The 72,089-nt window shown below is 38.4% G+C and overlaps 1 protein-coding gene, 1 long non-coding RNA gene and 1 other non-coding gene across 3 annotated transcripts; 2 read left to right on the top strand and 1 right to left on the bottom strand.

The window, feature by feature from the left end:
* The first annotated feature begins 31,782 nt into the window (after positions 1-31,782).
* On the top strand, positions 31,783-31,889 carry LOC145141676 (small nucleolar RNA R71). The gene has a single exon (XR_013722870.1). It is a non-coding gene; the product is annotated as a small nucleolar RNA R71 (small nucleolar RNA).
* Positions 31,890-57,531: 25,642 nt separating this feature from the next.
* LOC145138527 (uncharacterized) lies at positions 57,532-59,002 on the top strand. Its single transcript, XR_013721574.1, has 3 exons — positions 57,532-57,769; positions 57,914-57,988; positions 58,552-59,002. It is a non-coding gene; the product is annotated as an uncharacterized LOC145138527 (long non-coding RNA).
* A 6,778-nt stretch (positions 59,003-65,780) lies between these two features.
* Positions 65,781-66,671, bottom strand: LOC145135788 (receptor-like protein kinase-related family protein). The gene has a single exon (XM_079070003.1). The coding sequence runs from the start codon at positions 66,630-66,632 to the stop codon at positions 65,847-65,849; it is 786 nt and encodes a 261-aa protein (XP_078926129.1). The 5' UTR covers positions 66,633-66,671; the 3' UTR covers positions 65,781-65,846.
* Positions 66,672-72,089: the final 5,418 nt, after the last annotated feature.

Genomic DNA, 72,089 nt, shown 5'->3' with positions numbered 1-72,089 from the left:
GCCATTTCAACGTTCTTTGGCTCTATTTGAGAGATAAAGCAAGAATATAGACATGTATTGACGTCTCCACTCTGACTTCTTGTTTTAACACCATCACCCAGCTGTCCAATGACATTTTCGATCGGATGATCACGTTGAATGCGTGAAGGTATCTCCTGGCTGATGTCATTAAGTGAAACAGGAAGATTGTGAATGTTTATAACTCCATCATTTGTTGAATGGTCCACTTCAGATGAACCTGTCTCAGTAGAAGGATCTGCCACAAACTCATTATCAATCTGCTCGGGAAAGAGAAGTTCCATAAAAGTTTGAGTAACAGCGGAAGCATCTCATGACATGAACTCTCTTTCATCAGGAGTAAGAGGAGTGGCATCAACATCTGGAGCATGTTGTTGACTTGGAGATTCTGGACTAGTAATTGGAACAAATGACTCCACCGAAGGAATCGCAGTAGAAACTATCGGCGGTCTGTATACAATGTCTTCGTCTTCATCTTCAGGTACAATCTTCGAACCAGAAGTAGAACCAGATAAACTATCGGAACACATATTGAATGATTTGAACAAAGATGTGTAATCAAACAGCCAATCAGGACCCACTCTAGCATCTGTTTCATTCTCCTTCAGCCAGCGCACATCAAAGGATTCTATAATTTGCTTTGTTCTTTTGTTGTAAACCTTGTACGCAGTGCGAGCAGCATACCCCACGAAATAGCAGTCATCAGTTTTGACATTAAACTTCGGGTTGGACTCCAGGTGAAGAAGGGTATAAGGGCAGACAAATACGCGGAAATGGCTGACAGATGGCTTGTGACCGTATAGAATTTCGTATGGAGTCTTCATCTGAGCTTTGTTGATCAAAACACGATTTTGAACATAGCAAGCAGTGTTGATCGCCTCAGCCCAAAAGAAAACTGGTAACTTTGAATCACACAGCATCGTCCTTGCAGCGTCTTGCAGCGTTCGATTTCTCCGTTCAGCAACACCATTTTGCTGAGTCGTGCGAACTGAACTGTATTGACGCACAATTCCCTTTTCTGCGCAAAAGTGATCAAAAACTGCATTCTTGAATTCTGTTCCATTATCAGTTCGAAGCGCCTTCACCCGGTTATTTGTTTGGTTCTCAATTATTACGATGAATTTCTTGATCAGATCAGATACCCCAGCTTTGTTGTTTAAGAAGAAAATCCACGTGAAATGTGAGAAGTCATCAATCACAGCTAGACAGTATGAGTTTCTATTGATGCTTACGACATTGACCGGACCAAATAAATCCATGTGCAACAATTGGAACACCTAGCTGATTGAGTTGATCTGTTTTGGCAGGTGTGGTTTCCTGTGATGCTTTCCTTGGGCACATGACACCCACTTTTCAAATGTTATGAAGTCTCTGATAGGCAGGCCACGCACCATTTCGTTTTTAGCAAGACGATTCAGATTCTTAGCGTTAGCATGACCGAGTCGTCGGTGCCACAACATAGCATTTTGTTCTGAGACTTTTGAAAAGAGGCAGGTGACTTGCTCAGGTATGTTGCTATTCATGTCTATAATGTAAGCATTTCCATCCCGCTTTGATTTAACAAGAATCCACTCATCTGGGATGACAATGCCTGACTTTAGGATTAGACACTCTTTATCAGTAAAATGCGTTGAATAACCCTTGTCGCAAATCTGAGAGACGCTTAACAAGCTATGCTTTAACTCGGGAGCATAGTTGACGTTCTCGAAACTCAGCACTCCGTTTGTTATAGTTCCTCTCTGCGTGATTTTTCCGCCTTCACCACCCGCAAAGGAAACGAATACCCCATTAAAAGTCTGAATGTCGTTCAATTGGGAGATGTCTCCTGTCATATGCCGGGAGCAGCCGCTGTCAACATACCATGGTCTGACGACATTCCTTCGCAACTGTCCTTGCAAAATGAGCGGGATCATTTAGATTTGGGGACCCAAGTCATTCCTTTCCTGGGTGGACCCTTTACGATCACAAATTTATCTTTTAATCCTTTTGATTTTGAATCATCATGTAAAACATTTTCAGAGGATGATGATGATTGGTTGGAAGATAATTTGGGCACCCACTGGCATTTAGGTTTCTTAACACTCACGGGTGATTTTGAAACACTTTTCTTTTCAGTTTGCTTTTAGCATTTGGATTTTCTACCAGAAGTGGTTGAAGATCCAGATTCACTCTTTGACGAAACCGACCTTGGCTTAGCCAAGTTCGATTTTGGCAAACTATTTGTGACTTTGTTATTGAAAACCCGTTTGTTCTTTTGAAAAACTGCCCTTTTCTTGTTTTGATTAGCCCTCCAATCATCATCTCGAGGACGAGATCTCGAAGACTTTCTAGTTAAAGACCTTCCTCGAGACTCGTTCTTTCCTCTTTGTTTTGAAAACCTGTTTACGGCCATGTCTAGTTTACAGTCAGGTCTATTTCCCTATATATATAGGATCTGTCTGTGTCTGTTAGTTGTTGTTGATGATCCATAGAGTTTACGGAGAGTGTCAGAGTTGTACCAGACGTTTTTCTGAATACAAACGTGTGCAAGCTTTGATTCATTCTTCTTCTACTCAATTCTCATCTTATTTGATTGTTAGATTGCTTGATCACCAGTTAAGATCCTGTTTCTAGGACCTTACAACAACCAACAGGCTGGAATACCCAGGTCTATTGGCTTTCGCACAAATCAGATAAGCCTCAACCACCAAACATACATTTGCACATATAACAGATAATCACATAACAGTCCATAGACAAGAAAACCGATCTAACGGCTCATTGCCACATAATACATAATACCATCCTATCTACCAGGATACCGATCTAACATATCATACTAGCATAACATATCCAGATGACAATCCAAAGGGCCGGCCTTGGTGCCTTAGACCCTTTAGTATAGTGAGGATAACTCACCTCGCAAGTCGTGCTGAAGTACTGAAAACCCCTGATTGCTGTCTCACCGGAAATCCCGAACTATCACATAATAAATACCAAGTCAATACACCACATAACAGTCTTGACTAAGGGTCCATACAATCCATCATGTTCATTCTCTTTATTGGGCCAAGGCCCAATGCCAAGTCCATAACCTTGAAAGTCCTTATGCAAAGCCCATTATTGGCCCAACTTACCAAATTGGGCCCAACTCCCCAATTGGGCCTAATTCCAAGATCCATTATCAAAACTTGGCCCAAAACATCATATTCGTAAAGTCCAACAAAGGCCCAACTCCAACTACTCCATAAACAGCCCAAAACCCGAAGCCCAAATGACAAAAGCCCAACAGAGGACGTACGTGGGGCGTACTCCTCCGGTACGCTGGGCGTACTCGTTTTGATGTTGACCACCATCGGGGTGGTTGACCCAGTATGCTCGGTGTACTGGATTTACGTTGGGCGTACGTAGCATTTTTCCAAAATCTCCATAAGTGCTTAATGGCTTAAGCACTTAAGCCCAAACTCCAGATCCAGTGACCAAATGTGCCTAGGTCCCATAAAGTCACGAACTTTATCACTTTGGACGTCCAGAAAGCTCTTAATACTTGGTCTTAATCCATTAAGACCTTCCTACTCCATGCATGGGACATCTTAAGCCATTGGGACCTCATTTTTATCACTCAAAACTCCTTCAAGAGTCTAGAAGGACAGTTCATTTCGTCCAAATCACATCATGCACCATCTTGGGACTTTTTGGGACAAGAAATGGTTCTTTAAAGCAAAATAGCAAGATCTATACATATATGCATAAAGTTTGAAGCTTTTTACCTTTTGGAGCTTCTAGGGCACAAACCAACTTTAGATCTACAAGCTTGATCTTCTTATCCAACTCCTTGATGCAACACCTTCTTCTTAAAACACTCAAGAAACACTCAATAAGCTCACACACTCATGAAAATGGCTAGGGTTTGGGGAAAACGACTCTAAGCAGTGGAGGATGAGGTAAAGGAGGGTTAGGAGCTCATAATGTTGCTTATATAGCCCCCAAACCCTAAATATTAGGGTTTCATCCTGATATAAGTACGCCTAGCGTACACAAGTATACGCCCATCGTACTAAGGCGGACCTTAGTACGCTTAGCGTACTCTTATGTACGCTTAGCGTACTCCTTCTTGACTCAAGGTTGCAACCTTGGACCTTATACTTAGCTTGTCTCTACACTTCCAACCCCAAGGACTACAAATGACAAAGTAATGATAGAAGAGGATATGGAAATACCTGCAAAATCTTGGGATGTTACACCAGTTTGTTAGATAGATATAAAATTAGTCTTCGTTTCCATCATCCCGACTTGAATAATTATATAGCCATAGTTGAAGACATTGATGTTAGAATGTTGATCAACGTAATCAAATCAGTTGGAGGAAGGGCTGTGAAAGTGTTGGTGGTGGCTGATGAAGGTGATGCGGTTAGAGAGGGTGGCGAGAGAGGAAATGAGCCGGTTGCTAACTTATACAACAATAAAGGGAGCAACAACCCAATAGGTATTTTCATGACTCCTAGTGTACCTCAGTTTCATAGTGTTGCTAGAAATGTTATTGTGAGGTATTCACCTATTCACTATATGGATCCTGAAAAATACAAGTATGTTGGTGATGATGATGTTGGTACATATCTTAGTGACGTGGGTGGTTGTTATGTTGACGTTCCCCAACAAGAAGTTAAAGTTATGAATAGGGGTGGAGTAGATAATAGTAAAAAGAAAAAAAGTTATGATTCAGAAAGATAAATTTCTACATGGTTACAAGGATTTTGCTGATGTTGTTGAAGTGGATTTAGATATAACCGATTTAGAAAGCAATTTTGATGGAGATGAGTTGGGTGATGAACGTAAAGCCAAGTTTCCCGATAACCTTTTTTATGGTATACCCACTCTACCAACATGTCCAGTTGATTTTAATGAATATATCCCATCACAGATGGTAGACCTCAATCAAAAGATTGAATGTCTCGGTATATTTAATAACAAAGACCTTCTAAAACGGGCGATTGGGAAAAAATGTCTTCAAGAAGGTTTTCAGACGAAGACAAGTAGATCGACCAAATCAAGGTATGAGGTTGTGTATGTTGGGAAAAATTGTTCTTGGTTACTAAGAGAAAAGGGAATTAAAAATTATTGTGGACTTTTGCAAGTGAATAAATTTGTTGACGTACACACATGTTCTTCAACAATATTGCAACCTAATCATCGACAAGCAAACAAACATGTTTTGGGTGAATATCTTGCTGATGTTTTGGCTGAAGATTATAGTAGAGTATATCGGGGAAAAGATATTATTAATGACATGAATGATCAATTGAAAATCAGTATCTCATACCATCACGCTTGGCGTGCGAAACAATATGCATTGTTGTTGTTAAGGGGTACGAAAGAGGACTCTTTTACCAAACTTCCGACTTATTTCCACTATTTGGTCAAACATAATCCCGACACGGTGACACATCTTCAAACAGATGGTGATGATCGGTTTGAGTTCTTGTATATCGCACTTGGTTGCTCGATTACTATTACAATATTTTATTATTTTTATTTTTATTTTGATGTACTCAACTATAATAGTATATTTAAATAGATATACAATGTATTGTAGGTACGTTCTTTTGTCAATTGTTGTAAGCCGACCCTTGTAGTAGATGGAGCCCACCTAAAGGGAGAGTTCAAAGGTACCATGTTACTTGCAGTTACTAAGGACATACAAAACCAAGTATTACCAGTTGCATATGGTATATGCAAAAATGAGTGTACAGATTCTTGGACATGGTTTTTTCAAAAACTACGTGACTGCATAGGCAATATAGAGGATCTTACAATTATATATGATAGGTCTCAATCTATAGCGACATATGCTGCCAACATTTTTCCTCACGCTCATCACAGACTATGTGGTGTCCATTTGTATTTCAACATAGTAGCTAGATACGGACGGAGTAAGACAGTTAAGGAAATTTTTGGGAGGCTTGTAGAGCCTATACAATTGATGATTTTAATGGTGCCATGGACCTTATGAAAAAAGACAAAAGAACCAGTATGGGAATACTTACAAAGTATAAATCCTGAAACTTAGTCTACGGCACATTTTAGAGGCAACTGATACAATCTTATGTCGTCCAACAGTGCAGAGTCTATATATACATTATCCAGACATGCACATAAGGTGTCGATATTAACGTTGATCGACTTTTTTCGTGCAACAATGCGACAGTGGTGGTTTCAAAGACGCAACTTTGCAGGTAGTAAGTTGTAATATTAATATTTGTGTGAAATGTTATTGATCTTAACTGTGTAATTCTCTCTACTTTTTTAGCGGAAGCAACAACAACACTCACCCCTTGGGTCGATGATATTGTAAAACAAAATAAAAATACTTTTACTAATTGGGATTTTCGCATGATCTCAAGTAAGAAATGCGAGGTCAAAAAGGGGAGACCAAACGTCATTGTTGATTTCCAACAAATGACATGTACATGTAGGCATTGACAACTTGGCGACATACCTTGTGGTCATGTCATAAGAGTGCTAACAGTCAACAAGTACCAAGACTGCTCGATGTATGCATTAAAAGCTTACCATACCGAAACATTGAGGAAAACATATGAGGAATCAGTGAAACCTTTGCCAAATCCATCCGAATGGGAGATTCTCGATGGTTTGATGACTGTTAGACCACCTATAATGGATAAACGTCATCCAGGCAGACCAAGAAACACATAATGCATTCCATCCCAAGGCAAGGGTCCAATAAGAAAAGAGTGTTCTACATGCGGTCAAGCAGGACACACGAGAAACAATTATTATGGAAAGGCGTATGGTAGCGGAGCAAGTCGCACGAGAATTCCTACTAGGGAAACGACAATTAATATTGGGGCTTCTGCGAGTTGTTCATAGAGCTATAACGCCAATTATGATTTTTTACTACCTTAAACTGAAGAGTTGTTAATTTATTTTGTATTGTAATGTTTTTATTAATTTTCTAAGATGTTGTTCTTATGCTTTTATATTGTAATTTAGTTTTAACATCATAAGAGTAAATGAAGTTTTTATACATGATTTTTAAAAATACTTGGAAATTAATGGTAAACAAACATATTAAACTAAAAAAATACAATAGCAAACTCAATACATGATAATCTTACAACAATTTTTTAACTAATAATTAACCTCAGGGAACTGCAATGGGTACTTCTCTTTCTCGATTGTTATATACTCATCCTTGATTCTCATTTTATCTTCGAAACGATCATTTTGCACCCTAAGATGTATCATCTTTGCGTCCCTGTCAGCAAGCCATTTTTCAGTCATTTTGATAGTCTTCTTGGTCTTTTTGATCCATTCTTCATTCTCTTTGATTTTCATTTTATTAATCTCTATCCATTCTTCATCTTGTTTGCATTCTAATGCAATAACTTCACAACGTTCACTGAGAACCCGGGACGACTCTTTATCCTATTTTTGTTGTTCTTCATCCCTTTTCAATTCTAGAAAAGTTTCATCCGACATATATGGGCCTTCCGAAGAGGGTGCAACAAAGGGGTCGACTGGATCACAGTAGTAACAATCCACTTCGGCTTATGAGCAAATTTCGAACTTTGAGGATGAACTCATAATAACGTTGAGAATATATATAATATTTTTAATAAGAAGACGATCGTATATGTCGTATTTATACATCCTAGTAATCTGTAAATCATAGTCCAATGGCAACCATTATGTAGCCACATTTGGAATTCATAGATGACTGTTTTGATGGGTTTTAGGTAAAAAAATAAACTAGAAAACAATTCCTAAGTTCACATGCAACCTACTTTGGATCTATGTTTTAACTATTGAACATATAACTTTGAATTGCAAAACAAGAACCCTAAAGGGAGAGGCTATTTTCGAAAATAACTAATTAGGGTTTTAGAATCACATACATTTCAATTGTTATAGTAAACAATTGGTAATCCTTGATCTTGATCTTTTTGGAAGCCTATCACCTTAATTGTAATGCCTCTAGTGGAGTCACACCCAAGAGCTAGCAAAGAGAGAGAGGAGGAGTATGCAATTTTCGACCTAGGGTTTCTTCACGAGAAGGAGTGTTGATTTTGAGAGCCAGAGGGCTCCTTTTATAGTTGAGGCAGCTAGGGTTTAAGGGAAAACCCTAATGTTCCTTTGCTTAAGACCCAAGCTAATCCATATGCCTTATCTAAAGCCCTTGGACGAAATCATTAGGGTTTCCCCTAAGAATTTCGTCCACCTCCTCCAAGGAGGTTCTGGAACCTTCCATCCAACTATTTAACAATTGCAAACTAGTCCCTATACTTTATAATTAATACAATTAACCCCAAAATCAATTCCAATTAATTTTTTGCTAACTATTAATTAAATATTATGATTTCTAATTAATATATTATTTCCATAACACATTAATAAATCATTTATATTAATTTATTAATCTTATAATAAATTAATCTCTCTCATTTCATAATTTCCTTGTCCAGTTGGTTGGTTTGAGGGCAACCCAAAAGGACTTTGCTACTATCAATTCAAGTACATACCAATTATAGTTATGGGCTTAGACACCTAATCCAACATGTTTGACATGACAAGTCACTGTAGTAACCTGCAAATCATAGTCCAAAAGACAACCATTTCGTAGTCAAAGTTGGAAATGACTACACATAGATGACTGTTTGGCATGATAAGTCACTGTAGTACACAGAGATTCCACTAAACTGGACAAGTCCTTTTTAACTCTTTTTTAATATAAATAGATGTTTAATCTATAGGAAACGAACACCCATATTCATAAATGTCATCCAATGTAGCAACTTATTCGAATGTAGTAGCTGTTTCCAATTCTCCACGACCATGGACGACAAGCGAGGTGTTGGCCGTAACACGATATTGGATTAGCGTTCAGGAGGGTGTAATGCCACTGGCTCCCCCACATTGCCTGGTAGGTGATGAATGGACCCGCATAACAACTTTGTTCAACCATGAGATGGGAGAAGGACAACACTTACTACAATCAGATATTGTCAATAAATGGATGGATGTAAAGGGAGAAGTCATATGGTTCAATCGATGGTATAATTATGTTAAAAATACCAAAACTTATTATGTAGATGCCGAAGAGCTTTTGGATATTGTCTAAGATTTTTACATTTTGGAGCATGAAGGCAGTGACTTTAAGTATGAGGACGTTTCGAATCTCGTTAAAAATAGTCGGTATTTCATGTTGATGGCTCTTTTATTATGAAAATTCCATATTTGTATTGTTTTATGTGTAATGCTTCATGAAATTTTTATTTATAAGGTTTTATGATTAATGTTTCATGAAATAAACTAGAAAATAACCCAAATTTTTTCATAAATAACCTAAAATAGACAAAGTACATATTAAAAACCTAATAAGGATGAAGTACATATAAATAACCTAATACAAACCTAATAGAAAGAAATAGATATCGATAAATGAAACATATTTTAAAATATTCCAAGGGGCTTCATACTGGAATTCCAACCCGTCGCTTATTGATTTGTATTCCTCTTTAGCAGCTTCCAAGATGACCTCCTCAATAGCATTTAAACGGGTGTCGTCAATTTTGGTATAAAGATTGTTGAATAATAGAATTTCTGTTTTCATTTCATACCATTTTGTTGTGATGTCTAGGTTGTCACGATGGTTTTCTGCAGTTGTTTGAGTTTCAGTGTTGAAGATATAGGTTAAACGAGTCCAATACATCGGATCATTCAACTTGCTGGTCTCGTACACATGAATATATGCACGACTTAGATTTACCACGACTTTAACATTAAATTTTTTAGAATCGTGCTGAAATACAACAAGATGTTAGAAGGGTATAAAACATTAAAGGAAAGTAAGTTGCTATTTGTAACTATCCTAATTATTAACAAAACTATAAAAAAAACATATTATTATAACAAAAATGCAACAATCTACGTTAGAAACTATTAGATTTACACAACATCAACAATTACAATTACAAATAAACCAAATGTTTATTTATAACGACATCACAATTGCATCGTATAATATGTTTCTTGAGAAATAAGCCGAATGTATATAAACCATATTTCTATAATACAAATATATGCATATTTGTAACAACATCAAAAAATTGAATATTTATAACATAATAATAGCATCAAAAATGCATTTTTATAACATATAAATGATATTTGTCAAAATTGCATAGTACTTTTTATATAATCTTTGAAAACCAAATGTACAACCTCACAAATGCAAAGGTACAACATCAAGAAACAGCAAAAATCATTTTTATATCAAAAAAATGATATTATTACAACATATTAACACATTTATATAAGATATTAACACATTTTCTCTAATTTAAATGAACTTTATTTCATGAAATGTATCAATTGTTTGAACCAAAAATGGCCTTATTGTTAAAATAGTTCAAGTTATCGTAGTAGCACCAGTTGCTAAAAGGAAGAGCAAAAATTGTAAAAGAAAATGTTACAACTTACAACTATGGTGAAAGGACACATCAATCATCAAGTTATCCATATCAAAATGGATCTAAATGAAAAGATAATGTAAATCTAGCCAATAACAAATTTATTAAAAAGGAACTTTCGCCCAACAATTTACCAGTAAAATGTCATAATGCATTTCCTACTCTTAAACTGCATCAATAGAACCCATTTTAAAATGGGTTCCCAAAGGCAACTAATCATCTTATGTTGTATGACTAACATGGACGACCTAGAAATGCATTTCCCCTTTACATGTTGTAGACACCAATCTGTGTCTTCCCTTTCCTTCTTTTTCCATTGAACTCAAGCTAGAAGAAGAAGAAGAAGAAGAAGAAGAAGAAGATATCAAATTTGATCTGTTGCTAGCAACTAATGTTCTTGATATGTATGGATCATCTATAGAAGTTACATGTTATGTTAACTGTTCTCCAACGTCAAAAGACACCAATAAACAAAGTCATAATTATTGAACACCCTATAGGTTATTATTAGTTGCCTTATGTTGTTCTAACTAGATCCATGGTTCTTGATGATAACTAAATTTTAAGCTATTAATTTGCTTCATGTTGTGCATAATTACATAACTATTTTGCAATCATAAGACCGAGTGGTATGGGGAAACTGGGGCTCGTTATGGTCTATGTGGTTGGCCCTTAATGTCGTTACCACGGGGGAACACGTACTGCACCTTAGCCGCGATCCGTTCCCGTATTGGTCGTGTACGCGGGGCGTACCAGTTGGTATGCAAGGTGTACGAACCAGTCCAACTTTTGGTCATTTTAGGCCTTGAATCGTTGGGCTTGGACCATATACTTTCATGGTATTGGGTCACTTCTAAATTTGGTCCCATGGTGGACTTTGGATGATCTTTGGGGATTGGGCCTAGGATTTTGTTTGGGCTTATATGAAAAGGATAATTTGGCCCTTTTACCTTAGATATTAGACAAATAAAGTAGATTTTCAGCTATGGGTTATGTCCTATTTATTAATCGGGGATTTATTTGTTTAATCAAAATGGGGATTTTTCTGGTCCAACAGCCCGAGCATTTATCTGGTTTTTCAGCAGTTGAAGTGAGTTTCCTCACTAGATCCATGGGTTAAAGACACCAATGTCGGCCCATTGTTTGTTGTGCATAATGTTTGATGACTTGTGATAATTATATGAAAGACCAGGATCTGTCCCCTGACATTTGTATGAAAGACTAGGATCTAGCCCCTGACAGTTATATGAAATACTAGGATCTGGCCCATGACACTTGTATGCAAGACTGGGATTTGGACCTCGACACTGAACGGAAACACCATGGTTTGGCCCATGGCAGGAAATGGTTATATAACTATGATTTGGCCCATAGCTTTTATTTTGTTTTATGTGTGGTATGTGGTACTTTGGGGGAACTCACTAAGCTTTATGCTTACAATTTATGTTTATGGTTTCAGGTACTTCCAGTTCAAAAGGGAAGGGCCCGACGTGATGGCACAACTTCCTCCCCTTATGATTTCCGCACTTGATATATATGTACTATGATGTTTTGAATACTGTAATGATTGATGGTTTTTGGTACAATCAATGAATGAAATTAATAGTTTTTAAATGAAGTACCAGGGGAATTTTTCTATTGCAAGGGCTGGTGATGGTTAGAATTCAGAGATTCTGCGGAGGATGAGGAGTTGGGGTGAAGATTCGCCAGTTCATAGCAAGGGTTATGGTCTTTGTCACCAACATATAGGACTTAAGGATTTGGTGCGGTGTCATAGGAAGTGATTGGGGTTATCGGACTTGCTAAGAGTTCGCGGAGTATTCATCTGGATTTTAAGAGTTGGGCGATCATCGAGATTGGCTAGTATTGGAACGCTAGTATTGGTAAGCGCATGTCATCGTCGGTTCATGTTATAGGAAGGTAATATAGGTTGGGAATCCATCAATTTTTGTGAGATGGGAGAGCTTCGACGAATCCAAGTGGGGGAGAATCGTTCAGAATTCCGAGAGCTGGATCGGGTGTGTGTTGGATAAGGTGTCTAAGTCCATAACTTTATTTGGTATATACTTGACCTGACCCGCCATGGTCCATTTGGGTTACACTTCACCCGAACTATTTGTATGGTTAAACCTTTGAGAATTGTATGTTTATGATTTGTTAATATATTATAAGTTATAATATATTAATATGAAATCATATTATTTAATTAGTATTGATCATAAATTAATTTAGAATTAATTTGGTGATAAAAAATGTGACTAATTAGATATGGGCTCTTGTATTTATATAAGTGTGGGCTAATACTCATTTGGAATAGGCTTGGCATGCATGGGAGTCTATGGATAGTCCATGGAGCTTTTAACCCATGGATCCTTGGAAAGGAAGAGTCATGGGTATTAGGGTTTACATGGATGTAACCCTAATTCCCCACACTATATAAAGGAGCTTATGATGCTTGAAATGGCACTAGTTGTGTGTGTGCAAGAAAGTGGCCGATTTCTAGAAGCAAACATACACTCTCATAGTTTTTCCAAGTTTGTGGTGATTTGTGATTTCCATTTGAGGCATCCACATTCTTGGTGCTTGGCTCTCAAACTCCAAGGAATCAACTCAATATTGAAAAGGTATGTAATTCTTCTAGCTTTTATGTTTAAAGTACCCCATGCCATGCTAGATAGGTTATGAACCTTGGAAAACAAATTTGCATGTATTCATAGTAAAACATAGATCCAAGGTTTCTAGGGTTGCATGTACACCATAGGAGTGTTAGGATGCTCAAAACCTATCAGTGGTACCAGAGCCTAGGATTGTTCTCTTGAATACTTGATGCAAACTGTTGAAAAATAGAAAAATTGAGCTGTCTGGACAGTGGACTCGCCGAGTCCATGGGGGGACTCAACGAGTCCAAGCACAAAGTCATCCTACTCGTCGAGTAGGTTCATGCACTCGACGAGTAGGAGGCTCTGACTGCAGTTTTTTTCGACTTTTGCTGCTGGAAATGGACTAGAAACATTACCCTAAACTGTTTTGATGTTTTAAAACCTGTTTTAGATGGTGTAATGGTTGTGCTAATCCATTTACAATGGCCTATATCAAAATTCCATGTTTTATATGTGTTCATATGATTATTGAAATTTTGATATGATATTCATGTTCTTATGAGTTATTGTTTTGATCATAGGAATTACATGCTAAATTGTTTAATGATTAATTCTTGATCAATTATGTGTTTTAATGGAATCCATAACTTGTCCTCATGTTATGGATTTCCAAAGGTCACTTTCTTTAATGTACATTTAAAACACATAAGTTACATAAAAATGAAGAGTCTTCACTTTTATGAACCATGAACTCATAAGTTATGAAATGAAAAGTTTTGAATAGTTTCAAAACTTGCCCTCAACTTTTGGAATTTGTAAAGTCACACACACTTTAATTCCAACCCTTAGGATTTTAAAAGTTAAAATTCAACCCTTATACTATTATAAGATTAATGGTTAATATATATATATATATATATATATATATATATATATATATATATATATAAGATCAAGTCATTTTACCGTTAGTAGGCCTCATTCACGAAGCCGGTCTATAAGGGGGGTACAAGGTTGTTGCCTATAAAATGACAGCTTAATGGGTGTCCATTCTCAGCCACCGCTTCCTTGATCGGTGGAGGGTCGTTAGCCGAATGGGTACGACAATGACTTTAAATTCTCATTAAAAGTATAAGGATTATTATAAAGTAACTAAATGTTTTTATAAATTCCCAATCTTAGTTACTTTAGGAAAATGTGAAAATGGTGCTAACCCATGAAATTCACACTTTTTACCTTACCAAGTCATTGATGGAGCGTGTGTAGTTAACCGGCACACTAACTTGGACTAGTAAGGATAACAAAGGGTGACTTAATGTTTATCATAGATCGGTGAAGCGCTTGTGGTTAACCAGCACATTGATTAGGTGATAATATTAAGAGTACCAAGTGAATTTGCATGGTTATTCACACCTTGTTTTGTGATCCTCGGCATCCCAGTCACAAAACCTGAAGGGCACAATCGAGATTGAAACATGCCATTGAAAAGTTCAATGAATCTCAAAAGAATCTAGGAATTTCAAAACCAATTAAACATAATAATTCATTTCGTTTTCATGGTAGAAATTGGTCAATCGTCATTCACCTACCTTCAAATATGTTATAGCTTAGATTACGACATCCCTCTTCTAAGTTATAATATATTGTGTTGGATCCTAGCCTTAATATTACATTTGGGTGTCTTATTAAGGACTCTATATATCTAATCTAAACTTGTCTTTATTCTTTTCAGATGTCTTCCAACAATGCTTCGGGTTCTAACCCTACCGGCTCCTTCTCTCTCATGAACCTTTGTGGGAGAGTCATCTTCGATGGTTCCAACTATATGGATTGGATCCGGAACATCAGGATGGTCACTCGTTATGAGGACAAGGAATATGTCCTCGACAAGGAGCTTAAGGAACTCGATGAGACTACTGCTACTTCTGAGGAGATCGCTAAATACAGGACACATGAAAGAGATGCCACCAAAGTGGCATGCATCATGATGGCCACTATGACAGCCGAGCTCCAAAAGTCCTATGAGGACTATTACCCTTTTGAGATGCACCAGGACTTGATGGAAAGGTACCATCAGAGTGCTCTTCAAGAGCGGTATGAAATAATCTCCTCCATGATAACAACCCGGATGAAGGATGGTGAACCCATCACGAGCCACATGCAGAAAATGCAAAGGTATGTGGACCGTTTGCTGAAACTGAATATGAACTTCCCAGAGGAGTTGGGTATTGATATCATTTTTCACTCCCTACCCTTGTGTAATGATCAATTCCGCATGACATACCACATGAACAAGGAGGAAGTTACACTCAGCAAGCTTCAAGGACTTCTGAAGACCGCCGAAAGTAGTCTTAAAGGTAAGTCGGTTGTGTCTCCTACTCCTACAGCAACCCCTGTTTTGGCTATCGGGCAAGGCAAAGGGAAGAAGAGGAAGCACCCTTCGAAGGGTACCAAGGGAAAGTCTCTTGATGGCTCCTCTTCAAGTGGAACCAAAGGTGGTTCTGATACTCCTTCTGTCATCCCTAAGGATGCTGATTGCTTCTACTTCCAGAATAAGGGGCACTGGAAGCAAAACTGCCCAAAGTACTTTCATAATGTCAAGGATGGGAAATTGAAACCATCCCATGCAGGTATTTACACTATATTGTCTAATAACTCACCATATTCTAACTCTTGGGTCCTTGATACAGGTTGTGGTATTCACATATGTTCTGATGTGCAGGGCCTAAGAAGAAGTGAGGATGTGGAGCACGGGAAGATAAACTTAATCATGGGGAATAGGAAGGTTTCACCTGTTACCAAGATTGGAGTTTATACTTTGTTGCTAGGTAGTGGGCTAAAGTTAGATTTAAATAAATGTGTTTACTCGTCTGAAATGGCGAGGAATATTATTTCTTTTCATGGTTTGTACAAACAAGGGTTTACCTTTTCTTTTGATAATGAAGTTGGTGGTATTAATGCTTTCTTTAATAATGTTCTTTATTTTAAAGCATTACCTTGTGATGGTGTGTATGAAACTGTGTCGGTTGTAGATAACCTAGGAAATAATGTGTTGTGTATTGATTCTTCTACTAGCTTGGATAAAGCTTCATTGTGGCATTGTCGTCTTGTACATGTAAGCAAGGAACGCATAGGCCAACTCCAATGTAACACCCATAAAAATTGAGCCAATTTAAAACATTTTAATTCATTCAAAAACCATGAAGTTCATACATCTCGTTTTCAAAATAGTTTAAACACCAGAGTATCCCCCAGAACCATATCACATAAATCATAAAACATGAGGAGCAGTACGATCACGCCTTCGCCTTGGGATGTTACAATTCTCCCCCAGTTAAATTAGGCTTCGTCCTCGAAGCCTACTGCAGTATACGCTTCAGAACAAACCCCTTGTACTACAGACTCCGATTTCTCATTTAACTCAGGTTCTTGCAAACCCTATTACCGCATCTCTCTTCTAACGACTTCTTCTCGCGTGGCATCCTTGCCACTATTCCAAGCCGACCATTGGCCTTTCAACTCAATAGCACCACGTATCACCCACATATCACCCGATGACACTATCCCTTCATATCAGGGACGTACCTTCGCGCCCTGCTAGCACTAGCTACCACAATCACCCACTGAACTCTGTTGAGACACTAATCCATCTTCCTTCGCCCAAAGTTGGCGATAACCCTGACAATTCGCAACCCGGAACAAATCCGGTTCCACCCTCTGGTTCTATCCCTTACGCGCTGACAGGATACTACATCCCTCAGCTCCCGTAACCCATCATATCGCGTAATCACTCGTACCTGGCCTAATCATCCTCGGGCTGGAATACCAACACACCAGGTCCAATCAATCATAGGGTTCGGTCATCCGCCCACACCGAGCCTTCAGTCGGCCTGGTCCACTCTCCGAGCCTCGGCACGTCTGGTCCGCCCTCTTGGGGCCTTCAGCCTATCCGGACCGCTCGCTGGGCCTTCGAAATATCCGGTCCGCCCTGGGTATGTTGGCCTACAGCACAAAGCAGGACCCGCCTCAACCCAACCCCCGTCAAACAACACGGTGCACATAAAACAATTTATCACATAACAATCCTCAACCAGACAAACAGTCTAACAGATCAAATAGCATAACAACATCCTAACCAGGATTCCGACCTAACCGGTCACTAGCATAACATTACCCTATATACCGGGTACCGAACTTAACTAGGTCACTAACATAACACCATCCTAGATACCAGGATGCAGATCTAGCAAAGCAATAACATAACAACAACACCCGGATTTCCATCCGATAAAGGGCCGACCTTGGTGCCGTAGACCCTGTCGATATAGTGAGGATAACTCACCTGAAATTGCTGACTGAAAGGATAAGATCAGCTGCTCCGACCACCGACACGAACTCCACCACCGAACACTACCAAAGAACCAATTCCATAAATACCAAAATCACCAAAATACCCTTGGTAGACAAACTGGTCAACTCTTGGTCAAAGTCAAAGTACTCAGTCAAAGTCAACCTCTCTGAATGACTCTACTCGCCGAGTCGACCCGTCGACTCGTCGAGTCCCTATACTCAGAAACTCCCATAACACGACTCTACTCGCCGAGTCACCCCAAGACTCGTCGAGTCCAACGATCTCCGAGTCCCACCCTGCTCAACTCACCGAGTCACCTCCCGACTCACTGCTTCAAGGTTTAACCAGAAAAGATTGGGGTTCTGCGACCAGACTCGTCGAGTCCAAGAACAGACTCGCCGAGTTCAAGACAATCTTCAACGGACTCGCCGAGTTGTTCTTCCACTCGCCGAGTCCATGCACATGTTCATACGACTCGTCGAGTACACCCATGTGACTCGCCGAGTCCCTTCAGTTCTCAATCCATACAGAGGCTTTTCGAGCCATGCAGAGGCTCAAATCCATAGATCCACTCTTCTACAGCCTAACCCTCACATAAAGTTGCAAACTTTACGTGAAACCAAGGAGATATAAGTCCAAAACACTCTAGGGCTAGGGTTTATGACAAAGGGGCATCACCAACAACTCAAAGACTGATGCTTTATGACTTTCTGGACCAACACAAGTCTAGATCTGAAGTAGTAACCTCAGATCTAAGCTTCTAACACGAAATAGCTCACAAACAAGCTATGGAACTTCACATCAACCACCAAGGATGAATCAAAAAGGAAATCAACATAAGATTATGGCTTTTTACCTCTGAAATGTGCCCAAACAGATGTAGATCCCAGATCCACACAAGCCCCTTGATGTTAGCCTTTAATTCCTCAAGCTCTTTTCACTAATTTCCTCTTCCAAGCTCCAATCTCCTCAATAATGAAGCCTCACACGAAAATTAGGGTTTCTGGAACTCTCAGGGGGATTAGGAGGCTGGGAGAAGGACATAAGGTCCTTTAAATAGGGTGCAACCCTCGGGATTAGGGTTTTCTTCCTACAGCACCAACTCGTCGAGTCCAAGTCTCCGACTCGGCGAGTTGGCCACTTAAACCCTGATAAAATCCCGCTCTGGCTCGGCGAGTAGACAGACCTACTCGTCGAGTCCCTTTCCTAAATTTACACTTTGCACCCTCCAACTTATTGCTTCCGAACTTGGGATGTTACAATTCTCCCCCAGTTAAATTAGGCTTCGTCCTCGAAGCCTACTGCAGTATACGCTTTAGAACAAACCCCTTGTACTGCAGACTCCGATTTCTCATTTAACTCAGGTTCTTGCAAACCCTATTACCGCATCTCTCTTCTAACGACTTCTTCTCGCGTGGCATCCTTGCCACTATTCCAAGCCGACCATTGGCCTTTCAACTCAATAGCACCACGTATCACCCACATATCACCCGATGACACTATCCCTTCATATCAGGGACGTACCTTCGCGCCCTGCTAGCACTAGCTACCACAATCACCCACTGAACTTTGTTGAGACACTAATCCATCTTCCTTCGCCCAAAGTTGGCGATAACCCTGACAATTCGCAACCCGGAACAAATCCGGTTCCAACCTCTGGTTCTATCCCTTACGCGCTGACAGGATACTACATCCCTCAGCTCCCGTAACCCATCATATCGCGTAATCACTCGTACCTGGCCTAATCATCCTCCGGCTGGAATACCAACACACCAGGTCCAATCAATCATAGGGTCCGGTCATCCGCCCATACCGAGCCTTCAGTCGGCCTGGTCCACTCTCCGAGCCTCGGCACGTCTGGTCCGCCCTCTTGGGGCCTTCAGCCTATCCGGACCGCTCGCTGGGCCTTCGAAATATCCGGTCCGCCCTGGGTATGTTGGCCTACAGCACAAAGCAGGACCCGCCTCAACCCAACCCCCGTCAAACAACACGGTGCACATAAAACAATTTATCACATAACAATCCTCAACCAGACAAACAGTCTAACAGATCAAATAGCATAACAACATCCTAATCAGGATTCCGACCTAACCGGTCACTAGCATAACATTACCCTATATACCGGGTACCGAACTTAACTAGGTCACTAACATAACACCATCCTAGATACCAGGATGCAGATCTAGCAAAGCAATAACATAACAACAACACCCGGATTTCCATCCGATAAAGGGCCGACCTTGGTGCCGTAGACCCTGTCGATATAGTGAGGATAACTCACCTGAAATTGCTGACTGAAAGGATAAGATCAGCTGCTCCGACCACCGACACGAACTCCACCACCGAACACTACCAAAGAACCAATTCCATAAATACCAAAATCACCAAAATACCCTTGGTAGACAAACTGGTCAACTCTTGGTCAAAGTCAAAGTACTCAGTCAAAGTCAACCTCTCTGACTGACTCTACTCGCCGAGTCGACCCGTCGACTCGTCGAGTCCCTATACTCAGAAACTCCCATAACACGACTCTACTCGCCGAATCACCCCAAGACTCGTCGAGTCCAACGATCTCCGAGTCCCACCCTGCTCAACTCACCGAGTCACCTCCCGACTCACTGCTTCAAGGTTTAACCAGAAAAGATTGGGGTTCTGCGACCAGACTCGTCGAGTCCAAGAACAGACTCGCCGAGTTCAAGACAATCTTCAACGGACTCGCCGAGTTGTTCTTCCACTCGCCGAGTCCATGCACATGTTCATACGACTCGTCGAGTACACCCATGTGACTCGCCGAGTCCCTTCAGTTCTCAATCCATACAGAGGCTTTTCGAGCCATGCAGAGGCTCAAATCCATAGATCCACTCTTCTACAGCCTAACCCTCACATAAAGTTGCAAACTTTACGTGAAACCAAGGAGATATAAGTCCAAAACACTCTAGGGCTAGGGTTTATGACAAAGGGGCATCACCAACAACTCAAAGACTGATGCTTTATGACTTTCTGGACCAACACAAGTCTAGATCTGAAGTAGTAACCTCAGATCTAAGCTTCTAACACGAAATAGCTCACAAACAAGCTATGGAACTTCACATCAACCACCAAGGATAAATCAAAAAGGAAATCAGCATAAGATTATGGCTTTTTACCTCTGAAATGTGCCCAAACAGATGTAGATCCCAGATCCACACAAGCCCCTTGATGTAAGCCTTTAATTCCTCAAGCTCTTTTCACTAATTTCCTCTTCCAAACTCCAATCTCCTCAATAATGAAGCCTCACACGAAAATTAGGGTTTCTGGAACTCTCAGGGGGATTAGGAGGCTGGGAGAAGGACATAAGGTCCTTTAAATAGGGTGCAACCCTCGGGATTAGGGTTTTCTTCCTACAGCACCAACTCGTCGAGTCCAAGTCTCCGACTCGGCGAGTTGGCCACTTAAACCCTGATAAAATCCCGCTCCGGCTCGGCGAGTAAACAGACCTACTCGTCGAGTCCCTTTCCTAAATTTACACTTTGCACCCTCCAACTTATTGCTTCCGAACTTGGGATGTTACAATTCTCCCCCAGTTAAATTAGGCTTCGTCCTCGAAGCCTACTGTAGTATACGCTTCAGAACAAACCCCTTGTACTGCAGACTCCGATTTCTCATTTAACTCAGGTTCTTGCAAACCCTATTACTGCATCTCTCTTCTAACGACTTCTTCTCGTGTGGCATCCTTGCCACTATTCCAAGCCGACCATTGGCCTTTCAACTCAATAGCACCACGTATCACCCACATATCACCCGATGACACTATCCCTTCATATCAGGGACGTACCTTCGCGCCCTGCTAGCACTAGCTACCACAATCACCCACTGAACTTTGTTGAGACACTAATCCATCTTCCTTCGCCCAAAGTTGGCGATAACCCTGACAATTCGCAACCCGGAACAAATCCGGTTCCACCTTCTGGTTCTATCCCTTACGCGCTGACAGGATACTACATCCCTCAGCTCCCGTAACCCATCATATCGCGTAACCACTCGTACCTGGCCTAATCATCCTCGGGCTGGAATACCAACACACCAGGTCCAATCAATCATAGGGTCCGGTCATCCGCCCACACCAAGCCTTCAGTCGGCCTGGTCCACTCTCCGAGCCTCGGCACGTCTGGTCCGCCCTCTTGGGGCCTTCAGCCTATCCGGACCGCTCGCTGGGCCTTCGGAATATCCGGTCTGCCCTAGGTATGTTGGCCTACAGCACAAAGCAGGACCCGCCTCAACCCAACCCCCGTCAAACAACACGGTGCACATAAAACAATTTATCACATAACAATCCTCAACCAGACAAACAGTCTAACAGATCAAATAGCATAACAACATCCTAACCAGGATTCCGACCTAACCTGTCACTAGCATAACATTACCCTATATACCGGGTACCGAACTTAACTAGGTCACTAACATAACACCATCCTAGATACCAGGATGCAGATCTAGCAAAGCAATAACATAACAACAACACCCGGATTTCCATCCGATAAAGAGCCGACCTTGGTGCCGTAGACCCTGTCGATATAGTGAGGATAACTCACCTGAAATTGCTGACTGAAAGGATAAGATCAGCTGCTCCGACCACCGACACGAACTCCACCACCGAACACTACCAAAGAACCAATTCCATAAATACCAAAATCACCAAAATACCCTTGGTAGACAAACTGGTCAACTCTTGGTCAAAGTCAAAGTACTCAGTCAAAGTCAACCTCTCTGACTGACTCTACTCGCCGAGTCGACCCGTCGACTCGTCGAGTCCCTATACTCAGAAACTCCCATAACACGACTCTACTCGCCGAGTCACCCCAAGACTCGTCGAGTCCAACGATCTCCGAGTCCCACCCTGCTCAACTCACCGAGTCACCTCCCGACTCACTGCTTCAAGGTTTAACCAGAAAAGATTGGGGTTCTGCGACCAGACTCGTCGAGTCCAAGAACAGACTCGCCGAGTTCAAGACAATCTTCAACGGACTCGCCGAGTTGTTCTTCCACTCGCCGAGTCCATGCACATGTTCATACGACTCGTCGAGTACACCCATGTGACTCGCCGAGTCCCTTCAGTTCTCAATCCATACAGAGGCTTTTCGAGCCATGCAGAGGCTCAAATCCATAGATCCACTCTTCTACAGCCTAACCCTCACATAAAGTTGCAAACTTTACGTGAAACCAAGGAGATATAAGTCCAAAACACTCTAGGGCTAGGGTTTATGACAAAGGGGCATCACCAACAACTCAAAGACTGATGCTTTATGACTTTCTGGACCAACACAAGTCTAGATCTGAAGTAGTAACCTCAGATCTAAGCTTCTAACACGAAATAGTTCACAAACAAGCTATGGAACTTCACATTAACCACCAAGGATAAATCAAAAAGGAAATCAGCATAAGATTATGGCTTTTTACCTCTGAAATGTGCCCAAACAGATGTAGATCCCAGATCCACACAAGCCCCTTGATGTAAGCCTTTAATTCCTCAAGCTCTTTTCACTAATTTCCTCTTCCAAACTCCAATCTCCTCAATAATGAAGCCTCACACGAAAATTAGGGTTTCTGGAACTCTCAGGGGGATTAGGAGGCTGGGAGAAGGACATAAGGTCCTTTAAATAGGGTGCAACCCTCGGGATTAGGGTTTTCTTCCTACAGCACCAACTCGTCGAGTCCAAGTCTCCGACTCGGCGAGTTGGCCACTTAAACCCTGATAAAATCCCGCTCCGGCTCGGCGAGTAAACAGACCTACTCGTCGAGTCCCTTTCCTAAATTTACACTTTGCACCCTCCAACTTATTGCTTCCGAACTTGGGATGTTACAATTCTCCCCCAGTTAAATTAGGCTTCGTCCTCGAAGCCTAGTGCAGTATACGCTTCAGAACAAACCCCTTGTACTGCAGACTCCGATTTCTCATTTAACTCAGGTTCTTGCAAACCCTATTACTGCATCTCTCTTCTAACGACTTCTTCTCGTGTGGCATCCTTGCCACTATTCCAAGCCGACCATTGGCCTTTCAACTCAATAGCACCACGTATCACCCACATATCACCCGATGACACTATCCCTTCATATCAGGGACGTACCTTCGCGCCCTGCTAGCACTAGCTACCACAATCACCCACTGAACTTTGTTGAGACACTAATCCATCTTCCTTCGCCCAAAGTTGGCGATAACCCTGACAATTCGCAACCCGGAACAAATCCGGTTCCACCTTCTGGTTCTATCCCTTACGCGCTGACAGGATACTACATCCCTCAGCTCCCGTAACCCATCATATCGCGTAATCACTCGTACCTGGCCTAATCATCCTCGGGCTGGAATACCAACACACCAGGTCCAATCAATCATAGGGTCCGGTCATCCGCCCACACCAAGCCTTCAGTCGGTCTGGTCCACTCTCCGAGCCTCGGCACGTCTGGTCCGCCCTCTTGGGGCCTTCAGCCTATCCGGACCGCTCGCTGGGACTTCGGAATATCCGGTCTGCCCTAGGTATGTTGGCCTACAGCACAAAGCAGGACCCGCCTCAACCCAACCCCCGTCAAACAACACGGTGCACATAAAACAATTTATCACATAACAATCCTCAACCAGACAAACAGTCTAACAGATCAAATAGCATAACAACATCCTAACCAGGATTCCAACCTAACCTGTCACTAGCATAACATTACCCTATATACCGGGTACCGAACTTAACTAGGTCACTAACATAACACCATCCTAGATACCAGGATGCAGATCTAGCAAAGCAATAACATAACAACAATACCCGGATTTCCATCCGATAAAGGGCCGGCCTTGGTGCCGTAGACCCTGTCGATATAGTGAGGATAACTCACCTGAAATTGCTGACTGAAAGGATAAGATCAGCTGCTCCGACCACCGACACGAACTCCACTACCGAACACTACCAAAGAACCAATTCCATAAATACCAAAATCACCAAAATACCCTTGGTAGACAAACTGGTCAACTCTTGGTCAAAGTCAAAGTCCTCAGTCAAAGTCAACCTCTCTGACTGACTCTACTCGCCGAGTCGACCCGTCGACTCGTCGAGTCCTTATACTCAGAAACTCCCATAACACGACTCTACTCGCCGAGTCACCCCAAGACTCGTCGAGTCCAACGATCTCCGAGTCCCATCCTGCTCAACTCACCGAGTCACCTCCCGACTCACTGCTTTCAGGTTTAACCAGAAACGATTGCGGTTCTGCGACCAGACTCGTCGAGTCCAAGAACAGACTCGCCGAGTTCAAGACAATCTTCAAAGGACTCGCCGAGTTGTTCTTCCACTCGCCGAGTCCATGCACATGTTCATACGACTCGTCGAGTACACCCATGTGACTCACCGAGTCCCTTCAGTTCTCAATCCATACAGAGGTTTTTCGAGCCATGCAGAGGCTCAAATCCATAGATCCACTCTTCTACAGCCTAACCCTCACATAAAGTTGCAAACTTTATGTGAAACCAAGGAGATATAAGTCCAAAACACTCTAGGGCTAGGGTTTATGACAAAGGGGCTTCACCAACAACTCAAAGACTGATGCTTTATGACTTTCTGGACCAACACAAGTCTAGATCTGAAGTAGCAACCTCAGATCTAAGCTTCTAACACGAAATAGCTCACAAACAAGCTATGGAACTTCACATCAACCACCAAGGATGAATCAAAAAGGAAATCAGCATAAGATTATGGCTTTTTACCTCTGAAATGTGCCCAAACAGATGTAGATCCCAGATCCACACAAGCCCCTTGATGTTAGCCTTTAATTCCTCAAGCTCTTTTCACTAATTTCCTCTTCCAAGCTCCAATCTCCTCAATAATGAAGCCTCACACGAAAATTAGGGTTTCTGGAACTCTCAGGGGGATTAGGAAGCTGGGAGAAGGACATAAGGTCCTTTAAATAGGGTGCAACCCTCGGGATTAGGGTTTTCTTCCTACAGCACCAACTCGTCGAGTCCAAGTCTCCGACTCGGCGAGTTGGCCACTTAAACCCTGATAAAATCCCGCTCCGGCTCGGCGAGTAGACAGACCTACTCGTCGAGTCCCTTTCCTAAATTTACACTTTGCACCCTCCAACTTATTGCTTCCGAACTTGGGATGTTACAATTCTCCCCCAGTTAAATTAGGCTTCGTCCTCGAAGCCTACTGCAGTATACGCTTCAGAACAAACCCCTTGTACTGCAGACTCTGATTTCTCATTTAACTCAGGTTCTTGCAAACCCTATTACCGCATCTCTCTTCTAACGACTTCTTCTCGCGTGGCATCCTTGCCACTATTCCAAGCTGACCATTGGCCTTTCAACTCAATAGCACCACGTATCACCCACATATCACCCGATGACACTATCCCTTCATATCAGGGACGTACCTTCGCGCCCTGCTAGCACTAGCTACCACAATCACCCACTGAACTCTGTTGAGACACTAATCCATCTTCCTTCGCCCAAAGTTAGCGATAACCCTGACAATTCGCAACCCGGAACAAATCCGGTTCCACCCTCTGGTTCTATCCCTTACGCGCTGACAGGATACTACATCCCTCAGCTCCAGTAACCCATCATATCGCGTAACCACTCGTACCTGGCCTAATCATCCTCGGGCTGGAATACCAACACACCAGGTCCAATCAATCATAGGGTCCGGTCATCCTCATGATGGAATACCCCAGATTGAACTACCTCTACATACATAGCTCAAGCTTACATCCATACTCGAAACTAAGGACCTTGTCCTTGCGTCACCCTCGAACCCTTCGATTTGGCACAACGGAGTGCAACCCACTCACACCTCCCTATCACGATCTCTTGCTCCTTGACTTCCGACTGTAATATCCTTATACAATCCTTAGCACCGGTCCAGACTACTCTCGAGTCTGTTAACCAGCTATCTCACCTTCCCTTGTCCCAATCTCCAATCGGGAATCCCTTTCCTTCTCCTCTTCCAAGGAGACTGAAAACATGCATGCGCATCATCCAACATTGCCACAACCTCAACGGGCATCCAACCCGTATGTGCTTCCATATATCTGGTACAATCCCAGTGCTTGCTACCCAGCACTTTCGATCATCCATTTACTCTGCTGCCTTCCCCTCAGAGGACCCACGCTCCTTCCGGAGCTACATACCTTCCCTTTCCAGGAAGTCTACTCAACAACCCTTATCGCACCTATAAGTGCCACAGAGCTAAACTCCACTCTACACTATCCATGTAGAGCAACCGTTATTCTCTAACTCCCATATACTCTGAATCCGATCACATCACTAACAAGGCCCTGAGGCTGCTAAATGGAAAGAGGCCATTGGCAGTGAGATACAGTCCATGTATGACAATCAAGTTTGGAACTTGGTTGACAATGTACCAGGTCGTAAGACATTCGAGTGCAAATGGATCTTCAAGAAGATGAACAACATGGATGGCAATGTACACACTTATAAGGCGCGACTGGTTGCAAAGGGCTTTTCTCAAACTCCGGGAGTTGATTATGATTAGACCTTTTCACCAGTAGCAAAGATTAAGTCTATTAGGGTTAAGTTAGCCATTGCTGCATTTCATGACTATGAAATTTGGAAAATGGATGTCAAAACCGCTTTCCTTAATGGGAAGTTGGCTGAGGATGTTTACATGAGTCAGCCAGAGGGTTTTGTCAGTACAGAGCACCCGAATAGAGTGTGTAAGCTTAAGAAATCCATTTATGGATTGAAACAAGCTCCTCGCAGATGGAATCTTTGTTTCGATGATAAATTCAAAGAGTTTGGCTTCTCGAGAAGTGAAGATGAATCCTGTGTATATGTCAGAGCTAGTGGGAGTATAGTTAGCTTCTTGGTGTTGTATGTAGATGACATACTGCTCATAGGAAATGACATCCCAACCTTGCAGGAGGTGAAGTCCTGGCTTGGGAAGTGTTTATATATGAAGGACCTTGGAGAGGCTGCCTATATCCTAGGGATAAGGATATTAAGAGACAAGAGTAAAAGACTAATTGGACTTAGTCAGAGTACCTACTTGGATAAGGTGTTGAAAAGGTTCAACATGCAGAATTCTAAGAAAGGAGAATTAGCGATCCAAAGCAATGCCAAACTGAGCAAGGCTCAGATCCCAAGTACAGAGGCTGAGATAGCTGAGATGAGTCGATTACCATATGCTTCCGCTGTTGGCTCGATCATGTATGCTATGACTTGTACACGCCCTGATGTGGCCTTCGCTTTGAGCATTGTCAGCAGATATCAAGGGAACCCTGGCAAGGCTCACTGGACTGCGGTAAAGAATATTCTCAAGTACCTGCGGAGGACTAAGGATTGGATTCTTACCCTTGGTGGAAGTGATGACTTGAGAGTAGTAGGGTATAGTTATGCTAGCTTTAAGACTGATAGGGATAACTTCCGCTCTCAGTCGGTCTGGGTCTTTACTCTAAATGGAGGGGCAATCACTTGGAAGAGTTCCAAGCAGGAGACGGTAGTTGATTCAACTTGTGAATCAGAGTACATATCAGCGAGTGAAGCGGCAAAGGACGCGATGTGGTTGAAGAACTTCATCGGAGACCTTGGAGTTGTACCATCTATTAAGGAGCCTATGGAGATTTTCTGTGACAGCAATAGTACGGTTGCCTTAGCCAAGGAACCGAGAGATCATGGCAGATCCAAACACATTGATAGAAAATATCACTTCATAAGACATAAGATAGAAGAAGGACTCCTCGTGGCAAAGAGGGTATCATCAGAAGAGAATCTTGCAGATCCCCTGGTGTGTGTGAAATGCACTGGTTTTAATCCTACTTTTGAGTTATAAATTAAGCACACAAAGGCAGTGAACCTGTCTTTTAGTGGTATAGTTGGGTAAGTAGAGTGTCGAACTCAGGGAACAGTAAATTAAAACTAAAGACTAATTTTATCTAAATTAAATAGTAAATATGGGTTTTCTCTAGTTTTACAAGACTAGAAACTTACTAATACTACTTAGGCTAAGAACTAGAAAAACAAAGATTTAACTGAATTTAATAATAAAAGGGACTTCTGTTTAGTTCAACTCAATTGATCCTATGGTTGATATTATGGTAATAGTGCAATGGATTAATTCTTCTATTGGCTACCGATTCAAGTGATTAGCCTTGCGTTCGCTACGATAATCCTTAGAAAACAAACTAACTCAAACAGTGATCAGTTGTCTAATTTAATTTAATTCACTAGATTATTTATTCGGGTTAATTTAGACTTGTAATAGCTAACTAAATTGGTCCTTTAGTTAACCTCTTGCTGATGGTCATCAAACAAGCTCACACATGAATTTACCTAATTTTTCTTATTAATTCTAGTTTCACGTTCGTTAGTCCTAGACATATGATAAAGTGGTCACATAAACATATGGGGTTGATAATTAAAAGATGTTCATACTATTTAATTATCTTCCTATTAACAGAAAATTAGTTATCATTCACACACAAGGTTCTTTAACAAGCTAAAATTAACAAGATCACCAATATTTAATTAATCCTACCATTAATCAAACCATAATATCAATTTTGTATCCCCAAACAGAAGTTTAAGAGTTTTAGCTCATGATTGAGGTAATTAACAGCAATAAAACGAATTCTGATTGTCTAACCATAATTGAGAAACAATAGATTAAGTATAATGATGAGAATGTGCCTCAAATCTTCTTCGGAATTGGATTCTAGGTTGTATCTTCGTTCTCTAGGGTTCTTCTGGCTCTTCAATCGCAGCTTGCTTCTCCCCAAAGGTTCCAGAAGTCCCTCAATCGGATTAAGACCCGCTATTTATAATTATCACAAAACAGGGGCTACTCGGCGAGTAGGTCGTGGACTCGCCGAGTACTAGTGTGAAATCCGTGTTCGGTAAGGAATCTTGACTTTTCTTTCGGGAACATTCTAATGAACTCGCCGAGTACATGCGTGGACTCGCCGAGTAGGTGTGTAGTTTTCCCTTTTCTTCATTCTTTGGTCTCTAATTGCTTCTCCTTTTTTCCTTTCTGCTTCCAAGCATGTCTTTTGGACTGAAAACACAATATAAGCATTATTAAGTACCTTTTGTCCATATTATGCATATAATTAGCCAAAAATGAATAGAAATATATGTTAAACATATGATTAATTATGCACATATCAAAATACCCCACACTTGACTTTTGCTTGCCCCAAGCAAAACTGAATTTTAACACATTAGAGTCACATAGGACAACTCCAGTCAAACCCAGCCATTATACCAAGACCGCAACGCGCACATTTATGTCTAAAATTTTCCTAATAACCCCCCATACTCTAAATACTCACAATCCTCATAAACATTCGCCCACTCACCCCGAACTATGCTCATTTTATGCATCCCTCCGAATCCATCCTCAGAAAACCTCTTAACCTCAAGGTGTTTTTGGTTGAGTAACCCAAGCATACATAATCTAGATAATTACAATGTATGATACCACATTGGAGCTCTTTGGAATTCTTCATTTCTTTGGCATTTGATCTTTGATCTCTTTGAATTCACCACTTTGTTGTTTGGTTTTTGGTATCTTCAACTTTTTGAATTTCTTGGAATTTTTGATCTTCTAATTTCATATTTGACTTTGATGCTCCAAGAATTCTTCAAACTTTTCTTTTGTAATTCTCTCTTTTTTTTTCATGTAACTCACTTTTTTTTCACTCGGTACCTACATGCTTAAGCAGGGGCGCTCAACTTCAACCTTTATTGATTAATAATAACAATTTTCCTGGATACATTTCAAGTACACGATGCTAAACATATTGCATCCTTCGGGCTAAGCGAGGCTGTGTTTTTGTCCCATGATTTCACTAGAATAAGGGGGCCACAAATGCACTATAACGTATATAGGCTCAACTAAACATTTGGGTCTTCATACAATCATCCACACAATTCTAACATGGAATCCTAATTACTTTTTACCAAAATTTTCTAAATTAAATCCTAAGTAACATTTTTGGTATGCAATAGTGCAAATTTTTTTTTTTTAAAAATAGACCTAAATTATGATATTAGGATTCTAAATTTGCTAAGGTTCAACCAACCCCCTACCCCACACTTATTTCATGCAATGTCCCCATTGCATGCTATGCATGATAAAGAAAAATACTAAAGTATAGAGGGAATTGGAACAAACACCCTGGGATAGCAGTGGCGAGGCTGATCATCTTCAATTTAGCTCCATCTTTGAATGACTTTAATCATGGGAACAGCTCATCCATGTCTTGGGTGTCATGTCGCGTGTGGTAGACTTGCAAATGACTCAAATATGTAGGATACAGCTCCTAGAAACCTCCAGCAATGATCCTCTATGAAAGAGTTGGATAAAACTGCAATGAACGTGCCCAAAACAACTCTGGAATCCGAAAAATGATGATGGACTCGGCGAGTAAGTCGTGTACTCGGCGAGTATGTTGCTAACTTGCAGAGAAGTCGTGTAATTGTCCATGCACTCGCCGAGTAGGATATGTGCACTCGGCGAGTAGGCGCTGAGTTTTCCTTTCGACGGAAGTGCTGGATTGGGGTAATTCAGTGACTCTTTTTCTAATTACTTCAGTAATAAAGCACTCTACACTCCCAACTCTAACGGACTCGAACTTAATGGAAAAGACTTCGCACTCCCAATTGAACATTCCTTACTTGAACCTTGACCCATAAGACTTCTAAATGCATCCTAACCTTCCAATCCTGAAAAAAAATGCAGACAAAAGTGAAAGCAACCAAAAGTCCTAACAAGAAATAAAATCATCCAAGTTTAACAAGTTGCCCAAATCAAACATCACGAAAATAAATTAAAAACACAAAAGAAACATTCTTCATTCTTCATCATCCATGTCGGCTCCTCCAGCTCCACTTCCTTTTTGCTTGAACTTCTCCTCCTTAGCCTTCTTGTACTCGTCATAAGGGAGCCACTCTTTCTTTGGTCTATGCCAATCTTCATCATATCGGTCCCCACTTGAGTAACAAACTTGCACCTTTTTGTTGCCATTCTCATCCAAGGCGCAGTCTCTAGTAAGGTGAGGCCCATTGTAATTTTCGCAACCCACCCGAATAGCATGTATCGTTTGGTCCATTTTATCCATCCTCCTATCCATGGTTTTTAGCATAGCCATAACTGCTGACAAGTCTTCTGAAGCTGCATAAGCGGCCCCCCTCGTCACATCATTTCTTGGATTGTGGTATTCTCTAGAATGCTTAGAGAATTCTTCAATTAGTTGATTTATCACTGGGGGTGCCTTCTTCGTGAGTGGACCTTGCGAGTCAAGTAATTGCCTAGTGGTAACATTTACTCTATCATAGAAGATGGAGACTTCTTGTTGACTATTAAGGTCATGATGTGGGCAGTTCCTTAGCAGGCTCTTGTACCTCTCCCAAGCTTCATATAGTGATTCTCCAGCTTGTTGTTCAAAGTTAGCTATGGCTTTCTTTAGCTTGGATATCTTGGATGGCGGGCAGAATTGATCAATGAACTCTTCTTTCATTTGGGCCCATGTAGTGATAGATCCTGGGGGCAATGACTTGAGCCAATCCTTGGCAGCACCCTTCAAAGTAATCGGAAGCATGCGAAGTAGCTGAGTTTCCCGAGGCACATTTGGAACATTAAAATAATCAGCTACATCATTGACTTCGTCCAAGTGTTTGTAAGCGTCTTCGTGGTCTTTGCCTGTGAAGGGGATCTCCTTAAGTAGAGCCAGGATGTGACCTTTGAGCTCAAAAGTAGCAGTAACGGGAATTGCGGGTTGCACAAGTCCCGGTCCGGTATCATCGCGTATCCTCTTCTTCCATTCCCCCATGGGGACTTTATCAATGTTAGCCATGAGAATAGCTAATTCGTCGTCGGAATCGGAAACGTGACCGAATGTAGGGTCTTCTTCTTCCTCGGTCTCGTACTCAGCGTCTTCTTTTATTGGGTCTTCGATTGTCAAAGAGGCGTTGGATGCTCCTGATTTGCTGCTCTTCTTCTTGCTGAAAACGGACTTTAGGTTCTTTAATGGCGAATTCCTTGAAGAAGCGGATTCTCCAACGGATTTTCCTTTGTTCTTCCTTAGGGCGGATTCCGAGTCGTCTAGAGGAGGGATCAAAGGTGTATCAGATCCTCGGGTCATGAAACAACTGCAAATAAAACAAGAAAAATGCGTAAAAAGAACAAAAAAATAAAATAAAAGCTAAAACTGTGAACAGTGATGGACTCGCCGAGTTTCGTCGAGTGCACTCGGCGAGTTCAAGGTAAAAACAGAAAAAATTTCTACTTCATTTATTAAAACAGAGATTGATCAAAACCTATACTAACTACTAAATTACCTAAGAATTAACTTTGTGTAAGATAAATCCCACACAAAGGATCGATAAAAATAGAAATTAGTGCAAATGGATCTTCAAGAAGATGAACAACATGGATGGCAATGTACACACTTATAAGGCGCGACTGGTTGCAAAGGGCTTTTCTCAAACTCCGGGAGTTGATTATGATTAGACCTTTTCACCAGTAGCAAAGATTAAGTCTATTAGGGTTAAGTTAGCCATTGCTGCATTTCATGACTATGAAATTTGGAAAATGGATGTCAAAACCGCTTTCCTTAATGGGAAGTTGGCTGAGGATGTTTACATGAGTCAGCCAGAGGGTTTTGTCAGTACAGAGCACCCGAATAGAGTGTGTAAGCTTAAGAAATCCATTTATGGATTGAAACAAGCTCCTCGCAGATGGAATCTTTGTTTCGATGATAAATTCAAAGAGTTTGGCTTCTCGAGAAGTGAAGATGAATCCTGTGTATATGTCAGAGCTAGTGGGAGTATAGTTAGCTTCTTGGTGTTGTATGTAGATGACATACTGCTCATAGGAAATGACATCCCAACCTTGCAGGAGGTGAAGTCCTGGCTTGGGAAGTGTTTATATATGAAGGACCTTGGAGAGGCTGCCTATATCCTAGGGATAAGGATATTAAGAGACAAGAGTAAAAGACTAATTGGACTTAGTCAGAGTACCTACTTGGATAAGGTGTTGAAAAGGTTCAACATGCAGAATTCTAAGAAAGGAGAATTAGCGATCCAAAGCAATGCCAAACTGAGCAAGGCTCAGATCCCGAGTACAGAGGCTGAGATAGCTGAGATGAGTCGATTACCATATGCTTCCGCTGTTGGCTCGATCATGTATGCTATGACTTGTACACGCCCTGATGTGGCCTTCGCTTTGAGCATTGTCAGCAGATATCAAGGGAACCCTGGCAAGGCTCACTGGACTGCGGTAAAGAATATTCTCAAGTACCTGCGGAGGACTAAGGATTGGATTCTTACCCTTGGTGGAAGTGATGACTTGAGAGTAGTAGGGTATAGTTATGCTAGCTTTAAGACTGATAGGGATAACTTCCGCTCTCAGTCGGTCTGGGTCTTTACTCTAAATGGAGGGGCAATCACTTGGAAGAGTTCCAAGCAGGAGACGGTAGTTGATTCAACTTGTGAATCAGAGTACATATCAGCGAGTGAAGCGGCAAAGGACGCGATGTGGTTGAAGAACTTCATCGGAGACCTTGGAGTTGTACCATCTATTAAGGAGCCTATGGAGATTTTCTGTGACAGCAATAGTACGGTTGCCTTAGCCAAGGAACCGAGAGATCATGGCAGATCCAAACACATTGATAGAAAATATCACTTCATAAGACATAAGATAGAAGAAGGACTCCTCGTGGCAAAGAGGGTATCATCAGAAGAGAATCTTGCAGATCCCCTGGTGTGTGTGAAATGCACTGGTTTTAATCCTACTTTTGAGTTATAAATTAAGCACACAAAGGCAGTGAACCTGTCTTTTAGTGGTATAGTTGGGTAAGTAGAGTGTCGAACTCAGGGAACAGTAAATTAAAACTAAAGACTAATTTTATCTAAATTAAATAGTAAATATGGGTTTTCTCTAGTTTTACAAGACTAGAAACTTACTAATACTACTTAGGCTAAGAACTAGAAAAACAAAGATTTAACTGAATTTAATAATAAAAGGGACTTCTGTTTAGTTCAACTCAATTGATCCTATGGTTGATATTATGGTAATAGTGCAATGGATTAATTCTTCTATTGGCTACCGATTCAAGTGATTAGCCTTGCGTTCGCTACGATAATCCTTAGAAAACAAACTAACTCAAACAGTGATCAGTTGTCTAATTTAATTTAATTCACTAGATTATTTATTCGGGTTAATTTAGACTTGTAATAGCTAACTAAATTGGTCCTTTAGTTAACCTCTTGCTGATGGTCATCAAACAAGCTCACACATGAATTTACCTAATTTTTCTTATTAATTCTAGTTTCACGTTCGTTAGTCCTAGACATATGATAAAGTGGTCACATAAACATATGGGGTTGATAATTAAAAGATGTTCATACTATTTAATTATCTTCCTATTAACAGAAAATTAGTTATCATTCACACACAAGGTTCCTTAACAAGCTAAAATTAACAAGATCACCAATATTTAATTAATCCTACCATTAATCAAACCATAATATCAATTTTGTATCCCCAAACAGAAGTTTAAGAGTTTTAGCTCATGATTGAGGTAATTAACAGCAATAAAACGAATTCTGATTGTCTAACCATAATTGAGAAACAATAGATTAAGTATAATGATGAGAATGTGCCTCAAATCTTCTTCGGAATTGGATTCTAGGTTGTATCTTCGTTCTCTAGGGTTCTTCTGGCTCTTCAATCGCAGCTTGCTTCTCCCCAAAGGTTCCAGAAGTCCCTCAATCGGATTAAGACCCGCTATTTATAATTATCACAAAACAGGGGCTACTCGGCGAGTAGGTCGTGGACTCGCCGAGTACTAGTGTGAAATCCGTGTTCGGTAAGGAATCTTGACTTTTCTTTCGGGAACATTCTAATGAACTCGCCGAGTACATGCGTGGACTCGCCGAGTAGGTGTGTAGTTTTCCCTTTTCTTCATTCTTTGGTCTCTAATTGCTTCTCCTTTTTTCCTTTCTGCTTCCAAGCATGTCTTTTGGACTGAAAACACAATATAAGCATTATTAAGTACCTTTTGTCCATATTATGCATATAATTAGCCAAAAATGAATAGAAATATATGTTAAACATATGATTAATTATGCACATATCATCCCCTCACGAAGGGACTGACGAGGGTTAGGCATTTACAGCATGCGAGGCGCATCGGACTGAAGGATGATATTAGTTTTACAAATTAGATAGCTATTTCGGAAACTTGTAAAATGTAATCGACATTTGATAATGAATAAAAGGTGTGTTTATTTATGAGTAAGGTGTTACTGTCTTTTGTCAATTATTTACTATTGTTTCAGCTTTGCATGTTTTGACTTCCAGAATAAATTACTTTATTCAAACTTCCACAGTCGGTCATACGTCGGAAGTAGGTATGAATTAAGAGTGTCATGATATGGGCTTGTAGATGACTAAAGGTGTTTAGCCATAGCAACGGTTGCTACAACATTCATGAGTGCTCATAAGTTCTGTGTATTGGAATAAACCCACGCTCACTTGCATCACTTCATGGAATTTATCTCGAGTGATTGTGAGACAGTAATATCATATAAGTCTTCAAACCTAGAGATATGAGTTCTTGCCTATGAGTTGGTTGTGCATTGATTGCACAAAAACGCATCAGTAACTTGATGTTATAAAATGTGCCTTTGTGTATAATTCAACAAGTAGTAGAAACAAGTATATGAGTCGAAGTTTATCTATTCCTTCTAGTCCTTGGAGGATTAGAAGCGATATCTGGGCCCCTCGATGATTTTGTTTTGACCTATGTACCGGGACCGGTCAGAACCTAATTGATGCGTTCAATTTAGTTCTATGTCAAACAAATCGGAAATCGGGAAACAAACTGCTGGACAATAAGTACGACGTTGTTCCATGTATATGTCCGGCTGATATCTTGAGAACAGAGGATTATATGATCACTTATCTAAAATGGCGCTTCATAGTTCAACATAGTTTTAAGAGCTATGATTGCCGGTTGGTTCCTGAAGTCATATAGGCAAATATAGTTATTAGACTTATCCAAGTGGGAGACTGTTGGATAAGGTGTCTAAGTCCATAACTTTACTTATCCAAGTGGGAGACTGTTGGATAAGGTGTCTAAGTCCATAACTTTATTTGGTATATACTTGACCCGACCCGGCATGGTCCATTTGGGTTGCACTTCACCCGAACTATTTGTATGGTTAAACCTTTGAGAATTGTATGTTTATGATTTATTAATATATTATAAGTTATAATATATTAATATGAAATCATATTATTTAATTAGTATTGATCATAAATTAATTTAGAATTAATTTGGTGATCAAAAGGTGACTAATTAGATATGGGCTCTTGTATTTATATAAGTGTGGGCTAATACTCATTTGGAATGGGCTTGGCATGCATGGGAGTCCATGGATAGTCCATGGAGCTTTTAACCCATGGATCCTTGGAAAAGAAGAGTCATGGGTATTAGGGTTTACATGGATGTAACCCTAATTCCCCACACTATATAAAGGAGCTTATGATGCTTGAAATGGCACTAGTTGTGTGTGTGCAAGAAGGTGTCCGATTTCTAGAAGCAAACATACACTCTCATAGTTTTTCCAAGTTTGTGGTGATTTGTGATTTCCATTTAAGGCATCCACATTATTGGTGCTTGGCTCTCAAACTCCAAGGAATCAAATCACTATTGAAAAGGTATGTAATTCTTCTAGCTATTATGTTTAAAGTACCCCATGCCATGCTAGATAGGTTATGAACCTTGGAAAACAAATTTGCATGTATTCATAGTAAAACATAGATAGAAGGTTTCTAGGGTTGCATGTACACCATAGGAGTGTTAGGATGCTCAAAACCTATCAGTGTGGAACTAGGGTAAGTTTCACATCCCATTCAGGAGGAGAGACGACTCAAGTGGCCGTCTGGATTGAAGTTGTGTAAGTTGGGAGTTCAGGAAACTTCCAACAGCTAGTCGGCGTCTTCTTTGTGATGTATAGAAGGCTTGTGGATGGATCCAGGTTGATGGTTGTGTTAGACCGTTGCTGCCTGTTCTTGTTTGATGAAGGCTTTGGGGTTCGAAGCATGACCCAAACACCTGATTGGAATTCAGTTGGATGTGGGTTCGACTCAGGATGATTGGAGTTGAGATGGTATAGGTGTGGTAAGACCATGGCTGGTTAGACGTGTTGTAAGACTGTGAAATGGACGTAGCATTCACTGGTTTGGTAGATAGGATAAAAGTGTAGTAAGTCTATGATGGGATCGTAACATTCACCATTTTGAGGTAGACAATCGTTGAGGTGGTCATGAGTATAAAGGAGGATCAGTTCGTGCCTTGGGCAGGACACACAGGATTTTCAGAGAGCATTTCTCTATCTTGGGAAGAGGACCATTGGGGTCCAAGGTAGGGTTGGGCCTGTGTAGCTCTAGTAGGGGTGGGACCCATGAGCGTGGCGTGTTCATTGGTATAGACCGGGTGGGGCCCGTGGGCGAGGTCCGTATGATTATGGAAATACAGGTAGGACCTGGTAGAGACCGCTTGGGTCGAAATCTGGATCATCGTTTTTGTAGGAATGGTTATGTGGTCAGTGAGTGGCGTAGAGAGATGTATAGGCTATGGTAGCCTTGTCAGTTAGACTCTTAGGAACCTGGTGGCTGGACCAGGCATGAGATTGGCAGTCTCAGTTGTGGCTGGGGATCTTTATACCCAGGTTTAGTAAATGGTTGTCGGGAATCAGAAAATTTTGGATGAAATGCAAGTGTAAATACTTGGATCTCTGGTTACGAATTATGTACCGAGTTGGCCTTTGGTGGGAACTTGCATTGGGAATCGCGCGTGTTGTGTGCAAGGTCATTATTTCAGTAAGATATGTGGAATCTGTATGTCAAGGGCATCAGCTGAAGGGTTAAGAAGAAATAGGGATGTTTTTGGTTCTTGTGGTAGGAAGAGCCCTTGTGATCGTGTTTTGGAATGATTCTACTTATGTGTGGGTCGGGCAAGTTTTGGGACTTCAGAATTATAGCAGAAGCGTATCGATTCAGCAGATATGAAGCAGTGACTTGTTCAACACTAGAAGGTTTATCTCCTAGATTATCTCTCGTTGTTCATTATGTTCATGGAATCGTTAGCTTCAGGATGAGCCTCTTCTCGAAGGAATATCTAATCCCTTTTGTCAAGTGAAAAGTTTTCGGCATCAGCAAATGGTCTGTGATTCTGTTTTCTAGTGGGAACCACAGATAATCAGAATTTGAGTAGTCAGTTTGGAAGACAAGTGGAATGGAATTAGCAGTGGTTCAGTATGGGCGGTGTGTCGGGGAGTCAGATCAATTCGAGATTTTAGAATTCGGGTAGAGTAGAAGTGGTTATTATGCAAGGGATTAAGTTAGGCTGAGAAAGGATTCATTCATCATCAGATTTGGAGAGCCCTGTTAAGGTTGGGTTCGGCTGCCTTTGGGAAGGCTGTTGTATGCTCAGGGTTGTGGTTGTGTTGCTCAGGCTGTTTGGCATGCCTGGGATGGTAAGGAATGATTTCGAGGACAAAATCTAATTTAAGTGGGGGAGAGTTGTAACACTTGATTCATTGTATTTTCAGTTGGGACACTTGGGATGTATTGGTTTGCAGAATTGGTCCTAAGGGGGCAGATTTGTCAACTTCGGGAAGATTAGAGTACGCTGGGCGTACTCCTTGTATGGTGGGCGTACTGATGCAGGTTGGTCGCGGAGCTCATCCACGTATACTGGGCGTACATGGAGTATGCTTAGCGTACGTGAGTAAGTTGGAAACCCAAGTTTTAGGGCTTGCACCCTATTTAAGCCATAAGATAGTCCCTTTTGGCCTTGTTTAACCAGCCTCCATACCTTGAAAACCCTAGTTCATTCCTTAGCCTTGATGTGGTGCTTTTGAGCTTTTGTGAAGCTTTTGGTGGGTGTTGTGCATCTTGAAGTGGTAGAAGAAGAAGCTTGAAGACTCATTCTTTGGAGGAGAGCCTTGAGATCCATCTTTAGCACCTTTATTTCAAGGATTTTGAGGTATAAAGTTCAAAGCTTGTCATCTCATTTCATAGATCTATTCCTTGGCTTGCTTTTGGCTTTTTGGTTGGTTTTATGAGCTAAGGTCGTTTTTGGAGCTTATCCTTGTAGATATGGGCATATTAAGGGTTTCTTAAGCATAAAGGAGCAAACTTTATGGTGGTTTTGGTCTCATGCATGTGTTAAGTCATTTATTAAGCTCTTTTGAGCTCTAAAGCCCCATTAAGCCATGCATGCACATAAAGTTGGCAACTTTACGTGATAAACCACCTTAGGGAAGTCAGATCTAGGTTTTGGGTCGAGGTCTTAACCGAATAAGTGCTGAATGAAGAAGGTTGGTCAAGATCAGGAGTACGTAGGGCGTACAAGCTGGTACACCACGATTAAAAGACTCAATGCGAGTACGCCCCGCGTACTAAACAATTGGGCCTCAGAAGGATTGGGCTCATGATGTTGGGCCATGTTTGGTCTATGGATGATTAGGGCCTTGTTGGGCCATCATAATATTATTTTGGGGCTAATGATATTTTATTGGGCTTTTGGTTGAAGGCCCATGAAGGGGTTTGGGCCTAATTTGGAAAATTGGGCCATATTTGGGCTTTGGGTGATTATTTTGGAAATTGGGCTTTTAGAAAATTGGATTGGGCCTTGTCCTTAGGCCAAGTTGGGGAAAAGGTAAAAAGGTCTTTTACCCTAGTTTGGACTCTTAGGGTGAGTCAGGATCCAAGTATTAATTGGATGATGTTTTGTGATTATAGCGCGGGGATTTTAGCGGGCCAGCAGCCAGAGAATATCTGCGTGATTCAGCAGTGTGAGGTGAGTCTCCTCACTATGTTTAGCGGGTCGAAGACACCAATGCCGACCCATGGTTTATTATGTTAGGATGCTAGATGTCTTCGTGACTCTTGCATGTGTTATGTGTTGGTATGCTCACCGGGCAAGGCCCGATGCTCTTGTTATGCTTATATGATTTGTATATGGGCGGGGACCGTTATGCGAGTTTGGGTGGGGCCCATTATACTCAGTGGGTGGGGCCCGTTATGTGAGTTTGGGCGGGGCCCATTATACTCAGTGGGCGGGGCCTGTTATGCGAGTGTGGGCGGGGCCCGTTACACTCATTGGGTGGGGCCCATTATGTGTTTATTTATGTATGGTATGTGGTACTTTTAGGAAACTCACTAAGCTTTGTGATTACGGTTTTCAGTTTATGTTCCAGGTACTTTTAGTTTCAACGGGAAGAGCCCGGGATGATTGCAGAGCACACACCACTCGATTCCGCAATTAGTGATTTACTCTAATAATGATGATGTATTGATGAAATTTGATGACCTTGGTTTTATGACAAAGATATGGATTACTGTTTTATTAATTTGAAAATGAAAGATTTTCAGGTCTTATTTTTGGGATGTTGTAGCTTGACTTGCTGGAAAGTCAAGGTCGAGCATCAGAGACCCAACGGAAAGATGCAGCCCTTACCCATTCCCATGTGGAAGTGGGAAGAGATTACAATGGATTTCATCAAAAATTTCCTAGGACGGCACATGGTGTTGACTCTATTTGGATCATTGTTAACAGATTGACCAAGAGTGCACATTTCATACCGATTGCCGAGAGCATATCAGCAAAGAAGTTAGCTGACATCTATGTCCGGGAGGTGGTAGTTCAGCATGGGGTGCCTGTTTCGGTGGTTTTGGATTGGGATGTTCGTTTCACCTCCAGATTTTGGAGGAAGTTTCATGAGGAGTTGGGTACTCAGTTGCATTTTAATACAACATAACACACTCAGACTGATGGCCAGAGCGAGCGAACAATTCGGACGCTCGAGGATATGCTCTGGGCTTGTGTGTTGGATTTTGGAGGGAGGTGGGATACTTACCTTCCACTGGTTAAGTTCTCCTACAACAATAGTTATCATGACAGCATTGACCGACCACCATTTGTGATGTTGTATGGAAGAAGGTGCAGGACCCCAATTTACTGGGGGAGGCCGGGCATCTAGTTATGGGTAGTACAGAGGTTGTACTCAATACTACTGAGTTGATTCAGCAGGTGCGTGACAGGTTGCAAGTTGTGCAAAGCCGGTAGAAGAGTTATGCAGATCGGAGGCGTTTGGACCTCGAGTTCTAGGTAGGAGACTTGGTGCTTCGAAGGTGTTACCTTGGAAAGGTGTCATCCGATTTTGGAAGCGGGGCAAGTTGGGTCCAAGATTCATTGGACCTTTCAGGATTTCGACCCGGGTGTGTAAGGTTGCGTACCGGCTGGATTTTCCTGATGAGCTCAGCCAAATCCATAACACCTTCCATGTGTTTCAGCTTCGGAAGTGTGTGACCGATGAGTCTGCAGTTGTTCCTCTGGATGATATTCAGGTTAATGACCGCCTGAATTATGTGGAGACCCCGATGGCGATCCTAGATCGGAAGACAAAGGCTCTGCGTAACAAAGAAGTGTCATTGGTTAAAGTCCAATGGCAACATCGGAAGGGTTCCGAATGGACATGGGAGCCCGAGGCGGAAATGCGAGAGCACTACCCTTAATTGTTCGCGACAGCAGACTTCAAGAACGAAGTATAGTTCAAGTGGGGGAGAGTTGTAACGTCTAATTTTCCAGGTATTTGCTTTTGACCCTTGAGTTATGTATTGTTTGCAAGATGGGTCCCCGATGGCAATTTCGTGATTTTTGGGTGCAACTTGTGTACGCTGGGCGTACACTTTGGTACGCTGGGCGTACCAAGACCCGTGCCAGTACATTGTGCATACGCTAGTACACATGGTGTACGCGGTTTAGACCAAAACCCTAATATTTAAGGTTTGTGCACTATTTAAGCACCATTATAGCCCCGTGACCTTTCCCTTTATCAGCCTCCATCTCAAGATCGACCCTTCTTGCAAACCCTACCCTATTTTGAGCATTTTGAGCTGTTGGAGTGAGTTGTGAGCTTTCTTGTTTGTGAAGAATGATCTTTAAGGAGTAGGATTTGCTCTCAAGACTTTGGATCCAACATATTCTCTTCATTGTGCACCATTTGGAGGTATAAAGCTCCAACCTTGGCTCATTTTTTTCTACATCTTGGTTAAGCTTAGATTTTCTTCTCTTTTGTCCCAAAATCTAGGTCTTTGTGAGTATGAGGTACTCCAAAGCCTTTAAGCAGTCCTTTTAGATATTTCAGGGCATTTTAAGTTATAAAAATGCAAGTTTGGATCTTGGTTTGTCCCCATGCAAGAGATATGGTATAGGAAAGGTTTGAGTACGTTAGATTTTTAGTGTTGGGCTTCTTGTAGCCATGCAAAGGCAAAAAGTTTGCAACTTTATGGCCTTAGGGGTCTTATTAAGCTCAGATTTGAAATTTAGACGTAGGGTCTTAAGACATTAAGACCTTATTATGATTTTTGCTATAGGACGCGTATGCGGGGCGTAATTCCCAGTACGCTGCACGTACTGCACCTCAGCCGCGATCCATTTCCAGTATCGGTCGAGTACGCAGGGCATACAACCCAGTCCAACTTTGGTCATTTTGGGCCTTGAATGATTGGAATTTTCTTGTTGGGCTTGAACCATATACTTTCATGGTATTAGGTCACTTCTGAATTTGGGCCCATGTTGGACTTTGGATGATCTTTGGGGACTGAGCCTAGGATTCTGTTTGGGCTTAAAAGAAAAGGGTAAATTGGCCCTTTTACCTTAGATATTGGACAAATAAAGTAGAGTTTTAGCTATGGGTTATGTCCCATTTATTAATCAAGGCTTTATTTTTTTTAGTCAGAGCGGAGATTTTCCGGTCCAGCAGCCCGAACATTTATCTAGTTTTTCAGTAGTTGAGGTGAGTTTCCTCACTAGATCCACGGGTCGAAGGTTGTTGCAACCCGACACTTTCTAGTCATCAAAAGCCAATTTTCGTTAAATAAAATTTCGAATTTTATTTATTCCGTTAAGTCCTTGTGGGTTAGAAAATAATCTAAAATATATAATTAGAGGTTACATAAGTTTTCGGAACCAAAAACGCTCGAAAAAAATCAAGTTTCCTTCGAAAATTCAACAAAAAAAAAAAAAAAAAAAAAACTCATTCAGCCAAGTGTTTACGGCCGTAAACCCTTGGGCCGCAAACCCGTTTACCGCCGAGAATCCATCTCCGGCCGCAAACCCAACCAGTATAAAGGTTTTTCCCGGAGAGATTCTTCATTTTTCATCCTTTTCACCCAAAAACTCTCTCAAGTTGCTCCCAAGAACCTCCCAAGAATGTTCATATACTCAAAAACAAATCTTCAAATCTTCAAGTTTTTCCTCAAGAACACCAAGAACACCAAGAACAGCCTTCATATCTTCAAAGGCTGCAAACCCGTTTACCGCCACAAACCGTTTACCGCCGCAAACTAGTTCACGGCCGCAAACAACCTTGAGCCGTGAACCTTGGCTGAAAACCCTCTTTTTCCACTTCAAACAAGTATCGGTAACATTCCTAACCCAAGAGCAAGTGTTTTCTAACACTTTAATTAATTGTTTCGCTAATTAAAATACAATTATGTGTTTAATTATCATTAGGGTACCATTAACTCAGCGTACTCCAACTCGAGGGTCATCTTTCCGGTTTTGCTATCGAGCACGTACACATAATCATCAGTGAGTTCATACCCCTACCCTTTTACTGTTTTTAACGTTTTCAGGGGGAATACAAGCAAAAAACAAAGAAAGTTTGTGTTCTTATATAAAGGATTTCAGCATGATTAAAACTTATGCAATTGATACAACCAAGAGATCATTACATTTTATAAAATATTTAGATATTTTATCCCTTTTGTAACATGCTGAGCATAAAGGAAGTTTTCAACATACAACCATAATTGCAAAGTTTTCAGTACAATACACGAATCGAATACATAACATACATGCAAACTATAATAGGTATAGTTTGGGATTCAACACACGATTTTATCAATTCCAAAGCGTATATATTAACAAACATATAAACTATGATAGATGTAGTTTATGGCATACAATACTATTTTCTGAAAACAAGAGTACAATACTAAATAGTTATTTAAGTATAATTAGTTTTACTCTACAAGTATACACACAGTTTCAAGTACAACAGAACACTACAACACTACACGTAAACTAGTTAATACAGGGTTGTGAGGCACTACTTCAATTGTGCCCTTCGGGATGCGGAACTAAATCCTACCACAGTATAACCAAAGTCTCCTGGAGGGAGAGCGTGAGATTTGTGAATAGATCTATTCGGGACAGACAATCCCACACCTGAACTGCTAGCTACAGTTAGGAAGGCATGCCTGGGGTGACAAATGTCATAACATCCGATGCCTAAAGAACGTCGTAGAGGTCACTAGGTCATATCAAGCATGATTATACCAAACTGACAACAGTATAAACTAACCATTTGTTTACGGGATTTCAATTCTTCAAATAGTTTTATTTTCACTAATAAAACTATCATACACTACAACTGGAGTATTCCAGTGACTTCAATTACATGGTTTTATTTTAAGTAATAAAACTACTATACATACTGGTGGCAGTCAGGGTTAACATACAGAACACATTATACATTATTGGTGTTAGCCAGGGTTTTTCATACAAAGGTTTTCATACAAAACACAACACACAATACAACTGGTGGTAACCAGGCATACATACTAACATTTTCATATACTAATACAGAATACAGTAACACACGTATATTTTGGTCTTAGGGTTTAAGACTACTTTTCATTACCAAAGAAAATATTGGATTTTCTTGAGATCATGCAAACATTTTACAGACTCACAGACAGGTTTTCATTACAAAAACATACTTATGAACTCACCAGCTTAAATGCTGATACTCTTTTAAAACCGCTTGTATTCTCAGGGAACCGGTAGATAGGTACACCCATAGGTTTTGAGAAGACGGAGCTTTTAGAGTCGCGTCTTTTATACTTTTGGTTATACATTTTGTTGTTATGCAAATTATGTATCGAACAAATGTAAATATTCTACTTATTCAATGTAATGGTTGTGTTTGGTTTGATTACTATGATGCAATTGTTGTGATACTGTACATGACGTCCTCCACCCCCGAACGTTTCCGCCGTTCCGGTTTGGCGGTGTGACAAAGGCACCAATGCCGACCCATTGCTTGTTGTGTAGAATGTTTGATGCCTTGTGATAATTATATGAAAGACCATGATTTGGTCCCTGACATTTGTATGAAAGATCCGGATCTGGCCCCTGACAGTTATATGAAAGACCAGGATCTGTCCCCTGACACTTGTATGCAAGACCGGAATTTGGCCCTTAGCACTAAACAGAAAGACCATGGTTTAGCCCATGGTAGGAAATTATTATATGACTATGATTTGGCCCATAACATTTATTTTCATTTATGTGTGGTATGTAGTACTTTGGAGGAACTCACTAAGCTTTATGCTTACAGTTTATGTTTATGGTTTTTTAGGTACTTCCAGTTCAAAAGGGAAGGGTCCGACATGATGGCACAACATCTCCCCTTATGATTTCTGCACTTGATATATTTGTACTCTGATGTTTTGAATATTGTAATGATTGATGGTTTTTGGTACATTCAATGAATAAAATTAATAGTTTTTAAATGAAAAATTATAGTACTGTTTTTGGGTCGTTACATCATGAAACGCCTTCGTTGGTATTAGAGGCTGTTGCTTCCCAAGATTTATGGATTAACATGATTTTTCGGGGTTGCGGGTTCGAACAACGACGTGAACCTTCTCGATCAGTCACCAACATTCGACAATATTTTGTCAGAAAAGGCACCGGATACTCCTTTCATAGTGAATGGAAATGAATATAACTTTGGTTATTACCTTACAGATGAAATATATCCAGCATATTCCACATTCGTGAAGGCGTTTCGACACCCAGTGGAACCAAGAGACAAAATTTTCAAGAGAAAACAAGAAAAAGCACACAATGACACATAGTTCAACCTGCGACACGACCATATCAATTAGACGTTCTACAAGATACTATGTATGCATGTATCATAATGCATAACATGGTGGTTGAAGATAAAGGACAAAATATTGCGGAGTATTCAGCTTCGGAGCCCAGACACATTCAATTTCAACTCGGGACAACGAAATATTTACATAGAGTCGTTGATATTCAAGATCCATGAAAACACATGCAACTTCGAGAAGACTTAACTGATTATATGTTATTACCAGTTATAATCAGCTAAGTCTAAGTGGCGTAGCCGAGATTTTACTTTAGGGTAGGACAAATAATTTACAAAATACAAACGGGATATGAAATTCGGAGTTTTTAATGGGATGGATCAGATCACAACCTTAGTTCTTTTTATTTAACAAAATTATATATATATATATATATATATATATATATATATATATATATATATATATATATATATATAATTAAATTTTTATGGGGTGGGCCAAGGCCCACCTTTGCCTCAATGTGGCTATGCCTCTGCTAAGTCTTCTTGAAGTTACATATGTAAATATCTCGAAATTACCATGGTGTTATAACACCAAGTAAGGAAACGAGCAATATGTTACACTAACACCCTTAATTTTCCATGTCATTATTTTTTTTCGATTTAATTTTTAATATTTATAAAAACAAAATTAATTTAATAAACCATGTTATTTAAATAAAACCTAATTTTTTTCATTAAACATAACATTTAAAAATCTAAAAAAAACATTACACCCAAAAACAAACATGAAATTACATATGTCATTACGTGTAGGCTTACGTAAATATTTTGGACCATAAAACTGAATCACAGTTTTGCAAAAATAGTGGAGACTATCTCATGCAGTCCTAGCAGACATCTTAAAACTCTCGTCCAACGCATCAGACGTGATGCCATATGCTAATTGACGAAGTGTGGTTGCATTGTTGTAAGGGAGTGAAACCGGGTGTACCTCTAGCATCAGAACGTTTTTGGAAAAAACTGCACTCCCTCGTTACATCTTCAACTATATGTTCGTATAAACGTTTGAACATTCTGAAGCGCCTACGGAAGTAGTACCTTGATAAGTGGCATTCTCGTGAAAGTAGTCTTGTATCAAACGTTGGTTGGCTTCTTCATGATTTCTGTAAATATATCTCTGTGTTCTCCGTTGAGAACTTTCGGCTACATTATTGCATAAATCATCATACGTTTGTTCCACCATTTGAGCTCAAGCAATAGAAGCATAATAAATAACTTGAAATTCTTTAGAAGATAAAGAAGATGACATTTTCTACTAATTTTGAGAGAGAAAGAAATAGAAAAATCTAAAAGATTGGTTTTGGTTTGAACAAATGAAACTAAATGGTTTAATTTATAGGTTAAAAAAATTAAATGTTTAACTTTTTGACCGTTCAATGGTCAATTTTCCTATTCACCAATCACAAAATGCGGCCAAAAAAAGGAGAGGTGCGGGTAAACCTGTAACGCCCGTAGATCCGGGCTAGTCAATTTAGAGATAATAGGGGTCGAAAACGAATTTTTGACAAAAATTATTTAGAATAAATAATCTTAACCAAGTTGTAGAATATGTCTCAAGGGTTTCGTACATATAAAGAACGCCGAAACCCGAGTTATAACGAAGAAGTTATGGCCCGTCGAAGTTTTACGGCAAAACCGGCACGACACTGGGAAACGTAAATAATGAATTTACGATAGAGGACTTTTTAGCCTTAGCAATATAAACAAAAGTTGTAGAATATGTTAAACTGAGAGCGTCCATAAAAAGAACGCCCAAATCTGACTTCGTATGAGGAAGTTATGAATTTTCTAAGATTTGGCATAGCAGTGCACGGCCCGAAACTCGAATTTTAGTTCGAGCTGTTTTTGGCTTATGCGACCTAAATGAGAGTTGAAGATCCCATTAATAGGAACTCAACGGTAAAAAAAACAGACGAAAACGGAGTCCGTATGAAGGAGATACGAATTTTTCGCGGTCATTTAACAGTCTAATCTCCTCCTACTATTAAATTTAAGATCGGTGGAGAATTAGCCGATGGAGTCTAAACGAAAGTTGTAGATCTTGTTTTTACCTATGCGTGGAAAAAAGTAACGTCGAAAACGGAGCTCATATACGAGAGTTATGATTTTTCTAAGTCGGGAGGGTGATGTGCGAGTTTGGGTGACGTGATGTGATCACAGCCGTTGCTTTCTCTCCAAGGAAAGCCATCAGATGATGACACATGACACCGAATCGGCGAGTCAGTGGACCGACTCGGCAAGTCCATCAGGAATTTAGCCTATAGATAGAGGTGTCGGGTTCCATTCATTCTCACACCTTTCCTCTTCAACTTTCTCTCTCTATACTCTTTCTCTAGCCTACCCTAACCCCCCCTAAAGTCTAGGTAAACCCCCTAGCACCCGAAGGAAGCCCCGAGGCTCCCGGAGTCCCGAGAAAAGAGCCTTTCGTCTAGGGAACGCTGCTCCAGCGAAGCCCGGTTTTCGAGAAAACCCGCTGTAAGTGAGCTATGCCTACCCTATCTTTATTAGTATAGCTTATGTTTTAATATAGTATCATTATTAGGACCTTAAAATAATTATTTGGAATATTATTATGAGTTATATAATATTGTTGCTTAATGCTTATATAATAGTAATAATAGCTAGACTATTAATTAGTCGCGGTTAACGTTAGACTAAACCCTAGTGGTATTGATACAAGGTTTTGTCAAAGGAAAATTGTTTTGAGATAACGAAGTGCTGTCCGAGTACCGAGTCACCACCTTACCAGGTGAGTGCATAGTTACTTTCATCTTACACATAGATATGAAGTATTTTATATAAATTACGTGCCATGTGTGAATATTATCTGAATACTTGTTGTCTATGTTGGATGAATGATTTTATACATGTTTTAAATGATTCAAAATGTATATTTATTTTATATCTACAAATATGTTGGGATAAAACATGGGTAGATGAAATAGTTGGTGTGTGATGAAATAAAATGATGAGAGATAGGTGATGATAGGAAGGTGATGATAATTAGGTGAGGATAGATAGGTGATGATGAATCGGTGATGTAGGATGAAATATACCATAACCTTGTCTGGCAATGTGGAGATGTAGTCATCTACCAGAGTATAGATGGCGACCACGGACTATTCTAGACAACCCCGTGGAAACACCAACAGGCTCATAACCTGTAGGTGATGAATTACGAGTTCAGGCGATGTTGTAACTACGTATTCATGTGATGATACTCTAACCCTTACTATGAATTACGAGTTCAGACGATGTTGTAACTATATATTCATGCGATGATACTCCAACCCTTACTAAGCGCGTATTGAGGGGGTAATCCCCGAATCATTACTATATATGCGTTGTAGGCAATGATCCTTAGGAAAAGTCCTTAGGAATGAACATATAAGGAAATGTGATGTAAAGAGATGAGAGGTAAATACGATATAGGAGATGACCCTTAAGATAATTCTCTAGGGAATATTAAATGAAGAAAATGGGGATGGGCAATCGGGTTAATTGTTTGACATGTATTATGTGAAGAAACAAATTAACTATATTATTGTGGGTTGAAAACCATATGTACTCACCAGGTTTCCCAACTTGACCCACTCAAGCTTATTTGTATCACAGGTGTCGATACGAAGCCACTTTACACTGAGAGATTTAAAAGAGATGTAGATCACTAGAGTAAATGAATGTAAGTTCTGTTTATGCTTATGTTTCTGTATTGACAATGACATCCCAAGGTTTTAAAAGGAATAAAAATACATTTCTTCGAAAATGCTTTGATAACACATTTATCATGTTTTTTTTTCTGGGAACAAATTCTGCAACATTTTTATTAAAAGAAGTACTCTGGTTTTTATAAAGCATAAACAAAATCGGTCTTTTCTGGCCGTGAAAATGGGGATGTCACAAAACCACACCCAAGACCGCATAGGGAGGGAAGTGTTCCCTGCCTATGTGGGTGATAGCTTATTTTATTTCTTTATTTTTATTAGTTTGTTTTAGTATTTTTAGCTCTTTTTATTAGTATTGCATTGTATATTCTTTATTTTCTTTATCATGGGTCATGTCGGGTACTTTCTATTTTGCATGAGATATTTTGCAGGGTTTTGGAGCTCATTACGGTTGCGGTTTGACTGGAATTGGGCTTAGTGGGCTTCTCGATGCATATGTGGCAAAAGGTGCGGTGTCTACCACACCACTCCCCACAATCTTATAACCGAAGAATATATACCTTTTTCTGAATCAATTGTCGTATTTTTAATAGTTCCTTCTATGCACACTATTTCTTATTTCATATAAATTGTTATTTTGTAACATCCCGATGATGAGGTAACTTCGATTTTAACCCTAGATGTGAGGAATATTGTATTTTTGGCCATTGTGTATGAGGAGGATTGTAAAATGGCCTAGAGTGGCATTTTTGTAATTTTGGCCGAAGACTTAGTATGTTGGGCGTACGCTTCGTATGCAAGGCGTACATGCGCTGGGCCTTGTACGCTGGGCGTACATTACGTACATAGGGCGTACGTGCAAGGGTTTCAAACCCTAAAATTTAGGATTTTGACCCTATTTAAACATCTTTATGGCCCCACGACCTTCACCCTAATCAACCTTCATCCAAAGATCGTCCCTCTAGATAACCCTAAGTGAGAAGAGTGCATTTTGAGCTTATTTGTGTGTTTTGGTGGTGTTCTTGAAGAAGAAGAAGGTGGTAGAAGGACTTTGGAGCTTGGAAGAAGCTTGGATCTGGGATTCCTTACTTGCTAGCAACCTCCAGGAGATAAAAAGCTCCTAGCTTGATCATCCTTTCATGTAGATCTAGATATTCCTCCATTTTGGGCATTTTTGGTCCCAACCTTTGTGATTCTTGAGCATGACACTCTCTTGATCAAATAAGTTGTCCTTTTAGACCCAATAGGGGTCTTGAGTCACACAAATGTGATTTGATGCTTAGTTCTTCCCCATGCATGCTCTAGAAGGTCTTAAGGTGTTAAGAAGTTGGGATTTTGTGTATTAAGCACTTAATGGGCATGCAAAGTCATAAAGTTGGAAACTTTATGACTCTCAGTGGTATTTTGGCCTTGGATCTGCATTTGGACGTAAAAAGTCGAAGTATTAAGCTCTTAAGGGGTTAAGAAGAAAACTTGTGTGTACGTTGGGCGTACCAAATGGTACGCTGCGCATACGCAGGTTGAGCCCTGATGCCTCGGACACAAGTACGCCCCGCGTACGAGGCCTGAGTTGACTCGGCTGGGTTGACTTAGTGGACTTTGCTGGGTTTTGACCGGTTTGGACCAAGGGTATTTTGAGTATTTTGAGTTATTAATTGAGATTAGGTCCTTGGTTTTGGTTAGGTGATCGTTAAATTGATTTTTCAAGACCGAGATTTATTCAGGTTGCATTCAGACTGAGATATGAGTTTTCCTCATTGTACCCGCGGGTCAAAGGCACCAATGCCGGCCCACTAGATTATTTAACCTGATCGGGATAATGATATGATAGTTTGTAGTTGCTCAATAGATCCGTATGTTTATTTGTATTTGTTGGCTCTGTGTTTTGTGTTTATTTGTTGCATATGTCGACATGTTGTGTTGGGTTGAGGCGGTCCTGCTTTGTGATGTAGGCCAAGACATCTGGGGACGACCAAATATATTGTAGGCCCTACGAGGCGGCCCAGTCAGGCCGGCGGCTCGTAGAGCGGTCCGGATAGGCTGTAGGCCCTGCGAGGCGGTCCAGTCATGCCGAAGGCTCGTAGAGCTGTCCAGATATGTTGTAGGTCTTGCGAGGCGGTCCAATCAGGCTGGCTGCTCATATTTGTATGCTTGTTTGTTATGTGGTGTGCTGGTACTTTGGGAGAATTCACTAAGCTTTGAATTACAGTTTTAGTTTATCGTTTCAGGTACTTCAGAGGATCGTGGGAAGACAAAGGCGTGATCGTACACAACTTCCTATTTTATGTCACCGGGTCTTGGGAAAACTCTGATTTGAAATAATGCTTTTGAAACAATGACTCTTTTTGTAAACAATGTTGATTAATGGTTGGTTTTGAAAATTTTAAGTTTATTGTGATTTTTGGAGTGGTACATAATCATCAATGGTCACCATGTTAGTTAATTAATTTTTTTCTATTATCCTTTATTTACTTATTTACTTTATTATTGTTTTTGTTTTCATAATAGATTTTATACTTTTATCGTAGGTTTTTAATAAATTAGGTTAGTACTGATTTGGTTCTTTACATCGAGAAAAATATCGCTAAGCTTTTTAGTTTAGATTCCATTTTAGATTATTTTAATGATATAAGAGAGTGTTGTGTGCAACTTAAATGAACAATTTAATCTAGAATACATACATTGTTACATTTTGTTATCATTTAAAGTATTTGTCTACTCGTTCATATTTTGTTAATTATTTAGTCTACCCTAAAACAAATCCATGCCTACGTAGTGTGTCATTTGGAATTTGACACAAGTGGAAAATATGAAGAGAAAGAAAGAGGTTGCTTGTTACCATAATTTAACAATTACTTTTTTTTTAAATGTCAACATAACATCAATCTTCATGACCTAGACTTGATTATTTAGATTTTTGAACCTTAGTGTTTTATATGTAAAAATATAAATAAAGCTAATTAATTTTTAATCGTTTAAGTTTATTTTCGTATCAATCATTGTTACTAATTCCTATCAATTTTATTTGTTTTGATGTCGATCATTGTTACTCATTCCATATCAAATTTTATTGTACATTATTGGTTAAAAACATTGTTACTCATTTCCTATGATTTTTTGAAGTATTGGTTAAAAACATTATTACTCATTTCCTATGAATTTTTTAAGTTTGCATTTACTGATTAGTTTGATAAAGGTTAGTTTAAAAAAGAAACCACATAATGGTAATTCATATATGACTAAAATTTGATCCACTAGCAACAAAAATTTTACATCATCGTATTGACCATTGGTAATTTAATTGTGAATCTACTTCATCAAAATATTAATTTGAACATAACCAACACATACTTAAAAATAGATTCATAATTAAATTAGCAATAGTCAATATATGGTGTCATAAAATTTTCAGTGGATCAAATTTTAGTTATATATGAATTATCAATGTCTAGTTTCTTTTTCAAACTAATTTTATATACTTGGTTATCAAATTAGTTAATAAATGCAAACTTTAAAAACTAATATGGAACGAGTAACAATGTTTTTTAACCAATATTGTACAATAAAAATTGATATGGAATGAGTAACAATGATTCACATCTAAATAAATAAAATTGATAGGAATGAGTAACAATGAACAATGAACGTAAACGATTAAAAATTAATTAGTTTTATCTATACTTTTACATAAAACAATAAGGTTCCAAAACATAAATATTCAAGTCTGGGTCATGCAATTGATGTTGACGTTATAAATTATAAAATGATAAGAAGAAAAAGAAAGACTAATTTTTGTTATATAAGAAAAAGAAAAGAAAAACAAACGATAAATCATGGTAACAAACAATCCGTTTTTTTCTCTTCATATTTTGGGTAATTAAAAGATATTTCTCTTTCTTTATATCTTTGTTAATTAAAAGTTATCAAGTGGAAGGATAAATTGAGTAAGTGGAAATATCAGCCCCATCCACATAATTTGTTACCTAATGGACAGTTATACCCTTTATTTAAATAGATAGTGTATTTTAGATTTTAATTATTACACGTCTTCTTTTATGCGCCTCAACCAATTAACACTCCTTCTTCCTCATGACGTTCCTTCCTACTTTGGCGCTTCAATCTTCAACCGACGTATACGTTTTGCAATCTTCGTAATCTGTTGAAGGATCAAAATGCAGTGATCGGAGAGTCCATGTTTCTTAACACGACTGGTTAGTAACATATTCCCGTCGCTCAACAATAAGGTTTATATTTACCGGGAAGACAACCGTCCAGAACCACGTCATCGGAGCTCCGGAATGCTGTCACGTAAACTTCACAAATAACTTATGGTCCGACTTGGTACTGTCACACACTTTTGGGTCGAGAAAGTCCGGTTACTTCAAGACCAGTGTAATGGTAATGGATCTGAGAACATGGAGAAAAGGAAAAGTCCGCTGTAAAATCGAAAACTGGATGGAAATCACGAGGAAACAGAGGATATACGGATTGGGTTCATAGGAACAACATGGTTTCGGAGGGGAAAATGTGACGATCAATTGCCGGCTGTATTCCGTTCCAATGAGTTTAAGTTTATCACATTGCAGCTTTTATTGAGCTATTTGTGGTTGTGTGTCCTGTTTGGAAAAAGAATCAAATCAACTCCCAAAAAGCTCTTGGAATATTCAAAATACATTGTATAATTAAGTTAGGGGCATAATTGTCAATTACTAGCAAAAGTATGTGGATCGATAAAAAAAAGGAGTGGATTTATCAGCTTCCTTCAAAAAATCAGTGGAAGAATCAGCTCCCTTTATTTAACCTAAGCCGATTAGAGCAAAATCATTTTAAGCCAAAAAAAAAAAAAGTTATTAACAGATATAGCCATTTTGTGTAAAATTAAAATTCAAATGGCTAGTGGAAATAAACAGTCTTTTATGCAATTTTAGTAACGGTTTCTATTATACTGTACTAATCCGGTTTCCACGCGCAGAATGTGACCGGGTTCAAAGTTCAATCCAGTTAGATCGCTAGGACAGGTTACGAGTTATATATATATATATATATATATATATATATATATATATATATATATATATATATATATGGTTAGGTTCACGTGAGACGGCCTAATTTTGTGAGACCGTGAGACGCAATCCTAGCCACTCATTTAGTAGATAAAAAAAACATTTTTAAAATGCAAAATAATTGAAAATTTTAGATTTTTTTAAAAAATATTATTTTCGGAATTTATATTTTCCAACAAAAATAAAAAAATACCAAAAAAAATAAAAAATAATTAAATAAAATACATTTTTTTACATATTCTAGTAAAATATTATAATATTCTACATATCTGAAAAATCTAATACAATATTCTAACATTCTAAAAATCATATTAGAATATTTACAGTGTAATATTTTATTAGAATATTTCATTTATTTTTAAAAAAAAAGGGTAATTTTTTTAGGTAATTAAAGTTCTGAAAATAATAATTAAAAAAAGAATTTTTGGATTTTTCCTTTTATTTTGTATTTTAAAATTATTTTTAGATTTTGTCCCACGGTCTCACAAAATTAGCATGGTCTCAAATGAACATGAACCTATATATATATATATATATATATATATATATATATATATATATATATATATATATATATATATATATATATATATATAGGGAAGAGTTATTTGGAAAACAAAAAAACCCTAAAAATCATAAAAATGGATAAAAAAAATACCTAGAGATCACAAAACTTTTTTTTGACATTTTTTATGAAAAAAACGCAGGTTTTTTAAAGAAATTCGCTGAAAAAAATTTTGAAAAAAAAAACTTTTTTTTTTATAAAAAAAAAACTGATTTTTTATTTTTTTCAGCGAATTTTAATAAAAAGCTGCGATTTTTTATAAAAAAAGTTTTGTGATCTCTAACTATTTTTTTTATGCATTTTTATGATTTTTAGGGTTTTTTGTTTTCGATAGAACCTAAACCTATATATATATATATATATATATATATATATATATATATATATATATATATAGGGTTAGGTTCATGTGAGACAGCCTAATTTTATGAGACCGTGAGACGTAATCCTAGCCACTCATTTAGTAGATAAAAAAACCATTTTTAAAATGCAAAATAATTGAAAATTTTCTAAATTTTTTTTTTCAAATATTATTTTCGGAATTTATATTTTCCAAAAAAAAATAAAAAAATACCAAAAAAATACAATTTTTTTACATATTCTAGTAGAATATTAGAATATTCTACATATCTGACAAATCTAATAGAATATTCTAACATTCTAAAAATCACATTAGAATATTTACAGTGTAATATTCTATTAAAATATTTCACGTATTTTTCAAAAAAAAAACTGTACTTTTTTTTATTTTTTATTTATTTTATTTATTTTTTTTAGGTAATTAAAGTTCCGAAAATAATAATTAAAAAAAGAATTTTTGGATTTTTCCTTTTATTTTGCATTTTAAAATTATTTTTAGATTTGGTCTCACGGTCTCACAAAATTAGCATGGTCTCAAATAAACCTGAACATATATATATATATATATATATATATATATATATATATATATATATATATATATATATATATATATATATATATATATATATATATTGAGTGACATTCAAATGGCTATTTTCGGACCAGTTGTCTTCCCAAATCCTTCATGGGAGTTCTTGATTTAACACCTGATAATGGTGGAGACTCCCCTTCTGCTTCCTTTTTGATATATATATATATATATATATATATATATATATATATATATATATATATATATATATATATATATATATATATATATATATGCAGGTCCGTCCCAGAAGATGGGCAATAGGGGCGACCGTCCAGGGTCTATCTTTTAAAGGGGCCTAAATTTTTTATAGAAATTATTATATTTAGAAGATAATACAAGTAATTTTCTTTCAATTATTGAGTTATTATAAAAAAACTTGATAACATTTGTGTATTTTAAGGGCCTATTTTTTTCTCGTTCTGGTCCAAAATATGTTTGAAACGGCCCCTGTATAGATGCTTCTGCTTCAGCCTCTACAAAGATGTAGTTTAATATTATTACATGTGCACACAAGTAGAATTGACGTAAAACATCAAGTATTCCACGTACCGGTTAGAAATAACTACAAATATGACCATACAAGAAACCATGGAAGCTAACATCAATAGTGTTACCCAAAAGAAGAACACATAAGCACATCAATCAAGAACTGCCAAAATTCAAGTTGAGGGAAAAATGTTTCTTTGCAATTAAAAACCAAAAAGTATATAATTGGTCTGGTGGTCCTTACATATGCATGGTCCCAACACCAGGGCTTAAGATATATGTTCTTTGCATAGAAAGCTACATTAATTGTATCGGTCTAAACAACACATTAAAAAATGAATCTTTTGTTTGCAGATAGAAACTTCAAGAACTGATAGTATATCATATTCACATTTTGCTGATAGTTGGTGGAATTATAGTTTGAATATGAAAAGATAAACCAATCATGGAGTTGTAGCTAGCGTAAGCATGCTGCCTGTGCAGTGCATGCTTCATTATATTCGTGGCTACATCATCAACAACTTCAGGTCATGCCTCCATCCTATGTGGTCCATTTATCAAGGTACCTTCCTTTACTATTATACTTTGTTCTTTTCCTTCTATTTAAAATTCGAAAATTAGATTATGCTTCTATTATGTGTATAAGTCTGTAACATTAATTAATAAAAGCTAACAATCAAATTCGTTGCTTTTTACTGAAAAACAGAATCTGAACCTGACTGGGGTACTTGGAAACAAACTGATGATTGAAGTATGAAGTTTAGGTCTCTCAAGACAGAAGGTACACAATTAAAGTGGTCAGCTTGTTTGATCCAAGAAGATTACATTGTCATTTTCTTCTTTCCCAAAATAATTATAGTAATATTCAGTTTTGAAATCTCCCAAATTATGTATAATATTCCCTTTTAAGCAAATATTCTAGTAAAACTCACCTATTAGATCTATGAACTCGCTACCAATTCCTTCCAATTATCCGGTAGTTGATAGATTTACTATAATCACTTTTGCTTTCTATTTCTACTTACTTGAACTTTTGATCAGGACTTTCAGTTATTGTCACACGAACTTTTGCTAGGATTAATATGCATAAAACACATACAACAAAGATACCAAAATTAATAAGAACACAAAAATTAACATGGTTCATATGATCATAGTAATTGTGTTAATACATAGGGAACTAGAAAGTCATTTTAGATCTGTAGATCACTTTACAGCTGTTAAACATGCTTTTGAGTCAAGGTTGCAAAGTTGTTTGTTTTTTACAAAAAAAAAAAAAGTTTGTGTGGCTTCTTATTTCTGCAGGCGGTAGACATCGAAATAAAAGACTTTTTGTTTTTGTAGAAGACCGCAGTCCGGAGACATAAAAAGATTAGAAAGATTAGCGTGACTTCTTTTCCAGAAGACAAAAAAAGCAGCTTCAGATATTGAAAGACATTTAATAAGTTCTAACCCTAATATGATTTTCTTTGTCCACCACCACCGCCGCCGCCACTACCACTACCTTTTCCACCTCTACAATCACCACCCCTCCGTCGCCACCATCACCATCACCACAACCACTCTCACCTCCACCACTACCACCTTTTCCACCTCCGTCACTACCACCTTTTCCACCTCCGCTACCACCATCACCATCTCAACGTTTACCGCCGCCACCATCATCACCACCACTGTCGCCGCCACCATCACCGTGTTTACTATGAACTAAAAATCAATATAATGTGGTTAATGAGTGTATTTATGTAGTATGCATACTTTAAAAAACAAATGATCACACTACAAACTTTTGGTCTGCATCTTCTTTTCCGGATGGTAAAAAAACTACAAATATTTTACCTCGTAAAAATAAACGACGTTTTTTATAGCGGCAATACATACTCAAACAACTTTAACATTTATAATTCAATTAAATAGTTATTACTTTGTCACTATGCGTTCACCCTTATCGTTTTCTTTTCTTTTGTCACATACAACTGTTCATTCCTTATTGTGGGATCGAGTTTTTTCTTATGCTTTTTGTCACACACAATTGTTTATTCCTTATTGTGGAATCGAGTTTTTTCTTATGCCGGTCATCACTGGAATACATCTTATATTCCCTCATCGCATTTTAACAGGACGTAGGTATTGCCATTGTTATCGTTGTACAATTTGATTATATTTCTTTTAATTTGCAAAAAACATGGATTATTGTTGCCACTAATTAAATATCGATTTACTTATAACACCCATCCTTTTGATAGATAATTTGTTGCAGCGAAAGCCTCTAGTTCCTTTTGCTACTTTTATCCTATGAATTACAAATTTGGCAATACTTGAGTAGTCTTCCTACCCAAATGGGACCTCCATGCTTCAGTTTATACTTTATACGTGTGAGATTTTTTAATTATAAAAATAGCTAAAATCCAATAAACACCTTCATATTCCTCTTCATTATCTTTTGTCATAACTTGAAACAAGCGATGTGTATGAATATATACGCATAGATTCATGTAGTCTAATGCAAAATATATAGATGATTTCAAAGAGAACGCCTCATGTGACTCTTTTGGGACCACTTTCCATGTGCATATTTGCAGTCCCCTTCACTTCAATTTTACAAGTTCAAACATTCACAACAAATTTATAATTTATTTCTTGAGTTTTATGAATAAATTCATAATTTATAAACCTTTATAATTGTATCAGATTATCATCAACTTAACAAAAGATTCTCCGTACCAAAAAAAATGTGGGTCTGGGAGACCCACAATTCAAAGGGGCAAGATGCTCTTATTTTTGTTTCAAGAACATCATGCAATAGTTGTTTCTAAAACCTTCTACATAAGTCGAACGTACAACAATATATATGATTAACAATGATGGATTCTTTCATGAAAGCTACACCGATTAAGTAAGTATCAACATGTACATTATGCATTAAAAATCGTACATTCTAACTCTGCAATTCATACAAATGGCAATGCAATCACTATGACCCTCGTTCCAAGAACTGAAAGATAACACAAAACCCCAAAAATTCATACGGCTCTCAGAATGATATAACATCATTCAAATCCCAACAAAATTCACAACACGAGTTCTCCATCAAGAATAGCATATTATAACATACTTTTTCTTAACTAAGAAATTGAATTGCCTCAAACTATATAGAGTCCAAATCTCTTTTTTTTTTTTTTTTTTTTTTTCTAAGAAGAAAAAAGAAAATTTAATTACCTATGACAAACACATCTATAATGGTAAGCACTGTTTATCGGGTCGTTTCCTTCAACTGGAACTTGCTCAGCTCTGCACCTCGACCTGCACCCTCTGCATTCGTTGTACGTACAAGTTGGCTTCACTGACCCGATCATTGTTCTTCTCCTCAGGATTACATTCTATATAAGTTTTTCCAAAACGTACAATTCATGAATTAATCAAATAGTTTTTTTTTTACAGAATTTTGCTATATTTATAACGATGCATGATTCTACATGCAATAATGATAGAAAGAATTGTACCTTTTTCACCTGCAAGTGTAACTCAGAGTTCTGATGAGGAAGTAGAGTTACTGTTCTGGATCCTGCAATCCCTGAAAATGGTACATTCAGATGCACTTAGAGTTAGATGCTTTAAGTACATATATATGTTACCCAAAAACACTACACCAATGTTAAGAGTTTTAGCAACAATAAACCGGGATTGAAGTATACACAAAACCAACTTTATGCAGGAAGTAAAATTTGAATCTTTGTGAAAGCTAAAAAGGCCAAATTTTTGTTTGGATAATTGAGGATAAGGTGCGTAAAAAGATAGAGAAAAGAAGAAGTGTAAGTTGAAAAATAGACCTTGGAAGATTAGTGTTACCCAAATTAAGAAGACGAGTAAGTTGGTTTTTGATGGGGAAGCCATTGTTGGTTTGGTTTGAAGAACACATGAATTGGTAATCATTCATATATATATTGAAGAGATGAATGTATGGAGTAGGGATGCAAAAAGATTTGTGGTCAAATAGGGACCATAAGAGATAGAATGAGTATCTAAGAGAGTAGGGAAGTAAAAACAAACAAATATATACAAATATTAAATACCTAGAATTTCAAGCATTTGAATAAAATAATCATTACCATAAGAGCCTGTCATCAAAAATGATATTTTAAGACATGTATTTTTTTCTCTTATTTAACAAAATGGGACTAAATTAGATGTTATTCAGTGATGCCTTTAAGCATCTCAATTTAAGACATGTATTTATCTTGTTAGGAAAAAAAAACATTTTGACAAATGATGAACGTACACACACATAGAAATAAATGCAATCAAAAGCAAGAATACAGTATTTAATCGTGGTTTATTCAACCTGAGAAATCGAGCTACATCCCTAGGACGAACAAAAGTGAGAGATTTTATAGATCATTGGCGAATTACAGTTTTTGCTTGGGTAGGGTCATACGAACTCATAAGGGCTCTATTTGTAAGAGCAAAGTGTTTTTTTTTTTTTAACTTAGAAGTTAGTATCTTTTGGTTAATAAAATTACGTATGTCTGAATTAGAACCCGGAACCTCCAAACTAAAAAACAAAGCTTCTACCAAATAGGCTAACACAACAAGAAAAGGCACCTTTAGGGACGACAAAATGCGTCGCAAATAGTCAAGATTGTCGCCCCTAAAGGTATTAGGGACGACATGTCGTCTCAATTGGGTCGCCGCTAGTAGCGACGACAACATCGTCTCTATTACCGTCGCCGCTATCGCCCTGGTACAGAGAAACCCTGCCCGTTGGATCATATCAAAAACGAACGGCTACGATTCTCTGGGCGAACTCACACAGATCGCCGACGTGGACTATTAGAGGCGACCCTTTCGCGACGACTCCAAGCTTTTAGCGACGACAAACCGCGTCTTGTCACATATCGTCCCTAATACTACCTGTCGTCTCTAATGGCGTCGCCCCTAATAACTATATTTCTTGTTGTGTAATCGAAGCAAATAATGTCAATGTCAAGTATATATGCTTGGTCTGTATAGAAGCTATTAGGTCAAAAGAAAAATCAGGTTCGACAACTCAAATATATATGTTTTGAAGATTATGTTGCATAATTTTTAATTGTTGATGTTTTTCGAAAATCATTATGATTTTTTTTCCTAAAGGGGTCCCCAGCAGACAAAGCTCGGCTTTGGCCCAACTGATGAGGATATTGTCCAGTAGCAACCAAATTACCAAACTAGGCATGGTGTTTTTTTCTATATTCAACAAACCAGAGGGCAAAATGGGAGTTTTACAGTTTTGGAGTGCCAAATTTTTGGATGATAGCAAATTAAAAGGGCCTAGAGGGATAGAGATTCCCACCCACCAACAAGACGGTTTGAGGGTTTTTTAATTTTCTTTTTTCTTTTTTTCCTGAACCTTGCCAAAATCCTTATCCTTATAAAATATATGATTGATGATTCACATGCAAACTCATAGAAGAATGTGGAAGGAGTATATTTGCCGATTTTAGGCATGGCGTGTTGTATTGAAACATGCATGTTGCTGATTCATAATAAGATATCTAGAAAATGACATTTAGAAAAACTTTTAAATTACATACATGCAAACCCTTTATATTATAATCTTATATAAGAAATGTAGGTTTTGAGACTAAGGTTAAATTCCACAGATGCTAATTAGTATCTACTAGACAGAACGTCTAAGTTAAAATATATATATGTCATATATGCTCATATGAATACTTGTTTAATACATATATACAAGATTGTTTGATTGGTGCTTATCAAGTCTTGAATGCCTCTAACAGTGCAAGTTCGAATGCATGACACGTGGTTTTGTACTTAGGCTTCACTAATTTCATGGCATTTTCACTTGGACCATTTGGGAACATGAAAAAGACTAAAATGAAACTTTAATCGTAAGACCTACCATGGGCCATTGCACTTCATGGTTTGTGACCTCAAAAGTTGATCATGTTTGTCCTAAGATATTGTAGTATAGTAATGAATGTATTGCCCGTTTGTTGTACAAATGTATGTGACCTAGAAAGTATTGGTCCCAATATTACCAAAAACCTTGGAGGTTGTACAATCAAAATGTGTTTTGGTCGCGTGATAGAAGTTTCCAGATTAATAACAAAAAATGATTTTATATTGTCCGTTCTTTTTGGGACAAGATTAATCCTCTTTTATAAATCTTGTTTTAGTTTTGTAATAACGTAGATAAGGGGAAAAAGATAGTTGTAAGAACATGTAGCCAATATGGTGGTATTTTTTTGCCTATGGCAAAGAGTACCAACGCCCATCGGTGAATTTTCATCTTTATGAGGTGCAATTGTATGTGAATATGTCTAACGGCCCAGCACAACTAACTAAAAAGTGTACATTGGGCCAATCTAGATAACAGAACACATCCTAATGGGTTTTTCCCAAGATATTTCAATAGGCCCATCCTAACTTGATGGTTTGACAGTTACGTCTTATGAGAGCTATCATTCATGATAATAATACACCATATCTTTCATAAGAACATCCATTTATGATTTTCAAAAGATCTTTAAATAACTTCTATACTATAAAACAAATTAATACAAATGAAATATTATAATTTTAGAAAAATAAATACTTAATCACGACATTTATTTGACCTAGAATGATTAACTAAAAAACATATAAATGAAAGACAAATTTTATAATTATTCATCGTGGTTTACAAAAGTCATACAATGATGATGACTATAAAAATGCTATGTGTTTAGTCTTTATGGTTTTAATTTCTTTCTTATCGCAGTTGGCCCTTGATGCTTGTAAATTAACATTAATACTCATTTTAATTTATTTTATACCTTTTTATATTTCTTTTCACTAATTTAAATTATGTGACCCATATTCACTCCAATAGAAATTAACCTTTCCCGTTGTTGAGACTCCCATTGCTTCCTTCATCCCCTTCATCTTGCACTGCCAAACCAGCCATCACCTATCTTCAAAACCGGGGGATAACGACACATTGTCGACATCTCTACACAACTTATGGGAAATTAATCACTATCTTTTAAATATCTGAGTTCGTTAACCCTACAAAAAGCAATAACTCATATAGTCATATGTAGGTAGTAACACTTTTCCAACATTGTAGCCCGATCATCCAACCTGTAGTCAACTCGATGTTCACAACAAAGTCAACTATTCCTAAAAGCTTTGAATCGATGTTGTAGACTTGTAGTTGATGATTCCAAGGTCATGGAGAAGTAATTTACCTACTTGAGTTACTGACACACCGAGTAACTCGAAGAAACCGATAAGTGGGCAAAGTTTTTCTTCGATGTTGTGTAATGTGGGGAAATTTGGTATTTTTGGTTGAACATTATTTGAGTCGGTGGTGGGGGTGGAAGGTGGATGATAAAGGTGAGCATATTAACCGAAAAACCGAACCATAACCAAATTAACCGAACCATTACTAAAAGATATGGTTCGGTTTCTAATTTTGATTAACCGAATACATATGTTTCGGTTATGATTTTCATCAAAAACCGAACCATTATAAACTGAACCGAACCAACAATATTAATAATGTTTTTAATATAATATAATATTAAATATATGCTATGTAATTATGTTGAGAATTAAAAATTTAAAAGGTAATTATTTGGAGTTAGATAGGATAAATACTATTTTATCAATACAATTATACATACACAATCATTCATTTCTTATAACGACTTTGTGTATTTCAATTTTTATAGAAAAATATTATTATTTTATATCATTTTGGACCATTTTCGTTAACCGATATTAATCATTAACCGACTAAAACCATCAACCAAAACCAGTATTAGCCGCTACCCAATGGTTATCGAAATACATTAACCAATTGTAATGGTTATGATTCGGTTTTGACCAATAAATGAACCAAATCGTCTTATACACACCCGTAGTGGATGATGGTGTGTGTGTGACCATTTTTTTTTCTTTTTAATTCAAATTAGTAAATAAAAATAAAAAGTTAAATTAATTTAAATTGGGTATAAGTTGTATAAAATCTAATAAAAAATCAAATTCTAGAACAAAATAATAATGTCATATCATATCAGTTGTTAAATAAAATAAAACTAGTTGGACCAAGCATACAATGATTAATAACCACAGGGACAAGCAAATAACGGTTTCATAGTTGCCTCACCACAGGATTTTTTCAATCCAGATAGACTAATCATGAAATTTTGTCGAAATAAAATTAGACCATTGTAACTATTAAAATTATACTAATGTTAGTCTTAGGATTTTTTCAATGTGGTTCGGTCCAAATGCTATTCCTACTTATAAATAAATAACTACTAATAAAATAATTGTTATGACGTCGACTATCAACGCCCGTCTTGAAAACATATTGGTATTGCACTCGTACAAGTAAAATTGCAATAGCCAGTTCTTGAAAGAAAAACGAAATTGCAGTTGTGGATAACCTAATACTAAATTCAAACACATACTTCGAATTTTTTGCACAAGCAAGGAGTTGGGATTGAGAAAAAGAGCAATACAAATGGTATTTAGATCGAGTAAAGGAGATCTTTTACATAAATACATCAAGCAACAGGAAGTTATTGATAATATCCTCACAAAGGACTAATTTCTTAGCGTTCATAACACCAAAAGTCAAAACTAGCTCAAGGTTTTGTGACTACGGATCTGTAGTTTGTCATCGAAGAGCTTTCAAGAGGCGTCTGCTTATCATCAAGAGGAAAGAAGAAAGGATAGAGTTCATATCTAACATAACAACTACTATATATAACTCTACACCCCTTCTTGTTTTCACAATACGTCGGAAAGTTCCCGACAGCAATAGCTAAACACTGCCTACACGAAAGCTCCGGCAAGTCTCTGGTGCACTGAACCAATGCATAAAGTGTCAAAAATGGCGACAACTTCGTCTCTCCTTTCCCCAGCCCTTTACTCCCCGACACAGCTGCTACTGTATTGATCTGATACATGAGCGACCCAAGTCCTTCGTTAAAGGTTTTCGGGTCGGTTACGTTTTCAACATTCCAGTAAAAAACCCCGAAACCCGTATCAAGTTCCCCGATGAAGTTTTGGGTGTTGTACCTTAAGAAACAGTACTCGTACCATATTCTAGCGTCCACTTTGTTTGGACAAAAGCTTCGGATTTCTTTCGCTGCTTCTTGGATGCAGGAAGAACAGTCTTGGGTGCTGACGTCACCTCGGCATTGAGCTAGACCGAAGACTTGGGTTTCCCCATGGCCGAATGAGGTTGCACTGTAGCCGAATTGGGAGGTGGCTTGGACTAGTTTGGGGAGAATGGAGTCGATGTTTTTGGTGATTTGAGGTGTGGTGGAATTTGAGTTGTCGTTACAGAGCTGTGCAGAAGGGTCTGCTGATTCTACTGAGAGAACGAAGAGGATGAAGATGAGGAGATAGTGGTTGAAAAACGCCATTTTTAGTGGGATTTGAGAACATGGATCGTTTTGGTTCTTCATATATATACTTCTCGAATCATTAATTCTTTTGTCTGGTTCTTGGATATAGATATTATATATGTAAATTATTTAAAGAGACTATGACTTTTAGTATAGTATATACATTAATACATATACACACAACATCGAAAAAAACAAAAAGAAAAAAAAATATGATCTAAATAATTCAAATTATTATTGGGTTTTGACTATTACTTTTTTACGTAAAATATGAAAGATAATGCGGGGTTATATATTTACAAAGTTTGAAATCTACTTGTTAGAATAAGGTTATAGATTAAAGTTTTAAATGTAAAATAAGACATAATTCTCATACAATTATAATTTACATGCATTTGCATAATGGCGTCTATTTTGCAGCCGTGATCATTTTGCAATGGGGCCTACTTTATAGTGTAGAATGGAGATTGTGAAATACAGAAAAGGGCAAAACAATTAAACAACATCGTCTTATTGCATAAGTACATTCTGCAATGTCGACACATTTATAGTGAATGTTTGGTTATTCTATTGAATATATAAAATTTTGCATATTGTACATGTTCCACACCATCAATACCGCAACAAGAAAACACAGTATTAGCGACGCCGCTTTTAGCGACGACTAGACCTTTAGCAACGACACCAGACAAGCCACACTTGGCGTCGTCGCTAAAGGAATGGACCGGAGATATGTCGGAGACACACCACTTTCAATCTTGGCCCTTGGTATGGAACATGATCCAACGGATAGGGTTCGATCCTGTGGAAGGCAATAGCGACGACACCTTTAGCGGCAACATGTCGTCGCTATTGGTGTCGATCCGTTGACCCACATTGAACGAAATATTGGCCCTACGATTCTTACACGATCCAACGGTCAATAATCTCTAGAAAATGTGTGTTCAGTTCCCTCCAACTTGTCGCAGCTAATACCCTCTAGGTAACCGCTATTAGCGTCGCCGCTATAGAGTATTATTTTGTTCAGCTTCCTCGCACCAGACGACGTCTAATCTCACAAAACACTCCCATGGTTCTCTTCGGCGACGATTTGCAACATCACCGCAGCTTCCACTGACGCAACTGCTCTCCACCCTACTCCGATCGCCGACTGCCACCGTCAATTAACCTCCTTCGCCGGCTGCCACCGCCTGCCGACTATCACCTCCGGTTACGACCTGCTACCACCGGCCACGTTCGTTTTATCTACCCATTTCTCTTTCTCTTCTTTTCTGACCACCGGTTACGACTAGGACATATATAATTGTTGATTTTTTTCTGTTTTGAAGGTTCCGGAAAGGACACTTCACCACCGATTGCAGCTACATTTTCCGATGAGCACAAGTTTTCCTGCGAGCACATGTTGGTTTTTCTTTTTCACTTCTGAATGTGTATTGTATGTATGTGGATATGTTAATCATTGTATGAATTTATGAATGCATATGTAAAATTGATGTATATATTTGAAACTATTGAATGTAGATGAAAATATAAACTGTAATAGATGTATATATGTGAAACTATTGAATGTAGACAAAAATTGATGTATATTGATGTATATATGTGAAACTATTGAATGTAGACAAAAATTGATGTATATAAACTGTAATTCCCTGGTGGGAAATCAAAATCAATATCTCCTTCAACTTCAAGCCACCATATTTGTTTAAGGTATGTAATTGTATGAAACCTTCAAAAAACAATAATAACGAATAAATTAAAAACCTTAACAGTGATGTGCCTTATATCGATTGAAAGAGTGAAATTAGAAGAAGCATTACTAAGAGCGACATCGGTTGAATCATTGTTGACATTTTCAATGGGATCATGGTCGACATCGTTCATCGGTAGATCCCAAATTCTTCTATGATTAATATTTTCAACAACCCACCATTGGTTGTCATTTTCGTCACTTCAAGAAGGTTCTTCGATGTAAAATACTTGCTTCGCTTGCGTAGCAAATATTAGTTGATCTTCGCTACTCAATTCGCGTTTGGGTCGATACTAGTGAAATTATTATCAAATTTAACTCATGCAGTATCGAACCACTTGCAACGAAACAGTACAATGGAATATTTATAAGGATAATGCAACTCGATTGAAGTTGGTCCACCAACGGGTATCATCAATAATGTGTCTGACTGCGAGACTGATTATGATGAGGAGGATTTCGATTATGATAGTGATGTGTCAGCAGACACTGAAGTGTCTGAGGGCGAGAATGATTAAAAAATCTTTACATGTGACTAGTAAAATAAGGTTTGTATTTGTTGTAATCATATCATATTATATGTAAATATATTCATATTGTGTTATAATTTTTCAGGATGTCATTTTTTTGGATTGCATTGCTGCATCTCATGGCTGCTGTGATGGGTCATGGAGGTGACGGTGGTGACGAGCCACCACATCTGTTCCGTGGAGGTTTTGGTGATCACCAGATCGATGGTAATTAAGATTTATTCTAATTCATTGTATTTCATATTGTATGTATATAAAAAGTATTTTGACTAATATTTTTTATACAGCAGTGCCTCCAAAACGAAGAGGCATTGCAGTAAATAAAAAAATGTACAAGTTATTTGCAGCTAACGGCAACCAACCTCTGAAGATAATATTTGACATAAATACTCACATGCCGAGTGGGGAAATATACAAATGTTTCATTCGGTAGGTTGGGAGCTATATGTGGCGCGACATCGGTTTTAATAAGTACACATGGAATGATGTTTCTGAAGCCAAAAGGGTTGGCATGTTCCAGTATCTTTCGGTAAATTGTTTATAAAGTTATATATTTAAAATGTTTAATTTTGATTTATTTTTAATTTCTCTATTTTTTGTAGACATGGTTTGATTTTGGAGTAATTTCAAATGATCCCATGGCTCCAGTTATTGGGCGTCACTAAATAATCAGATATGTGCACGGTATAGAGGCCGCAAAAATGTTGCAAAAACTCATTTTACTGGTTTTGAAGGGGATGTGGAGGCAGCAAGGGCTCAAGCCCCTACGGGTATGGATCTGCAACGTTGGAGTCATGTTATTGACCACTTCTTAACAAAAAAGCATCAAAAACGATCCGCTGGAAACAAAGAATGTCGGAAGAAGCAAGTGGTTAAGAATCGTGGAGGGACGTGCAACTACAGTAGTGCTTGTTTTAAGAATGTAAGTTACAATAATGCTTATTCAGTTATAACATACTTTTTAATGTTTATTCAAGTATAACATATTTTGTAATGTTAAACAGAATTTGAATAGACTTGAAGCATTTCATCGTGAGCATGTGAAAAAAAGGGGAATTTGTTGATCCTTTGGTTGAAGACCAATATGTAAGTTATTATTACTTAAAAATGAAATAGATTGTTTTTTTTGTTAGTTTTAACGTATATTGACAATCTTTGTGAAATACAGAATGCCTTAGTTGTTGAGGTTGCTTTACAGACACATCACATAGTCGACTCTGGTGGTGATCCAGACACCATTGATTGGATCTCAATATTTGAAAAGGTGTTAGGTGCTCGAATGGGGGCATGTGAGAGGCATTGGGCCTAAACCTCCTTCTGTAGCGAGTACAAGTGCTCCATCTTAATGGCAGTCACGAGTCATAAGCACCGCAACCAACACATGTACTTGTTAAATTCTTAAAGAATTTGGTAGATTTGCTATATTGTTAAGAACTTGATGCATTTATAGTAATTTTTGGCAGTTTGGTAGTTTGTTAAATTGTTAAAGACTTAATTGATTAGGTGGTTTAATAGTTTGTTAAATTGTTAACGACTATTTTGATAGTTTGTTAAATTGTTAATGACTTAATGTGCTTGTGACTTAATTGTAGGATGTTGATGTGAATGCTTTTCTTTAAAACTCGGCGTTTGTGACGACAATTTGAGATATTATTCGCTTGTTTAAGAACCAAGTCAACAACGAGGAAAACAACGATGCGGAAGACGAAGACACATAGTATTTCTTGTTTTATGTTATGGATGATGTTATTTTGGATTTATTAGATAGCTTATGGATGATATATTTGATGTTTATTTTGGATTTATTAGAGAGTTTATGTAATGTGGTATATTTGATGTTTTATGTAATGTGGTATTGTATTTATTTATGTATTTTTTATCAAATTTACATTTTATAATATATACAAATAATATCATAAATAAATTGTTTTTCAAAAAAAAAAAAAAAACATTAGCGGCGACACCTTTAGGGACGACATTGATCAATTGCGACGCTACTGATTCCGGGAAGAGTAGCCGGAAAAACTCCGACCGGTGGCCGGATTATCAGTAGAGACGACGTCAATAGCGATGACATTGACCATTTAGCGACGACGAGTATTAGAGACGACGCTATTTACGAAGACAAACGAGTATTAGGTACGAGGTAATAGCGACGACAAGGGGCATCAATTGCGACGTTTTTTTGTCGTCGCTAAAGGTTACGTTTTTTGTTGTGTACCCTAAATGTGTTTATGATTGAAGATGATTTGTTTGAATATTAGTTCATGATAAATACTCGTACGTTGCACATAATACAACTATATAGTTGAAATATTTATATGTTTTTTTTAAATAATAATGGCATTGTTGATAACTTTTATATAATAATTCTTATACTATGTTGATATAAAACATTGATTATTTTGAATTATATAATAAGCTAGACATCAATTAAAACTAAATAATCTCAATCGTCTCAATGACTTCTATCTGCGAGTTACTCATGAATAAAATTAAATAAAATTATTGAAAATATATTCATATTTAGCAAACTTTACATTTTAGATCCTCATGGTATTTTGTGTATAGTTTTCTATTGTGTTGGGTAGACTGTGTCTATATTGCATGCATGTATTGAAGGAACATGCGGATCCTGATGATCCATGGGTCTTAGGTGGCCCGGATATGTATTGTAGTGATGCAGCTGAAGACGTAACATTCAACACACATTTGTCTCACATATATTTATAGTTTTCTCACATTTTCTCTTTGTGTATCAGTTAGGGTTAGGGTTTGTATAGTTGTGTTCGTACAATTTCTTGTATAATCTTCTTTCTTATGAATGATGAGAGATCTTGTAGTGAGTTTTGAGTTGTATTAGTTGATGTATAACAATCTGGTTTATAGTGAATAAACTGATTAAGTTGGGAAAACTGTGAGTTCATATTTTCGTTCATGGTATCACAGCTTATAGCTTTTTCGATCATCTAAGTCGCTACTCGGTGTTACATCGACGCTATTCTTCAAGGTTAGGGTTTCAACTTTGTCCTTTTTTTCAATTTTTGTTCTCTGATCTTACTCCAAAGGTGTAGATCTTGTTGTTTCTATTTTGAAATTGTTCAAATCGTACATCATTAGTGTCGATCGTGTTTTGTTGAGGCTTATTTCTTCTCAACTGTTGTTTACTCCTTTTTTGAGTCTCTGGTACTGCGA

The sequence above is a fragment of the Lactuca virosa genome, chromosome 9 (assembly GCF_052849685.1).
Source record: "Lactuca virosa cultivar CGN04683 chromosome 9, Lactuca_virosa_CGN04683_v6, whole genome shotgun sequence".
In the NCBI taxonomy this organism is placed as follows: domain Eukaryota; kingdom Viridiplantae; phylum Streptophyta; class Magnoliopsida; order Asterales; family Asteraceae; genus Lactuca; species Lactuca virosa.
Note: the sequence above shows the minus strand (reverse complement) of the source record. Positions and strands in the feature narration are given on the sequence as shown.

What these genes read in the sequence shown, in the direction of transcription:
- LOC145135788 (XM_079070003.1), bottom strand. Translation starts at nt 66,632, where the DNA reads ATGGCGTTTTTCAACCACTATCTCCTCATCTTCATCCTCTTCGTTCTC.